At 46.8% G+C, this 72,089-nt stretch overlaps 2 protein-coding genes across 2 annotated transcripts in view; one reads left to right on the forward strand and one right to left on the reverse strand.

The window, feature by feature from the left end:
- Window positions 1-907: 907 nt before the first annotated feature.
- On the reverse strand, window positions 908-46,823 carry LOC139051963 (uncharacterized). The gene is made up of 6 exons (XM_070529021.1): window positions 46,668-46,823; window positions 45,578-45,883; window positions 43,391-43,534; window positions 36,944-37,952; window positions 20,691-20,932; window positions 908-1,204 (listed from the first exon to the last, which is right to left on the reverse strand). Exons 1-6 carry the CDS (start codon window positions 46,690-46,692, stop codon window positions 1,083-1,085), a joined length of 1,848 nt encoding a protein of 615 aa, XP_070385122.1. The 5' UTR covers window positions 46,693-46,823; the 3' UTR covers window positions 908-1,082.
- Window positions 46,824-64,803: 17,980 nt separating this feature from the next.
- Window positions 64,804-72,089, forward strand: part of LOC139051999 (uncharacterized) — a 66,109-nt gene continuing 58,823 nt past the window's right edge. Inside the window, exons 1-2 of the mRNA XM_070529065.1 lie at window positions 64,804-64,936; window positions 66,762-66,902. Coding sequence (XP_070385166.1) covers window positions 64,817-64,936; window positions 66,762-66,902 — 261 coding nt within the window. The 5' untranslated portion in view covers window positions 64,804-64,816. The remainder of the gene's footprint in view (window positions 64,937-66,761; window positions 66,903-72,089) is intronic.

A 72,089-nucleotide genomic window follows, 5' to 3' on the forward strand; every position in this document is an offset into this window, starting at 1 on the left:
AGAAGTACTATTCCATTGCAAATCAGCCTCAGAAACGTAGAGTGGTCAGCGATTGAAACGCAATACTCGGGGTGGGCGGCCGCCACCGCCTTTTTTATTTATCTGTATAGGTGATCGCCGTGAGACCGAATGAAGTCGCAATGCATCACAGAGGTTCTCGCTTTCACTGTATAACACGATAGATCAGCTCGGTGTGTCCAGCGCTTACAGTCGGTGCAAGAAGCGCCGGCGACCATGCGCCTCCGTTAACGCGTTTCAATAGCTGAGGACTACGTGCGGTTGCGTACAGGCCGCGCGTAACTGCTCTTTCCGCTGTTCCGTCTGGTGAGCCGCCATGAAAACCGATTGAAATGAACGGCCTGGCCAGCTTCAGTCATGTTTCAGTAACTGTTCGTGCACCTAAAAACGCAACATGTTTGCTCAGGTTTCTTTTGACGTAGAATTTCGTCAGTGGAAACAGACAAAACGACGGAACATATTAAATGAGTGCCGCTGGGGGCAGCGCCTGCTCAGCTTGGCCTGGCCGTCACATGCCATTACAGTCGTGGCGTGGCTGCATGAAGTCGCGACCGGTCCAATTTTATCCCGCGCCCGGTGCCTATACAGTGACGTAATTTGAGTGAATTTCGTAGGCTTTCTTTAAAAAAGTAGAGGTGTTCAAAGCAGCGCGCGCACGCACGCACACACACACGCTCGCTCGCTCTCTCTCTCTCTCTGTATATATGGACAATGGAAGCTTGGAATGTGATCGGATAATATACTTAGCTGTGCATGGTTCGGATATTCCATTGCTAGGGCTTCCTATACGTACAGTGGCGTCACGTACATTAATAAAGGATGAGGGCGAGCCACTAGCCGGCTGCTACCTATTGTGTAATGATCGTTCAAATAGAAACGTTGTTAGACATTTTAAAACCACAAGTTCCTCAGGTAGCGGGTGTTTATTACGAGACAAGTGGGCGCAGTGTGAAGTGCTACCGTTGGATGACCTGGGGCTTTTCATGAAACAACTTTGCTTGCGATTTTCCCACCATTCTCGAAGCCGCCAAACGGTTCCCGAGCCACGGCTTTCCGCTTCCACGTCATCTCGAGTAACACTTAGTCACGGATGCGTAAATGAACCAGACCACGAGTTGGAAGACGTTGATGCCAGCTAGACACATAAGGAGCGTCGCGTAGGTTCCACTGCTGTCACGCATGAAACCTGAAAAATAAAGAAAAAAAAGGTAACGATGTATTAGTGTGTTAGGGATGAGCTTTGTGCCACTGCATCAGCGGCATCAAAAAGCCAAATATTCGCGGTACAAAGAAAGGTCAAGAATTTATTTGTTACCAGTTGATTACCAGCTGTGTATCTGATGCGAGTGCATTCTATCGGGTGAAACTTAAGCACTAACATAAATTACTTCTCGAATCAAATCCGAGTCCTCTGATTTCTTGAGGCCAGCTTTCGTGCCATTCATTTCTCTTTAAACGAAGAAAACGAAACAGGAAAAGAAGTGCGGAAGCCCGGTTTGTTAGGTCTTTCTTTTTGTTATTGAACCTACTTCTGTTCGCCCCCCCCCTCCAAAAAATATCTCTGCGCAAACCTTTCCCTCAGAAGCATTTCATTCGCGTTTAAAATTGGTTATTAAGGGTTGAGGAATTTCGCCTTCAGTGGACATCCTGAATGCAGACACCTTAATAATCTGTGGCAGTAATGAAGCTATCAGCATTCGGTGCTCCCAGGTTGTCTCTCTTCCAGGATGTCAGCTTTGGCATAATGCTTCTTAACTCCGGTGATCTGATTAGAACCGACATAATCAACATGACACTGGCGATGGCCTCTTAAGCCGTGATTCTCTCAATGCTGTCTACAACTTTCTATGACCGAAGCGTAATTCTCTCAGCGTTGTTAAACTATTTTAATATGCAAATGTTTCTGAGTTAGCAAACGCCATGAGAAGCTACTAGAGACTCGAATGCACAACTTGTAGCAAAATATTGTGGGTTTAGTCATTTGAGCCCCTTGTTTTATTTTCACTAAAAAAATGCGGTAGCGAGGATATCTCATAGCCATAACATAACATGCGCATACAGACACTTGTGTGCTGCACTGCGTGGTAGAAGTTCATGTTGAATAGATTTTTCTGTTGTTTATGTGTGAGCAGAATGGGCAAAATTCTTGCAGCTCATTTTTTTCGCACCCTAGCATTTGATGTGTCGTAGTAAAAAAAAATTAAATTACGGAGTTTTAGGTGCCAAAACTACTTTCTGGTTATGAGCACACCGTAGTGGATGAAATTTCGACCACCTGGGGTTCTTTAACGTGCACCTGAATCTAAGTACACGGGTGCTTTCACCCCCATCGAATTGTGGGCACCGGGATTAGATCCTTCGACCTTGTGCTCAGCAGCCCAACACCATAGTCACTAAGCAACCATGGCGGGGGGTCTGTCGCAGCGAAGCTTTAGCAAACACTAAATGAAGATTAGATATATATTTTTACGGCATATTACAAATCCCAAACACTGTATGGCAAAAAGAAAAGGAAGGGAAAGGAAGAGGAAGCGAAGAGAAAGAGGTAGACGTTTTAGTGGAGACTCAATTAATTTCGACCCCCTGACGTTCTTTAACGTCCACTAATAAGCAGGATGTCGGGCCGAAATTCTAGTTAATTCGGTTCAAACACTTCGTGAAGTTAAACTCTCTTAGGAAGAAAAACAACTAGAAGAAGAAAACAAAGTTTGAACCAGTTGCGCTTTCTCACGGTTAAATAGTTGTTTTTTTGTCCATCAGTTCATGAACACGCATGGCGACAGTATGAATAAGAAAACGCAAAATGCTTTTGCAGAATATACACTGGAATAGTTACGGATCATGAGGTCTGTTAATAAAGTATAATTTAGCACCCTGGTCACACAGCCAATCTTTTGGATTTCCAGCATGTACACGTATGTGCGAACAACATACTTTTGCAGGCTGCGTTCCCACATTGCTTGGTTTAAACAGCTTCTGCGGCCGGTAAACTTATGCCGCCGACTGTATACATCTGCGCCAAATGGTAAAGTGAACTTGCTAGAGAGGTGCGAATGTTTACCCCCATTTAACTTTCTCTCTTGTAGCACTTGTAAATGAAAAACCACATTTGTCTTTTTACGTCGCAGGCGTTTTTGTTTATCGTCTGCCGTGGTTGAAGTACCCTGGCCAGCTTACGTCCGCATCACGGCGCGTGAACAGGAATGCGCGGACCGAGGCTGGAGACAGTTCGATACGGGGGCGACCGGAGGCGGAGGGGAAGCTGGCCTCAAGCTCTCCATCCAACTCCAAAAAATAAGTTTAACATCGTGGATACAAAGAGAACCACATAAATTCTGTGTTGCAGAAAAAACACGATACCTACAAATATATATACCTATATATATATATATATATATATATATATATATATATATATATATATATATATATATATATATATATATATATATATATATATTGTAATACCGAGACCGATCAAGTTGACCAGCGCTGTTTATTCCAAAAAGGGCAACGCCCCAGCTCACGCGCGAAAAAGTAGAAGAACCGGAAAGATGATGATGGCTATGTACAAATGAAAATGACAAAGTACGTGAATAGTGCTTACACTAACTTCCCCCCGTCATGGAAGCGGCCAGCCTGGCCGGAGATTAGAGATTATCTAAACGGGGAATGAAGGGCTTCATCCGCGAGACGTGAACAATTTCGGCATTCTGGCGGCGCCGGTCAGTGACGGAGTGTACTGGGCGGACGAGAAAGTTCACTGGAGATGTTTGCTGCACAACGGTGTATGGGCCAATGTAGCGTGGAAGGAACTTCTCACAGAGGCCTGGAGTGCGGACTGGAGTCCAAAGAAGGACTTGGTCTCCCGGGTGAAAACGTAGGTCACGGCGTTGGTTGTCGTAGTAACGCTTGCGCTCAGCTTGGGTAGCTTCTGTGCTTTGCCGGGCGATTGGACGGCAATGTGCAACTCCGACAGCAAAATCTTCTGGAAGCGACGCGTTAGGCGAAGAAGGTGCGAAAAAGAGTTCTCTGTCGAATATGATGGAAGGAGATCGTCCATACACAAGGAAGAAAGGGCTCTAGCCGGTAGTCCGTTGAATAGCAGTATTATATGCGAATGTCACAAAAGGAAGAATTTTATCCCAGTCAGTGTGGTCAGGACGGATGTACATGGAAGTCATGTCAGACAGCGTACGGTGGAAGCGCTCAGTAAGGCCATTCGTTTGCGGATGATAGGTAGAAGTAGATTTGTGGACGGTGTTAGTGGCCCGAAGAACTTCCTCGAGAACTTGTGAAATGAACGCCTTTCCACAGTCACTGAGAAGAGCGCGAGGAGCCCCGTGGCGCAAGACGATGGAGCGCAAGAAAAAGTCGGCGACCTCAGAAGCGGTACCAGATCGCAGAGGGGCAGTCTCGGCATATCTTGTTAAGCGGTCGACCGAAGTGACAATCCAACGGTGACCGGAGGGTGTCAACGGCAAGGGACCATATAAATCAATACCAAAAAATTCAAAAGGTGCGTCCGGGCAAGGGAGAGGTTGTAGTAAACCGGCAGGAGGGGATGTCGAGCGTTTACCTTGCTGACATGACACACAGGAGGCAATGTAATTGGCCACCGTTGTGGATAGGCCAGGCCAGAAGCAGCGGGTCTTTATGCGGTCGTAAGTCTTGTGGAAGCCTAAGAGGCCAGCCGATACGTCGTCGTGAAGTGCCTCTAATACCCGCAAGCGAAGGCAGCGAGGTAAAAATGGGACCCACCGGTGACCTGTTGGGTGGTAAACGTCGCGGTGTAGCACGCCACCTTGAAGGCGGAATTGTCGAAGTTGGCGTCGCAAGCGGCTGTTGGGTGGTTCGGCGAACCCACTAAGGCGATCCATGAGAGCTCGACAGTAGGGGTCGGCCCGCTGAAGCGAGACGAAATCAGAGCGTGATGAAAGCGTAACTTGGTCCAGGGGCGTTATTGAGAGCTGGTGTGAGGCAGGCGTAGCATCGGAATGACTTGGTGGGGAAGATGACGGCGCGTTACCGGGAGAGAGCGGGTGTGGGCAACGAGACAATGCGTCTGCATCATGATGACTTTTTCAAGACTTGTACGTGATAGTAAAGTCATATTCCTGCAAGCGGAGTATCCAGCGTCCTAAGCGTGCTCACATGTTTTTCATTGATGACAGCCAACACAGAGCATGATGGTCGGTGACGATGGTGAAGTGGCGGCCGTAAAGGTATGGGCGAAATTTCTGAATCGACCAAACGATAGCCAGGCACTCTTGCTCTGTAATGGTGTAGTTCCGCTCAGCTGCAGAAAGTGTTCGGCTGGCATATGCTATGACTTGCTCTTTAGAGGCTGTATTACGTTGCAGAAGTACTGCGCCAATACCTTGTGCGCTTGCGTCAGTGTGGAGTATGGTGGGGGCTCGATTATCGAAGTGGCAAAGCACTGGTCCGGAAGTAAGATGCCGCTTAAGAGCTTGAAAAACCGACTCGCAGTCGCTAGTCCACGTGAAAGAGGCACCGGTAACCAGTAGCTTGTGTAGAGGAGCTGCTATTCCTGCGAAGTTGCGTATAAATCTGCGAAAATATGCCGCCAAGCCGAGGAAACTACGTAGATCTTTCTGTTGCTCGGGGCGAGGAAACCGGAGAACGGCACTAATCATTTCGAGGTCTTTTCGAGAGAGACCGCACTCGCCGATCAGACGCCTACTATTCCGGATCGTACTCGTTACCCCAACAGCGTTCTCCGTCTCCTCCAGCTGCTCCCAATCTGCCTCATAGTTCCCGTTCGGCCAGACGTCGTTCTCCATCGCCTTAGCGGCGCTTTACATCACCGCTTCGCCCAACTTCCAATCTTGTCGACCAGCACTCGGAAAACTCACTGTTGCAGTTTTTGGAGGGGAAACTGCTTCCTATCAGTCTTCAAAAATTCCTCCTGTTCGCCCGGCCAACATGCTTTCTGTGACTGTCGAAGGTGTTCCCACGTCAGCTCTCATCGATACCGGTGCCGCCGTTTCTGTTCTTCGGAGTGATCTGTGTTCCCGGCTCCGGAAAGTAAAAACGCCTTATCTTGGACCTATTTTGCGTGGTGCTAATAATGCATTCATTCACCCCGACGGACAGTGTACTGCTCGTGTTCTCATCGATGGCATACGCCACCACATCGAGTTTATCATCCTTCCAACGTGTATCCATGAACTTATACTGGGTTGGGACTTCCTACATTCTGCTTCAGCCGTCATTTCATGTAGAGAGGAAGTTGTCCACACCACGGATACAGAGCTTGAACCTGTTGTGGACTCTTCACTTTCATGCGTGAACTTGGCCATCGCTGCAGACTACGTCCTGCGTCCTGGTCACGAAGATGTAGCCGTAACATCCAGTCAGATCGCCGACGCAGACGCCCTAGTCGCCCCTTCTTCCCGCTGTACTTCTCGCGGAATTCTCATTGCCACCTGTCTCGCCCGGTTTTCACGTGGCCGCGCCCTTCTGTTTGCTTGCAACACGACCCCAGATCCTGTGATGCTACCCAAAGGGATGACTGTGGCAACTCTCGCCGACACTCAACCTATCACTATAGTCACGCTTTGCCCTTTTTCATAGCCAGCACCAACCTCAGGTTTCGATGATTCTTTCCCTCCTCCAGCCGTTCTTGGTTCTGACCTAACAGCCGCGCAGTCCGAAGCCTTAATGGACTGCAGAGCACAAAGCCTGCTTCGATAGCTATTCCCCTGTGTTGAGCCAAACTCCTGCGGCTACACACCGCATCGACACCGGTGGTTCCGCTATAATACGACGACGCCCCTATCGTGTATCACCGTCCGAACGAAAGGTCATTGAACAACAGGTTGCCGACATGCTTGAGCGGAAGATAATACGACCTTCATCTAGCCCATGGGCTTCTCCCGTGGTTCCGGTAAAGAAAAAAGATGGCTCCATTCGCTTTTGCGTCGATTGTCGAGCGCTCAATAAGATCACACGCAAGGACGTATATCCAATACCTCGAATTGACGACGCTTTGGACACACTACAAGGGGCGGAGTATTTCGCCAGCCTTGATCTTCGATCAGGGTATCGGCAAATTCCGATGAACGCGACTGACAAAGAAAAGACCGCATTCGCTACACCAGATAAACTTTATGAAATTAACGCGATGCCTTTTGGCCTTTGTAACGCTCCTGCCACATTTTAGCGCGTGATAGACGACGGACTTGGTCTAAAATGGAAGACATGCCTCTGTTATCTGGACGGTATTGTCATCTTTTCGTCTGACTTCAGCGAACATCTTCATCGATTAGACGAAGTACGTTAATAGTGCTTACAATACACACACACACAATCTATATATATATATATATATATATATATATATATATATATATATATATATATATAGAGAGAGAGAGAGAGAGAGAGAGAGAGAGAGAGAGAGAGGATCAGGCGGAACAATTGCCGGCTATACATGCCAGGCTAACCCCGTCTGCTTCAACATCACCTCCACCACCACCACCTATATCTATATATATATATATATAGGTGGTGGTGGTGGTGGCAATTGTTCCGCCTGATCCTCCTTCGAGTTGAGATCGGGGGTGTGTCACAAGGTGTACATGAGCCCCCTGTCTCGCAGGAAGGTTATTAGTCGTTGCGCTTCCTTCATGCCCTCCGGCCCTCCGAGGAATACAACGTCTTTAAAGGTCCTGTGCGTAAGACCGCTCTTTTTTAGGTTGTCGACCATCGCTTTTCTTTCTGTGTCAAACTGCGGGCTTAGCCAAATGAAATGTTCGATGTCGCCAATGTCACCACAGAAAACACAGAGTGGGGAAGCGCGAAGCCCAGTCTTGAATAACCAAGCTGGGGTGTACGCGGAGTCGGTCCTGATGCGGTATAAAAGCGTCGCTTGTTCGCGTGTAAATCCATGAGTCACACAGGATTCGTGTGGATTCTTGTCCATCTCTCTAACGTGAAGGCGGATTGGACCCTTAGGGTTTTGAAAAGCTTTTGTAGCTTTCACTTTTGGCACACATGTCAGCGATAGGCGTGCAAGGGCGTCAGCTTCCTCGTTTCCATCAATTCCTACGTGTGATGGAATCCACTGAAATCTCATGTTAAATCATTTGCTCGTTAGGTCATCAATCAGTTGCAGAGACTGCCTTGTAAATTTCTCTAGAGTTAGGCCCCGATGTAATCTCTGTAATGCTGACTTGGAATCCGTCAGCACCACGACATCTCGTGCAGAAAAGGCCCGTAGTTTCCGCAAAGCCGCGGTGATTGCGGTGCTTTCTACTGTTGTAGAGGAAACTACGCGATCCAGTCGGCCAGACCATGACACATCAAGGGATGGTATGCAGAATGCCGCTGCACAGCTATCTGTTTGTGCGCACACCGAACCATCTGTGTACACTTGCAGATGGCTTTGAAACACAGTGCTCAAGTGGTCCAGCACAATATAATTTGCTTCGGCAGTTGAAATGGTGCGTTTCGTCGGTAGGTGGGGTACATTGAGGATGCAGGTAACGTCCGAAAAAGACCATGACGGGTCAATACGACTTCGTTTAGGCTATTCCAATCCTAAATATCGGAAGGTGTTGAGCGCCGCATGGAAATGTGAGCGAGTTCTTGCTCTTAGCCGCCGGAGAAGCGCCGTGCCTGCGCGTGACTCGCCCAGCCTTAATAGCTGCGTCATCAAGGCGTGAGAAGTGGTTCTTGAGGAGGAGGAGAAAAGGCTAGTGCTATTTTCTGCAACCCATGCGGGAGCACGGCTCAGCGCCAGCAGGGTGGTGGGGATGGGGTTAAAAGAGAGAGAGAGGATAGGAGGGAGAAAGGTAGGGGGTCGTAGAGATGGAAGCGAAGTAGTGGCCGATCAGGAAGCTCGAGGTGGTGGGATGGCCGTTAGGCCATCCGTCTTTGTAGAAATGTCCCATAGTCTCGCCGAGAGCCCCGACGAGTCGAGGTACTCGACGACACTTAGGAAGGCTGGTAGCTGATTACGACAGGGGAAGAGGATATCTTCCTGTCGTGAACATGGGAGCCCCAGGCGGTGGAACTCTTGCAGAAGTCGACCACGGTGCTGCAGGTGAGCAGGGCAGGCCAGCAGGAGGTGTTCCAGAGTTTCTGATTCACCACAGGAGGCACAGGCTGGCGAGGTGGCTTTCCCAAGGCGATGCCGGCGGGCTGCCGTCCAGTAGCAGCCAACTCGCAGTCGGAGCAGCAACGAGGCATCCCTTCGTAGGAGGCCGTGCTGTGGAAGAGGCCGTGGAGGCCGGCCCAGGGATACCCGTTTGTCCGGGTGGCAGGCGATGATGTGCCGGCGCAGCCTGTGCCTCGAGAAGTCTGCGGCCGTTACAGCAGGGCTGAGGTGGATGCTTGAGTGATAGGCACTTTTTTCCAGAGTGTTCGCCTCTTCATTGCCCGGGATCCCCACGTGTGCCGGTAGCCAATGCAGACATACTGAGCATCCTGCGTCCTGAAGGGCCGTCAGTATTGAGGAGAGTAGCGCTACCCCAAGGCTAGCCCTGTCAGGGTTCTGCAGGCAGATCATCGCCGCCTTGGAGTCACAGAAGATGGCTGTCGGGGTCACTGGTAGCTCCTCTGCAAGTAGGTCCACAGCAAGGTGGAGTCCTGCTAACTCTGCTGCGGTAGAACCTGCGTGCCCCGGGAGACGGCACAGCTTGCTCTTTCGTAGGGCCGGTGCAATGCAGGCTGCTGCGGATGAGCCAGTCTCCGGTATCACGGATCCATCGACGAAGATGTTAAAGTGGTCCACAAGTCTCTCTTGAAGGAGAGAGGCTGTTGTCTGCTGTAGGGCACATGTTGGGGAACGGTTCTTCGAGACACCTGGCAGCTCCGTCGAGATAGGGATTGGTGGTCGATGTGGTGGGCGAGGCTGTACAGCGTTTGCAGGCGTGTCCCCTATGACCTCCTTATAGAGGCCACACAGCCGTCCCATGTGTGATGCTGGCCGGGAGCGTAGGCGGGTCAGGAGTGCTTAACCATCTGCGGCATGGTGTAGGCGATCAATGTGTCGTAGCCCCTGCTGTAGGAAGAGTAATGACAGGGACAACGCACCTGCCTCAGCCAAAGTGGCGGCCGCTTGTGAGGTTCGGGGAACGCCAAGACAGAGCCGTATTGCTGACCGATGCTGTAGCTCCAGTTTCCGCAGGCGTGGTGGGGGCAGTGCCACGAGAGGGAGGGCATACAGTAGCCGTGAAGTGACTGCAGCTTCAAATAGCTGGTGGTACAGCCCTGTCCACGGGCAAGGAGCTGTGAGATAGCCTTGCGGACCCAAAGCGCCTGGGCGCACAGTGCCTTGGTAGCCGGCAGCCAGTTCAGCCGATGGTCAATGCGCAGCCCTAGGTAGGTGACTGCCTTGTTCCATGGGATCTGGACGCCCTCCAACCGCAGCCGGGCAGCTGAGCGGTGGGCTGATGCTCTGGGGTGCAGTAGCAAGGCCTCGGTCTTCCTGGCCGAGATGGTAAGGCCAATGCTGCACAAGTAGGTAGCCGCAGTATCCAGGGCTCTCTGTAGGGCCGCACGTGCCTTGCGGACGTGTTGCGGTGGTCCCCGCTCCCATAGGGCGATGTCGCCCGCGTATATTGAGGACTGCACGGGGAAGTAATGGTCGATTGGCAGGGCAGCAGGCAACCGTGCCATGGCCAGGTTGAAAAGGAAGGGGCTCACCACTGACCCCTGTGGCACGCCTGCAGCGACGGGACGGGGGGTGCTCTTCGATTGACCCACACGTACCCTGAGGGTGCGGTTGTGCAGGAACGACAAGGGGAACTCCCGCAGGTTGCCGCAGATGCCGAGGAGGTCCAGGCCCTGCTGGAGAACTGCGTGAGGGAGGCTGTCGAAGGCACCCTGTACGTCGATCAGCAAGAGCATCACGAGGTCACCGCCGGCCTTGGCGTCCTCCAGGGTGGACACCATGTGAGCGATGGAGTGCACAGTGCACCGCCGCCACCGGAAGCCCGTCTGTTGGTCTGCCAGGAAGCCGCGAGCACGGGCCACCCAGTCCACTCGTGCCAGGGCCATGGCCTCCATCACCTTGCAGGCAGCGGAGGTGAGAGAGACCTGTCGATAGGATGACAGTTCCCTAGCCGGTTTTCTGGCCTTAAGGATGGGTGCCACAATGGCTGTGCGCCATGCCTCTGGCACCTGCCCTGACTGCCAGATCTCATTGAAGCACTCGAGCAGGCGCTGTTGCTCGCTGGTGCCCAGGTTACGGAGCATCTGTGGCGTTGCACCGTCTGCTCCTGGTGCGCTGTGGCGTTTCCCTCTCCTCAGAGCCGCCTGGAGCTCGTGCAGGGCAAGTGGGTCTTGGCAGAGGGCAGCAATCTGGCTGTACGTCCAAGCAGGGTGGATGCTGTGTAGACAGGTGGGTAGCTGGGCAGGGGGGTGTCCGGCCGGTAAGATCGCTGCACTCCGTGGCACGGGAGGGGCGAACTGGTCCGCTAGAAGTTCCGCAAGGGCCTCTTCGCTGATTCCTAGCGAGATGGCCACAGCGAGGACGGGTTGACGGCTCGTCCTCTTGCCGGTGAGTGACTTGAGTAGTCGCCAGGCTAGGGGGCCCCTTGAACGGTCCTTGATGCTGGAGCACAGGCTCACCCAGCTCTGATTCCTCCTGCGCCGGGCCTGTCTTCTACAGCAAGCATCCACCCGTCTGTATTCAGTCCAGTGCTCTGCCTTCCCTGTCCGAATTGCTCTGCGCTCCGTGCGGCGCCTGGAGGCGCGGAGATTGAGTAGGCGGAGATCCGGGGCAGGGGTGTCCGGTGGCGCAGAGCACTGAATGGTAGCCGCCTGGGCGTACTCCGCGATGGCATCTAGAAAGTCACAGCGATCGGTCGCCTCACTGCAATGCTTCCTAAACAGAGACCAGTCTATGATGTGGAAACATCTGGTCTCTGGCTTCCTTCCAAGTACAGTGGTGATCACAATGGGGAAGTGGTCCGAACCCCAAGTGTCCGGAGTTGTGTGCCAGGAGTAGGAGCACTGTTCTGTGGTGAGGGAGATATCGATGGCTGAGTTCACCCCTCGGCGGACATAGGTGGGTCCTCCGCTGTTCAAGATCACCAGTCCGGCTCTGCTGATGGCGTCGCGGAGGCTGCGGCCTCGGCGGAAGCAGCGGCGACTTCCCCAGTCTGTGTGGTGGGCGTTGAAATCGCCACACAGGACTGCCTGCCTCCCGAGGCGTAAAGCCAGCTGGTCAAGGCGTGAGATGCCAAGAGGCGGAGTAGAAGAGACTCTGCCTCATTAGTGACTTTCTTGTTTGAAGCCGCCGTTGGAACTCCCATCGCCTAGCGAAGTCCCTTTCTGTGCACTTCCTCCAAGCGCTCGAATTGACTCGATGACGGTGATATCAGAAGGAGCTGATAGAGAATGCGGCTTATCAGTGCAGCGTTCAGTTTAAGCATGGATATAGGATTGTTTCCCCAACGTACACCGGCCAATCGACGAAGTGCGTTGACTCTTTGCACTGATGCTGCCACAACACTTTCGACCGCACCACGCCATAGTAGCTTGTTATCGATGGTGACGCCCAGGAATCGAACATGAGTTGCACGAAGTATTGAATGCCAACTGATATTCAGCGTCAAACGCGTTGACTTGCGTCTCACTCCCGGGAAAAGCATGAACGCAGATTTTTCTGCTGATAAAGATAGGCCAAGCGTCGATAAGTGGCGATCGATAGTGGCGATTGCGGCCTGAGCTATTCGTGCCAAACGTTTGTGTTGGTACCCCGAGATCCAAATGCAGATGTCATCTGCGTAGATGGACATTTTAACTGCCGTCCGACCTACTTTCAGGGCATCTGGAAGGCTGGCCATGGCAACGTTAAAAAGCAAGGGAGATAGGACACTTACTTGTGGGACGCCGAGGGAAATTCGTCGCTTGTCACTCATTATACTTCCGAGCTTAACTTGGACACATCGATCACTGAGAAATTCATGGACGATTTGAAGAGCATTTCCCGAGACGCCCATGGCTCGGAGTCCGTTGATGATGCCTGTATGAAGCACACAGTCGCACGCCTTGGCAACGTCCATAAATATGGCGAGTGTGGAAAGGCTGTCTACGTGATGGTGCTCGATATGTCTTAGTAGATCCAAGACATTGTCCTGGGCACTCAACCGTGGACGAAATCCGGTCATACATGATGGCAGTCTATTTTCTTGCTCAAGACACCATGTTAACCTCGTACATATTAGTCTTTCCACCAACTTTCATACGCATGATGTTAGCGATACTGGCCTATATGAGGTGAAGTTTACAGGATCCCTTCCGGACTTGAGCACTGGCGCCACCCATGCTGTCTTCCACGCTTCTGGGATCTCTCCTGTGCTCCAGACGTGATTAAATAGGTCCAGAAGGGCTCGTTTTCGTTCATATGGCAGATTTGTCAGCATCTCATTGCTGATCGAATCGGGACCCACGGCACAGCGCCTTCTTAATTTGCTAAGTGCCAAGTGCAACTCACGAAAGGCGAACGGTGTATCCATGGTATGGAATGCTTCAGACAACAGAGGGTTCGATACTCATGCTGATCTGCAAGATGTGTATACGTCTGTAAAATCTTCTGCAAGGGTTTGCAAGTCTTTTCCTTGCTTTAAAGCAAGTGCTTCGAATGGCCTGTGTAGGCGAATCTTTCCGGATAGGCTATTCATTGCTCCCCATATCCTTGTCATGGGAGTAAACGCCGATAAACTCTCACAGAAAGCAGCCCATTGAACTCGTCTTAACCTTTTTGTGTGACGACGGATGACAGCGTTTATCCTGTTGTTCTCAGTTTTCGCAGATGGATTTCCCGTTTTTCTCATTAGTTTTCGCTTCGCTCTCCTACGCACTGCGCAGAGGTTCTTTAGTTTCAAATCAGGAGTAGGGAAATGGTCTGGCAGTTTCAACATTGAGGTAGCCACTCTTTCGCTCCGCAGCATATTTGCGAACAGCTCACCAAGGGATTCATCCAACGCCCCTCTGTATGTGTCCCAGCGTGTCACAGCACAGAATTGTCGCCCAGCAGTGTGAAATCCGGTGATGTTGGTGAAGATCGGAAAGTGGTCACTGTCCATCCTGTCTGGGACCGTTGTTGACGATACGACAAGGTCTGTAGAATGGATCACGAGGTCTATGGCACTCCATGAAACTGGTGGTCTGAAGAAAGTCTGTTTGCCATCGTTCGCGATAATAAGTCAGCAGCATCCGCGGCTGCCACAAGTTCCTTGCCTCGGGAATCTGCAGTCTTATCTCCCCAAAGCGAAGGATGTGCATTAAAGTCGCCGCAGATTATTCTAGGAGAGGGGCAACGAATGCAAAGGTCCTTTATCAACGCCTCCATGCAGACCTTCCTGCACGGACTTATATACACCGACACCACACTGAGTTTTCGTTTTCCTAGGCACACTTGCACAGCGGCGACTTCCAAGAAGGTAGAACAAAGGTCTTGCTCTGGTAAGGTGACGTGAGGTATTTCTCGCCTGATGTATATCATCGCACTTCCATTTGCAAATGATGGTATACTCGGATTTCCATGTCTGATGTACCCTGGGATCGTCCTTCCTTTTGTGAGACCGGCCTCCGAGAGGGCTAGAATTGGTATAGGTATGTCTCGAAGGAAAAGGCTGGGTTCAGAAAGACGCTGTGGAATACCGGCGCAGTTCCATTGCATTATTAAGGGCACTTTTGAACGATGGAATGGACCACGTGGGCGAGAAATTGCCATTATGCTATTGAGTGTATGTGGAAGTAGAGCAGAGAATTACTGACTCAAGAGCCAGCACTGCTTTCAGCATATCCTTCGGTGAACTAGCAGGCATCTTCGCGACGTGGGAACGTAGTGCCGTGAACAAAGCGCGTATCACATGCTGGCCGTTTTCCTGCGGACTGTTTCCAAATGGCACTTGAGGTCGCTTTACTGCGGCCGCACAGGTGCGTTTTTTGGACTCTTTTCGAACAGGTTTCTCAGCGGCTGCGACCGTTTGCGTTGGCTCAATAACTTCGTTTATCGGTGTGAGACGCGGGAAATGAGATGCGTACTCTGTTTCCAAACCAGTTAGTTGATGCGCTCTGGACGTCTTCTTCGTGTTCGATGGTGCGCTTGCACTCTTTGGACCCAGAACAAACAACTTATTTCTTCGCTGAGCAGCTGTCCGCGCAGGAAATCGACCGTAGCTAGCAGGATGGTCACCGCTGCAATTTGCACACAAAAAGTTGTCTTTACTTGCACACGTCTTAAAGTCATGAGGTCCCCCACAGCACTTGCACCTCTGTTTCCGACGACAGTACTTAGCGATATGTCCGAAGCGCTGACACTTAAAACAGCGGGGTGGTGTCTCCACGTAGTCGACAAGCTCGTGTCTGGTGAAACCACAGTTGATCTTCTCCGGGCGTTCAGAATTTGGAGCAAATGTGAGAACCACCGAATTAGTGCGCCTTGACTCCCATTCAGATGACGAGGTTTGGACCCGACGGATGATTCTTCTTGCATGGAATACTCCCTGAGGTCTCAGGTAGGTGAGCAGCTCTTCATCCGAGTACCATTTAGGGACTCCTCTAACGCACGTGTTTGTCATATAACTGTGTGGGACACGGGCAGATATGACTATGCCGCCGATATTCTTGGTCTCTAGAAGGACGTTGGCTTGTCCTTCTGTCTCTACATCTAAGAGCAATGCTCCCTGTGCTGTGAAGTGGCTCTTCACTGGTGCTCCACCGAGAATCGTTTCAAGCTCAGAATAAAGGACAATAGGGTTTACTTGCCTTAAATAATCTCTTTCGGATGTTGCAGTGATTAACACTGGAATGCCCTCCGCCCTGTCTTTACGATGGAGCACAATTCGGAAACCACCCTCCTCCACGTCTTGGTCTGAAGGGTCCGCCACGTTGTCGACCTCGATGATAATTGACTCGTCTTCAGATTCACCAGTGTCTTGTCGCTTGCATTCAGTCTGGCTTGTACAAACCAGCTGGCGTTTCTGACCCGGTGTCAGCCCTTGGGAGGTCATGGTGGGGTGCTCGTTGGTGCCAGCTTGGTTCCTTCTAGCACCTTGTGAGGCGGCGGGTGGCGCAGCACCCGTCGGTCTCCGATACGGAAGGTACACACACACACACACACACACACACACACACACACACATATATATATATATATATATATATATATATATATATATATATATATATATATATATATACATATATATACATATATATATATATATAATTTTCAGTCATAGCACTCGTAGTACAGCCCTCTGGGCAATTCACTTTTCGAAAGTAGTCTTATTAGGGTTATTGTAATTACACAAAGGTATTTCTCTCTCGTGAGCAGCAGTCCTTGAGATAGTTACTCGGGCTAGCTTCCCACACTAAGCGTGCCGCGGTCGCACCTGCTTAAGCTTTTTCTGGACTCTAGAGCCGCTCGAATTCCCTCACACCGACGGGCGACCATTTTTTTCAGGAAGGTATGCCTTCCAAACATTCGGAATCCATCGCGGACATCATCAGTCTCTTTCCACGTAAGTATGAGACTCTGGACAGGAGCTACTGCGCTTCAATGTACCCTGGGCCATGACGGACCAACCGACCGAGTTGTATCTCCGGTGAACATCCAAGGGTCACGAGTTGAAATCCTCTGTTTTCTTCCTCTTTTTGTTTTCCTTCTTTTTTCTTCCCCCATTTTTAATATTTCTTTTCTTTTAATTTATCACTATACGGGGACCCCCTTAAAAAACAACTTCTCTATTATGTATGGCCACACATATGCAGGTCATAAATACCAGGTTTCTCCAGTTGAATGCCATCTCTGCGGTTTAACCGAGCTCACATTATATATAGATCCACCTTGACTGGTCCACCTTTACTGATCAAAGAAGGCACCACTGTAGGTTAAATGAGGCGTACAACTCCTGCGGTAGCGGTCGAGTATCCGCCTCGCGTGCAAGAGGACCGCGGTTCGAATCCCGGTGCCGCACAATTTTCCGCCGGAAAAAAAAAACAACGTGTGTTGAGAAAATTGCATAGATAGGCCTGCAGTGCGGCCTGATCCCGGTTACCAGAACCGGTAACGCACTCTCTCACCAGAGCAGGATTGGTCACCCTGGTGCGTTACTTGGCCACAACCTCTTATATGAATACAACAATCAAACCCCGGCCCTCAGTCCCCAGCAGCCGTGAAGCAACTGACCATGGCGGTGGTCAGATCTGTGACGCAGCAGAGGGTGCTAAGAATCCCTGGCTCCGGACAGGCCGCCATTGCAATCTGAACCTGGTAACGTTTATGGTTAGAACGTTATCTAGTGAGGCGAGTCCAGCAGCGTTATTGGAGGAATTAGAGGGTAGTAAATGGGATATTATAGGGCTCAGTGAGGTTAGGAGGACAAAAGAAGCATATACAGTGCTAAAAAGCGGGCATGTACTGTGCTACCGGGGCTTAGCGGAGAGACGAGAACTAGGAGCCGGATTCCTGATTTGGCGTCCCCTTGCTCATTGACTAGGATTATGTTAGCGTTCTTTCAAGATTCCGGTACGCTCGGGGCGGCCTGTCTTTCTAGAACAATGTTTCCACCATCCTTCAACAAATCTGCTGTTACCTGATTCTCCTTAGCTACCTTCCCCCTTTCCGTAGCTCCCAAGGCGGTCTTTACATCTTCCGGCGTTACTTGAGGGATTTCGAGTTCCTCTAGACTATTCTCTCGCACATTATCTTCGTGAGTGTTACTGGTACTGTATACATCTCCATATAACTCCTCAGCCACTTGAACTATCTCGTCCATATTAGTAACGATATTGCCGGCTTTGTCTCTTGACGCATACGTCTGATTCTTGCGTATTCCTAGTTTCTTCTTCACTGCTTTTAGGCTTCCCCCGTTCCTGAGAGCGTGTTCAATTCGGTGCATATTATAGTTCCTTGTGTCAGCTGTCTTACGCGTCTTGATTAACTTAGAAAGTTCTGTCAGTTCTATTCTAGCTGCAGTGTTAGAGGCTTTCATACATTGGCGTTTCTTGATCAGATCTTTTGTCTCCTGCGATAGCTTACTGGTCTCCTGTCTAACGGAGTTACCACCAACTTCTATTGCGCACTCCTTAATGATTCTCATAAGATTATCGTTCATTGCTTCAACGCTAAGGTCCTCTTTCTGAGTTAAAGCCGAACACCTGCCCTGTAGCTCGACCTGGAATTCCTCTATTTTCCCTCGTACTGCTAACTCATTGTTCGGCTTCTTATGTACCAGTTTCTTCCGTTCCCTCCTCAAGTCTAGGCTGATTCGAGTTCTTACAATCCTATGGTCACTGCAGCGCACCTTGCCGAGCACGTTTACATCTTCTATGATGCCAGGGTTAGCGCAGAGTATGAAGTAGATTTCATTTCTAGTCTCACCATTCGGGCTCCTCCGCGTCTACTTTCGACTAAGCCACTTGCGGAAAAAGGCATTCATTATTCGCATACTATTCTGTTCTGCCAACCCTACTAATAACTCTCCCCTGTTATTCCTAGAGCCTATGCCATATTCCCCCACTGACTTGTCTAAAGCCTGCTTCTTGCCTACCCTGGCATTGAAGTCGCCCATCAGTATAGTGTATTTTATTTTGACTTTACCCATCGCCGATTCCACGTCTTCATAAAAGCTTTCGACTTCCTGGTCATCATGACTGGATGTAGGGGCGTAGACCTGTACTACCTTCAATTTGTACCTCTTATTAAGTTCCACAGCAAGACTTGCCACCCTCTCGTTAATGCTATAGAATTCCTGTATGTTACCAGCTATATCATTATTAATCAGGAATCCGACTCCTAGTTCTCGTCTCTCCGCTGAGCCCCGGTAGCACCGTACGTGCCCGCTTTTTAGCACTGTAAATGCCTTTTTGGTCCTTCTAACCTCACTGAGCCCTATTATATCCCTATCATTACCCTCTAATTCCTCCAATAACACTGCTAGACTCGCCGGATTCCAATGGCGGCCTGTCCGGAGCCAGGGTTTCTTAGCACCCTCTGCTGCGTCACAGATCTGACCGCCGCCGTGGTCAGTTGCTTCGCGGCTGTTGGGGACTGAGGGTCGGGGTTTGATTACATGAAACCATAAGAACGTCTGAATTCACAAGCGCGAAGATCAGATTATTGCCGATAGGGCTGTACCGTGACCGTGTAGCGCGGTACCCATGCACCGTGCTGGCTGTAGGGCTGTGCCGTGACGGTAAACTATGGTTCAGCTGTAAAGAATTCACTTTTCCCAGACATAGCGTAAACGCGCCGCACGTCGGCTCACGCAACGACAATTAAATACGAAGGTGAAGATTGAAATCAGATGGGTAAAATGGCAGATAGGAGTATATGCAGTAAAGCCTGTCTATATTGAGCTGGGTAAGGGCTATTTCTGCCCATCCTGTTTAAAAGGGGTGCCACTCCTCCTCCTCCTCCTACTACTACTACTATTACTACTACTACTGCTACTACTACTACTGCTACAACTTCTACTGCTGCTACTACTACTACTGCTACTACTAATAAAAATAATTATCATCATCATCACCGGTCGTATCGCTGCGTTTTTAGTTCAAATGTGGTTTCCGCTTAAGATGGAGCCTCCAGTGTGTGAAGATACGTGTTTGTGGCAGTAACCTACTATATTCCTAGCTGCAGTGTCTGTAAGAATATATTAATATTCCACGGGATGCTGTGTTTTTTTAGTTTTTTGCGGAGGCGGCACTGATAAACTGAAATGTGAAATTTCCTTTGTCATGCGAAGCTTGGGCCAACATTCCGGCCGTCCGACTGACCTTCGGCAATATATTCACTATCTTTCGTGCCGGTTGCTCCCGCACTTCATCCAGGAAACAGGCCTCTACATTTTCCTTGAATTTATGGTGCAGAATGTCTACTCAGTAATAATAATAATAATAATAATAATAATAATAATAATAATAATAATAATAATAATAATAATAATAATAATAATAATAATAATGCCCCCCTGATACTTAAACTACTTACATCACAGGCACCGTGACTGTAAAAGAGTTATATATCTTATGTTGGGGTTAAATAAAAAAATTATTATAGAGAAGAGGTACAGTCATAATAAAAACAAACGCAACCACAACGGCGCATGACCTTCTGCGCCATTTGTAATACGCTAGTGGAAGTAATGGCGAAATTCAGGATCGGTTTTTAAATTGTATGACTGTTGCATGTGAAGGATAGCTGCCCGCTTGCGTGCCGCTCATGATAATGGAGCATAGAAGAATGCATTTAGGTGAGCTGTCGCACTTTTCAGTGATTGTCGAAGTCACCAGCAGTGAGCGAGCAAGGGGAGCCTCAGTATGGGGCCCTTGTTCTACGGCTTCCCTTGTTAGCCCACTGTTGGTCGCTTCGTTTTCATCTTCCTGAGAACACTCAGTCTCGCCTTAACTATACGGTATGTTTTATCGTTGTCGCGTGGTACAGCCTCAGCTGTATTTGCGTTTAATGCACTTGGATATTTCAGCACCTTCTGCATTCGTTACACAGTCAATTATTTTCGACTGTAGGCAAGCTGTTACGACTTTCGATCTGAGAAAAACACAAACATCATTGCTTATCACGCGTTTCGCGAGGCGGTGACAGGCGGAATGCTTGCAAGCGTTTCTGTAACAAGCACGGTCATTGTGTCTCGCTCTGCAGCAGGCAATATACAGGGACGCACCGATGACCGGAGTCCTGAGAAACAGAGTGGCGCTGCAGGCGGCGTTCATGATGGACAGGGCGGCAGGAAGGTCGTCCAGTGGGCAGCGGTCCGAGATCAGAACGGGAAACAGGAAGCAGCGGATGCCGCGCCCGGCGCCCCCCAGAAATGCACCCAGGGCGAGCACCGGAAAGGACCTCCACACGCTCGAGGCGATCAGGCCGCAAGTCTGGACGACGCAGCTCAGCATCATGGCAGAGTACCTGCAAGCACAAACATGCGAAGGCGCTCTGCACGTTGTCTACAACAAGGTAGCCGTCCATTTACAGCACATCTGCGTCGTCAATATGCAGACGAGAGCAGTTTAGGCTTGTCGCCACATAACGACAGAGCGATAGCGCCATAACGGGACGCGGTCAGAGGAGGCGAGACACTAGACGTTAGATCTGGCGACTCCGTTAGGTGCTTAAATGATCGCTTCAGATAGCCCGCCAAAGAATAAATTAAAACATAATTTTGGGGTGTTTTACGTGCCAAAACCACGATTTGATCATGAGGGCCACCGTTGTGAGGGACTCAGGATTCATTTTGCCCGCCAGGGGTTTTAACGCGCATCTAGCGCAAGGTACACGAACGTTCCTCCATTTCGTCCCCCACCGAAATGCGAGTGCCGCGGCACGGATTCGATCCCGCGTCCTCCGGCGTAGTAGTAGAGCATAGCAGCAGAGTGTATAACGCGTGGACGGTCTTCTTGCTACTCATTGTAGCATTTGCGGATGTTAGTCACAGTTTCAGGAAACTTACGTAATTTCTAAGAATAAGAACAGACTAGTAAGAGAGATTATTGAGGCCGAAATGGGGGATGGACAGGCTGGGCACACGATGTCGTCAGGTCACGAACTATCTTATGTATAAAAGAGCACTTGTATTCTTTCGGGCCCATCTCAAATAGTGCTTAAAGCCATTGCTGTGTGTCCTGCACGCTTTCTGTCGAATTCATATCTTTCGTGTTCCGTTTTCAATACACATTTTGTTGAAATTTAGCTCTTGTTCGTGTGGCCTCCTCTGTCTCGGCCTTCTTTTTACGCATTCGCGCTGTCAAGATGCCGTTGATTTGGAGCAGCGTAAGAGAGGGCAATGCCTCTCTTTAGTGGGTCGCCGCAGGGCGATCGCGATTGTTCGAGATTACTCGGTCGCTGCGTGCCTCGTTATGGAGCCTCATCGTTAGAGGGCTGGACCGCTGGGCTAGATTTCTGGCGGATGGAAGTGATAAATTATGACACGCGAAGACCGAGAGCGTAACGGTCTTCTTATGTCTTTGTTAAAGAGTTGAAACAGCGCGATGCACACAAAACTAAAAGAGTAGAACTAATTGACACGAATCTCGTTTCATTCGTCTCTTCTGTTCCTGTTTGTATGACGCTATTTTATCTTTTTAACGATGAATACATCAACGATCCGAAACCTCCACCCATCTGGTGTATCTTTGATTACGCTTCAAACCGTGAATGGCTACTTCTTTAATTGCGGCCGCAGGGAGTGGCCGTGCCGGATGAATGACACATAAATGATTATTCTGTGACTTTACAAGCTAGAAAACATTTCTGCGGCGCGTAGGTCATAGCGCTATATTGGCTGTTGCGGCGTTACAGCCATTTTTTACAGTCGTAAATACAATAGACCTATAGTTACACTTTAAGGTGGAACGTGCTTTTCATACAGATAACTCAGAACCATTAACCAAGTGAACTCGACCTTCGATAAATGAGAAACTTGGACAACCTCTACCATTCATCGTTATAGTTTTCCGGTGTTAGTATTAAATGATGAGACTGCGTCCCATAAACCTTTCGCGAGGAAAACGAAGAAACGCGGCAATAGACCTCAGACTCTGCCCAGGCGGCGCTGCGGAAAAACCCGTCACCAGCGCCCCCATCGGAGCCTTGGCGCGAACTGAGTAGTGCAAGGAGAGCTGCCCGCAAGCGAAGGTGCATAGGCCACAATGAACCCTTCTCTTTCGTTTGTGTTGAGGCACGGTTTCCTAAAAATAAAGGACCTGGAAAGCTGCTTCGGCCCATCCACGCTTCTGAAAGAAAGCTCAGCAGGGCGAACTACGTGTACAATATAAAATAAAGTCTCAAGTGTTATTTCGGCGTGCTGCAACTCGCCAGTACAATGCGCATCAGGTTTGTCTATAGGCATATCAGCATAAAAGCTAAGCATTTCAAATTGGTTCATATTGAATATGTCCTGAACACAAGACTTAAGTATCTCCTATAAATTTATTAGTCATATCTTAAGAAGCCAACAAACACTGACACCAAGGACAACATAGGGGAAATTACTTGTGCTTAATAAATGAAATAATGAAACGACAAATTACTAGAACATAAAGTGGATGAAAAAACAACTTGCCGCAGGTGGGAACCGAACCCACAACCTTCGCATTTCGCGTGCGATGCTCTACCAATTGATCTAAATTGGTAGAGCATCGCACGCGAAATGCGAAGGTTGTGGGTTCGGTTCCCACCTGCGGCAAGTTGTTTTTTCATCCACTTTATGTTCTAGTAATTTGTCGTTTCATTATTTCATTTATTAAAGGGCCCCTGAAACGGTTCGGACAAATTTTGTAGACGCGTAGGGTACAGCTTAAGTAGAACATTCGCACCACAATTTAAGTGAAGCGTTACGTATTAATGGAGCTACAAGCGATTATAAGTTACCCTCCTCCCCAGCCATGCTTTTCCTCCTCAACTCGTCCGCCGAGCGAGTGGGGCTAAGCTCCGCCTTCACTGGTCCTGCGTCACGATGCGACGTCACATCGTCCACTTCCGGGTGTTTTGGAGCCCGCCCCCGCCCGCGCGAAACCTCTCCGCTAGCTGCTTGGCTGTCGACCCCAAGCGAGAGCTATCGAAGCAGCGTGCGTTGCGAGCATTCTGTCGTAGCGCCGAACGTGTCTGGTATTCCGTTAACCACAGGCAAGCTGGTCATTTCGGCAAATGACTGGAGGCATAAACTCAAGCTGATGACGGAACTTTGGCGTAGACGTACGTGAGCGGCCTGATCGGTCTGCATGGTCCAGACACTTGTTGGCGCAGCGCTTAACCAGTCAAACAAAGCGCTAATATTGCTCTAACGAAGTGTAAAACATTTTAAACATTTATAAAAACAACGTGTTGATGATTACACTCCTGCGAAAAGTACGCACCAGCAGCAAAGAAGGAAACGCTTCACTGCTGCTACTGTGTATGATTGAGCTCTATGCCAACAGGTGGCTGCACCGTGCAGACCATTCACATTTGCCCTTCTGCTCATTTCGGCTCATCCCGTTACGACACAGTCAAGCGGCCAGATCCTGTCCCCGTGCGCTTACGTTTGCCCTAATACGGGACTCGCGAAACGCTATTGAGTTAGTAATCTTCCGGTGTAAAGTGACGGCCACAAACGCGCAAATCCTGCGCAGCAGCCAGTTCGCTCGTACGCTGCCTTGCAGAGGGACACGATGTCGCAGCTTGACATATTGCCAGTCGCTACGTTTGCAGCCCACAAGGCAACAAAGTCGAATCATAGTGCTCGCGAAAAGACTGAGACCAACTCTGACCGCGGAGCTCTCGTCAAAATGGAGTACGTTGTAACACAAGCAGACGACACTTGCTGTGTGCCGGAAGTGCTTAAGTGTACTGAAAAATTGTTCTTGTGCATTCTCTTTATGCTACTTTCTTTTTATAAAAACAAATTAACTAACATTCCAACTATTACGAAGATCATTTGTTTACCATAAAGTTAGAAAAATTATTGATCACGCGCCCTGGTCAGCCAATCGCATAGCTCGCCCCACTGACGTCATATGGGTTATTTCGGTCATATGGGTAGGGGCGGCTTAAAATTCCGCCGAGCAGTGCGCTGCGATCGGCAGCGATGTGCATTTTTAAAACCTTATAATAAATTACACGCTTTACGCAGAGCACTTAGACGTGCCAATTAATGATCAGAAGGACCTACTCTAACGACTCAGTACGTTTGTAGAAAATCGTCAGAAGCGTTTCAGGGTCCCTTTAAGCACAAGTAATTTCCCCTATGTTGTCCTTGGTGTCAGTGTTTGCTGGCTTCTTAAGATATGACTAATAAAAATCGGGCCCCTCGGTTAACCCCCTTTCTTCTCGTTGATTACATGACGAGGGTCTCGAATCCGGCAACATTGATGCCTTTAGGTAGCATATGTGGGTGTATTGACCAGTTGCCTTCACCCCAAAAGATCACGTTCTCGTGACGCCTGCGGCAAGAAGGACGTTCCACGTCCACCGCGAAGGTCTGTGAATGGTGGCGCTGGCTAACACTCCCAGGGTTCTACTAGGACACATAAATACCCAAGGAAGTGAACGGGAAAACAGCGCCGCGGTAGCTCAATTGGTAGAACATCGCACGCGAAATGCGAAGGTTGTGGGTTCGGTTCCCACCTGCGGCAAGTTGTTTTTTCACCCACTTTATGTTCTAGTAATTTGTCGTTTCATTATTTCATTTATTAAGCACAAGTAATTTCCCCTATGCTGTCCTTGGTGTCAGTGTTTGTTGGCTTCTTAAGATATGACTAACAAAAATCGGGCCCCTCGGTTAACCCCCTTTCTTCTCCTATAACTTTATGTATTTTATCGTTATGTTTTGTCTCGCAATTATTTACAGAGAGTAAATCCTTTCATAGCCTTTCCAGGGCAGCAAACAGAAAACGTTTTCCAAGGCAGCAAAGAGCGTGCGATCATAACGAAAGTAAGCTTCCTACAGTGCCTACGCGCTGCATCTTTCTTTCTTGTAGGAGCTACAGCATCGTTCAGTACCTTAATTTGAACTTATCGCCGACGCTTCGAGCAACAAGCGCGGACAAATAAATGTATATGAACGCGACATTTTTTTGTTTACACATGTACGTTACTACGCAATTACTCGTCCAGTGCTCTTACAGCAACCTTGTTGCTCACATTTTAATAACTCAGTAGAGCAGGCGCAGCACATTGCGAAGCGTGCTTGTTGTATCGGCGCAGGACATGCAAAATACCGAATGTAGAAATGAGCTCGCGATACAACGATGCTCTAGAACAGGATTTTGAATTCATAAACGAACCAAAATGTTTGGTTAAGCTGGCCTGCCAAATCTCTCTGTTCCACTCGTTGAGTCAAGCGGAGGCGGACGTCTGTTAAAAGGTGGAGATATCGATGGCACATAAGCAGGATGGTTCACAACGTTGTTTTTTCTGTTAACAACGAAGTGGCGGCTGCAGATTCTTAAGTTTTCCCTCGGTCACCACGGTCCTCCATCAGGGCTACGCAACACAATTACAGAACAACAATATTGTCGCACTTTCTCATGCGAGCCCCTGTGTTGTGGGGAATGCACGTAATCCGACTACCCAACAGGTTGAACGGCCCGTATCCAGCGCTCTCGCCTTTCCCCTTCATACGATCGCGATGGAAATCGGCAAAACTGAACGTTCTTATTCCGTCCTTAACGTTCATGGCAATTTACAACACAACAGTAGCATCGATTGCGGCGTTTCTTCGTAGCGCGCGGAGCTATCGCGGTTGCCGTCGTTCCCGCCATCAGTCTGAAGAGTGAGCCAGCAAGCGCTTTATGGCAGTTAGGCGGCGCGTCCGACTAGCGTAGAAATTTATATCTCTCTGTCTGGGTGTCAAAGGCGCAAAACACTCGCAATATGGACCAAAATCTAGTTAAATCGTTGTTTCGCAGTCGCTATCTGCATAGGCAACTCAGCAAGGCAGTCGGGCTTCGCACTACTCAATTACTGCCTCTTCGCACCGGCAGGTGGCGCTACGCGTCTTGCAAAACTCCAGTCTGACGTCCATGCTCCAGGCAAGCAGCCATACCGTCGCGCGAATTCGACGTAATTTTTCTCTAAGCGTCCGCATATTTGTGCAGTTATAGCCAGCAAAGCGTTTTCTTTTCTTTCGAAGTGACGCTGCTAATGCAAATAGAACTGCGCGACAGCATAAAGACTGAAATTTCAACGCCAGAAGTTTACATCTGAAAATTCCCAGAGCTCTTCAAGTTAAAAATCAAAAGTCGAAGCATGCACTCTTAGTCAAGTCCTGCATAACGTCCTCCGTAAAAGCGGTACGTTCTCGCTTCATCCCAGACCACCGCATATAAGCGTTGTTCAAGCGAGATCATTCTTGACAAAACGCGGCCGACCGGTTGCTCACGGCTGTATGCGGCCAATGAGCAAACGCAAAGTTCATATGCAGCCCTGCAAATGTGGCACCCAAAAAGCACGTAGATGCGTTGAGAGAGTGTTAAAAGCGAAAGGTGGAAGGAGTGATGAGAGAGAAGCTGCAAGGCAGAAAGAAAAGCGAAAGGCAAAAGGAGAGAGCGAATAGACTAAGAAAGAAGTCGTCGCCTCTAGCCATAAGTCAATCTAGGTCGCGTTGCTCTGGCCTCTGTGCGTAGCATGGCGTAGCTTCGATGGAGGAGGAGGAGGAAAGACTGTGCCGACCGGGAAGAAACAAAAACATGGCGTCAGGCGGCGGTCGAGGCGATTCTTTTCAGTGGCAATTATGGTCACTTCTTTGTACCAGTGACGTTAAGCGACTGTGTTCGGATTGTGAAGGCGTCCGGCCGCGTCGACGAACGCTCTCGGCGATCTAATGATTTAAAAGAGTTAACTGCTGGGCTAGTTGGTGATCTTGCATACTGAAAAGATTTTGCGCCAAAAACACAACACACACAAGAAAGACGAGACGAGACGAGACGAGAAAGACGATCTAAGTGATGTTCACTTCGGCCGATGTTGCCGGAAATTGTAAGCCAGTGCAACTTCGACGACTCGTGCGAGTGCGACCGCTGGGCGACAATCAGTAGCAGTGAGCCTCCATGTGCGCTGGATCGTCGGGCCCTGGAGTGTGTGCTGTATAGCTGCGAACCAGTGTTGATAACGGTAGGTTGATTTTTTGCTTACTATACTACTAATTACTTAATTTCTGCCATTGCATTATTATGAGCCAGCAGATAACGAATCTCGGTGGTTAAATGTCTGTTCGTGTATTACTAATGCGGACACGCCCATTGAAGTTTTGGAGTGTGAGCTACCTATAACTGCAGGCGCAGTTCCGCTACAGTTTCCTCAACCTGCATTATTGCTGGCGGTATTTTTTGCTTGCGTAGCCAGGTGTCCGTTAGTTGAAGTTTCATGCGTGGATTTTCACTAGGCCTCGCGTTCTATTGCGCTGCTAGTAATCGCGTGTAGGCTTGCAACCATGAAACTTGAGTTGTTTTATCTCCTTCGTGGACTTTCCGAAATTATTTCATTGCATTTTGTAGGTTAAGTTTGTCGAACTAGGGCTTTATTTTGAACTGTTTTCTGGTTTGTTTCGCACTTTCCTCGTTGAAATATGTGGATTGCGTGGGTTTCTCGCCTTCCTGTTCGGTGCGTCGAGTGTAAGGGAATATGGCTGTGAAATAAATCAGAAGCCCGATTGCATTGAGTTGATATTGAAGAGGACAAGTATATGTGAAATGTGTTCGTGCAGAATGTGGAGGACGCAACTGAGCGTATTTTGCTCGTATGAGTTGCTTGTTCTGTGCATTATGTGTGTCTGTCTATTGTCATGGCTTGAATACTCTGTTTACACTATGTATATGCTCATTTTATTCAGGTTTAGTCGGGATGGACATTGGCGTTAATAATGCCAGTGAAATTTCAAATACAGAGCTGTAACTTGAAAGGTCGGACACCGCATGGCATTCGCAATATCACTGAAAAATCTGTGGATTTCAGTACCTGTGTCATTTCGTAATGCTGTCAGAAAGCAGCACTGCATTGCTAAAAAAGTATGAAGAATAAAAAAAACATAACAAGTACGACATTTCTTCTATTTCTAGTGATTGCTATGTAGTGTTGAATTTCGGCTGTGAGGTACGTACTGACCCCAAAATAGGCCTTAATAAGGCCTTTCTTGGGAGCTTTTGTTTCTCAAATGATCAAATCTCTGCACGTTCTTTTTATTCTCACCTAACTGATTTTTTTATCTATACAGGATTATGGCAGGAAAGGTCGACAGTAATAACAATGCCACCAAAGAAAGAACGCGCGGCTCTCCCTTGCAACTGTAGAGTGGGCCATAGAACCGGTAAGCAAGAATCAGGCCCAGAATGGCTGTTCATTGCAGTGCAAAAAGGTCATTTATCATGAAGCACACAAATAAAAATTGATATTTCGCCAGCACAAAAGTGGGGTGAGGCGCAGAAAGAGACATGTGTTTGCAGTATTGCTTGCATGTGGATGACATTCAAGCACTTGCACGCGCTGTACTATCATTACAGCTAAACACACATTCAAGAGCCCTCTCACTCATTTCTGCTGATTTCACAAGAGTGGGAAGGCACTGAGTTTCGGCGAGTGTAAATGAGCGCAAGTGCGGCTGAATACCAGCAAGTGTAAGGGCCATAAATGAGTGCTCCTGAGTACGAGCTGACAATGTGGGCGAATTAGTTGTTACCTGCAAGTGGGAAGTAATATGATTTTGAAATAAACCATAATTTAAAGCACATTGAGTTGATTTCGAAGACAACAAGTATATGTAAAACGTGTTTGTGCAAAATGGGGAGAACGCAACTGAGCGCGCATTCGCTCGCTTTAGTTGCTCAGAGCATTACGTGTGTTCGTTTATTGCCATACGGCTTGAATACTTTGTTTACACTATGCATGCACTTATTGTATTCAGTCTAAGTAGGGATTGACTTTAGTGTAATAATGCCAGTGAAATTTCAAACAAAATGCTGTAACTTGAAAGGTCGGACACATTCGCATGTTCACAGTTTCTTATGAGTTATGCACATGTGAAGTATGCGATACAAAATGCTCTGTTTTCTGTAGTAAATCATCGCCACCTAGTTTTATAATGTTAAGATGGAAAACTGGGCCTGTTGATTAGGCATGATCTGGTGTGAAAGGTGCAAGGATGAGAAACAAAAAGATAAAAACAGACACCGGGCACCTTATTTACTTCCAACAATGTGCAGTAAGGAAAAAAACGCCACTATTTTATGCAAGGAGCACTATCACAGTTCAGCTGTGCCCATTCAAGTAAAGCAAATTTTTCATTGAAATGAAAATAAATAAAAGAGACGTAGTCACCTTATTATGGGGACGGCTACTCTTTTCGCATAGCAGAAACAACAAAATAGCAAGCAGTTCTTTTTTGCGATAATGAGATTGACGCAACATTCAGGCACCTATCACCTGCCTCAATGATCTTTTTGGCCTTTAATTATTAATCTAACCCATTTGTTGCGGCTCCTTCCAGGCGTGAAAATTTGCCTTATAGTTGCAATCTCTACAATGAATTGGCGGGTGGCCCTCTCTCACATTTCTAAAATTTATGTTGCCTTGGCCTATTATACACGCACTGCTCGGTTTGTCCCACGCACGTTCTACCACATGACAAAGGAATTTCATAAATTACTCCTGTCTGACATAAACGAGAAGAAAGGGCGTTAATCGAGGGGCCCGATTTTTATTATTCATATCATAAGAAGCCAAGAAACACTGACACCAAGGACAACATAGGAAAAATTACTTGTGCTTAATAAATGAAATAAAGAAACGATAAATTAATGGAAATGAAAGTGGATGAAGAAACAACTTCAAGAAAATATAATAAAATGACAAAGTCAGCAGGGCCAAAATGGGCTCTGAAACCTATCGTCGATGGCATCTATCTTTCACGTGTGGTTAGGTCGTGACTACGTCTCGCGGGGCCGAACACAAGTCCATGAAAAGTGCGCATATGTTACGCCACTCATGAAAATATTTTAGAAGGACAAACGATGGAAGCAGGATAAAAAAGTGTTGAAGTTCTATGCTATTTGCTTCTATGCCCAACTGATAATGGGTGCAAGACTACGTTTGCTTTGAGCAGCACTACGTGCTAAGATGCTATTACCGTATTTTACAGCGGGATTTCACCCAGTCTAATATACATCGCCACTAATAATTATTTATAATGCTTCATTAATAGTTTGTAATAAATGAACAGTAGCTTTATTTAAAAAAGGCCGGCTTCTATAATATTTGGTTGAACTATATGGTTAGTAAAAGAAATAAAAAAACATACAGATGGCGTGGGTGCGAGTGCTGAGGTGGTGCTGAGGTGCTGATGTGCTGAGGTACACGATACGCCATCATCAGAGGATATGTGGGATTCTACGGAACTTTCTCTTCCATGATGCATGTCATCATCATCATCATCATCAGCCTGGTTAAGCCCACTGCAGGGCAAAGGCCTCTCCCATATTTCTCCAACTACCCCGGTCATGTACTAATTGTGGCCATGCCGTGCCTGCAAACTTCTTAATCTCATCCGCCCACCTAACTTTCTGCCGCCTCCTGCTACGCTTCCCTTCCCTTGGAATCCAGTCCGTTACCCTTAATCACCATCGGTTATCTTCCCTCTTCATTACATGTCCTGCCCATGCCCATTTCTTTTTCTTGATTTCAACTAAGATGTCATTAACTCGCTTTTGTTCCCTCACCCAATCTGCTCTTTTCTTATCCCTTAACGTTACACCTATCATTCTTCTTTCCATAGCTCGTTGCGTCGTCCTCAATTTGAGTAGAACCCTTTTCGTAAGCCTCCAGGTTTCTGCCCCGTAGGTGAGTACTGGTAAGACACAGCTATTATACACTTTCCTCTTGAGGGATAATGGCAACCTGCTGTTCATGATCTGGGAATGCCTGCCAAACGCACCCCAGCCCATTCTTATTCTTCTGATTATTTCCGTCTCATGATCCGGTTCCGCAGTCACTACCTGCCCTAAGTAGATGTATTCCCTTACGACTTCCAGTGCCTCGCTGCCTATTGTAAATTGCTGTTCTCTTCCGAGACTGTTAAACATTACTTTAGTTTTTTGCAGATTAATTTTTAGACCCACTCTTCTGCTTTGCCTCTCGAGGTCAGTGAGCATGCATTGCAGTCGGTCCCCTGAGTTACTAAGCAAGGCAATATCATCAGCGAATCGCAAGTTAATAAGGTATTCTCCATTAACCTTTATCCCCATTTCTTCCCAATCCAGGTCTCTGAATACCTCCTGTAAACACGCTGTGAATAGCATTGGAGAGATCGTATCTCCCTGTCTGACGCCTTTCTTTATTGGGATTTTGTTGCTTTCTTTGTGGAGGACTACGGTGGCTGTGGAGCCGCTATAGATATCTTCCAGTATTTCTACATATGGCTCATCTACACCCTGATTCCGTAATGCCTCCATGACTGCCGAGGTTTCGACTGAATCAAACGCTTTCTCGTAATCAATGAAAGCTATATATAAGGGTTGGCTATATTCTGCACATTTCTCTATCACTTGATTGATAGTGTGAATATGGTCTATTGTTGAGTAGCCTTTACGGAATCCTGCCTGGTCCTTTGGTTGACAGAAGTCTAAGGTGTTCCTGATTCTATTTGCGATTACCTTAGTGAATACTTTGTAGGCAACAGACAGCAAGCTGATCGGTCTATAATTTTTCAAGTCTTTGGCGTCTCCTTTCTTATGAATTAGGATTATGTTAGCGTTTTTCCAAGATTCCGGTACGCTCGACGTTATGAGGCATTGCGTATACAGGGTGGCCAGTTTCTCTAGAACAATCTGCCCACCATCCTTCAACAAATCTGCTGTTACCTGATCCTCCCCAGCTGCCTTCCCCCTTTGCATATCTCCGAAGGCTTTCTTTACTTCTTCCAGCGTTGCCTGTGGGATTTCGAATTCCTCTCGGCTATTTTCTCTTCCCTTATTGTCGTGGGTGCCACTGGTGCTGTATAAATCTCTATAGAACTCCTCAGCCACTTGAACTATCTCATCCATATTAGTAATGGTATTGCCGGCTTTGTCTCTTAACGCATACATCCGATTCTTGCCAATTCCTAGTTTCTTCTTCACTGTTTTTAGGCTTCCTCCGTTCCTGAGAGCATGCTCAATTCTATCCATATTATACTTCCTTATGTCAGCTGTCTTACGCTTGTTGATTAACTTCGAAAGTTCGGCCAGTTCTATTCTAGCTGCAGGGTTTGAGGCTTTCATACATTGGCGTTTCTTGATCAGATCTTTCGTCTCGTGCGATATTTTACTGGTATCCTGCCTAACGGAGTTACCACCGACTTCCATTGCACACTCCTTAATGATGCCCACAAAATTGTCGTTCATTGCTTCAACACTACTGTCCTCTTCTTGAGTTAAAGCCGAATACCTGTTCTGTAGCTTGATCTGGAATTCCTCTATTTTCCCTCTTACCGCTAACTCATTGATCGGCTTCTTATGTACCAGTTTCTTCCGTTCCCTTCTCAGATCTAGGCTAATTCGAGTTCTTACCATCCTGTGGTCACTGCAGCGCACCTTGCCGAGCACGTCCACATCTTGTATGATGCCAGGGTTAGGGCAGAGTATGAAGTCTATTTCATTTCTAGTCTCGCCGTTCGGGCTCCTCCACGTCCACTTTCGGCTATCCCGCTTGCGGAAGAAGGTATTCATTATCCTCATATTATTCTCTTCCGCAAACTCTACTAATAACTCTCCCCTGATATTCCTAGTGCCTATGCCATATTCCCCCACTGCCTTGTCTCCAGCCTGCTTCTTGCCCACCTTGGCATTAAAGTCGCCCATTAGTTCAGTGTATTTAGTTTTCACTCTACCCATCGCCGATTCCACGTCTTCATAGAAGCTTTCGACTTCCTGGTCATCATGACTGGATGTAGGGGCGTGGACCTGTACAATCTTCATTTTGTACCTCTTATTAAGTTTCACAGCAAGACCTGCCACCCTCTCGTTAATGCTATAGAATTCCTGTATGTTACCAGCTATATTCTTATTAATCAGGAATCCGACGCCTAGTTCTCTTCTCTCCGCTAAACTCCGGTAGCACAGGACGTGCCCGCATTTTAGCACTGTATATGCTTCTTTTGGCCTCCTAACTTCGCTGAGCCCTATGATATCCCATTTACTGCCCTCTAATTCCTCCAATAGCACTGCTAGACTCGCCTCACTAGATAACGTTCTAGCGTTAAACGTTGTCAGGTTCATATTCCAATGGCGGCCTGTCCGGAGCCAGTGATTCTTAGCACCCTCTGCTGCATCGCAGGTCTGACCGCCGCCGTGGTCAGTTGCTTCACAGCTGCTGGGGACTGAGGGCCGTGGTTTGATTGCGTTGTTCATATAGGAGGTTGTGGCTAAGTACTGCACCAGGGTGGCAAATGCTGCTCTGGTGAGGGAGTGCGTTACCTGTTGTGGTCACCGGGATCAGGCCACACTCCAGGCCTGTTTACGCAATTTTATCAACACGCGGATTTTTATTTATTTTTTTTAATCCGGTGGAAAATTGCCGGCACTGGGATTCGAACCACGGACCTCTTGCACGCGAGGCGGGTGTTCTACCTCTACGCCACCGCTGACTTTGAATGTACCTTGAATTTATTCGACGTATCTGGTTCCGTTAATTAATGGCAGGAAAACTGATTTGAAGAGCACGGTGGCAATTTTTAGCAACTCAGAGCCAATGAAGGAGACGCCAAGAATGATCAGGTTTGCAGTAACTGGGGTGTGCCTTATTTATGGACAAAAGCACTTGCTGTGAAAGAACTACTGGGTGTGCAGGGTTGAAATCTAGTACAATATTGAAATTGCCCTTGCCAGAGTACCATGCATACATTTCGAGATAAAGCTTTCCAGACATTAGTTTTCTACACATTGAAACAAGCATTCGGGTCTCGATATGACTAATATGACTGCGCGATTTCAAGGTTTCTGACGCTGTAGAAGCAGTTGCAGCGCGTCGAGGGCGAATCGCGTTCTCCAATGCCATCGGGGTAGTCTCGGCAATGATTTCGGCGCAGAAAATAACGTCAGTTCGCGGAAATTACGCTGCTGCTGATATTGGTGATGATGAGAATGATGATTGACGTAATAGTTCTGCGGAAACCCGCAATGTGGAGAGAAGTAATTAATAAAGGGAAAATGAGACATCCACCATCTGAGTTAACAATCCACCCTGGTTAGCACAGATTGTAGGGCGGCTGCCTCGGAAAGGCAGTGGTGCCGGGTTTTGAATCCCGGACCAGGACGAATTTTTCTTCATCTGCGAGGCTATTCGTTCGAGGAACCCGTGTGGGTTTGCTTTGTAGCAATTGCTACGTTTGGGTGGATATCTCATTTCCCCCTTTATAAATTACTTCTCTCCATCTTGCGGGTTTCCACAGAACTATTACGTCAAACTCTTGCCTTTGTTTTGAGTTGATAAATTCGACTTCGCCCTGCCATCTACTAGCCGCCTGGCTAGCTAAGATGGTGAAGCAGCTGCCCCGGAAAGGCGGTAGTCCCGAATTCGAGTCCCGGAACAGGAGTACATTTTTCTACTGCGAGACTTTTCTTTCGAGGAACCCATATGGTTTCTTTTGTGGCAATTGCTACGATGGGGTGGATGTCTCATTTTTCTTTTATTAAATTGGATGATGACCTATTGGCATCACATTTGAAACGGGGCAGTGATGAATAGTCACCTATAGTCTGCTGGAGTTAAACAGGTGCTTTTCATTTTAGAATGCTCGTATATATCTCATTCATCTCCTTCATCTTGTTTCTCTTCCTTAAAACATATATCTGCCTTGTACAGCTAGCTATGCTTGTAAAGGATCCGGCACTATTAATCTTTTCCCCGCTTTTTTTCCACCTATACTCTAAATGTCTCTTGCTTGTACTTACTGCTCACCGGTTGATGCTTCCGTCCACACAAAATCCAAGTGATTCTCGAAGGTATGCGTTATCTACGGTTCTCACTGGGCGAGTACCTTCGCATTTTGGTTAGGGTGTGCTTTGTAGTCTCCGGATTTTCGCTGTAACAGACGCATGCCTCATCCTCGTGCAAATATTTGCTCCGGTATGTTTTCGTCCCCAGGCAACTAGCTCAAGCTCCAAACAGCAAGGCACTGCGCTTCGTGTTATCGTAGAGGCTTACCCGTCTAGTTTCCCTCTTCCCAGTCTTTAAAATCTTTAAAACTCCATGGTCTTTTTTGTTTTCATTCTTTGTATCCAAGTAACTGTAGCTGTTTCGCTCACTTTTCCTATTAATGACTCCTGGTTGTCTATTTAGCCTGTTTATTACCCTATAGTTGGTTGCCAACTTTTTTGACCTCTTCCTCACTTCTGTGTTCGCGCTCTTAAGGCACAGATACTTGTGTACTTTAGCCGCCAGTTTATTTGGATCCGTGTTCCTTAGCCTTTTTTTCAAAAGTAATTTTGCTCTGCACTTCTCTGATGTTAAAAAAGCGCAACCTATCTCACCTTGCACTGCCTCATTTGCGGTTTGCCGAGGGCTCCAAATGCCAACCGGCCTACCGATCTTTGGTTGATTTGCAACACGAACAAGTTATCACATTTTAGGCACAGAATGACATTTGCGAATGTAAGAGCTGGTATTATTACTCTTTTCCAGATTCCCCGCAACCCCTCTTAATAATTGCATTCCGCTTCGCCTTCATTTTCAGATTATCTTCGTGGGTGCTTGAGTAAGTGTTTCCTTTGTTTATGTGTACGCCGAGGTGTTTGTATTGATTGACTATAAGTGATTGCTTGACGCGAGCAGCAATAGCAGGACCGCTACCGTAGTACGGCGCTGGAGTGACGCTTTTGAAGGATAGTTTGGGCGGCGAAACTCGCCCGTGCAGAGAACGCCACGAGAAAAATAAGCAGCGTTATCAGGTTGACACTTTGTATCAGAATAGAGACTGCACTTTGAAGAACATGTTGGTGAAATTTTTAAGTTTCAGGTTGCTTGGAGGAGCTCATTGGGGGTTTCCTGTACTGCAAAAGTTGCCTGGTGTCCAAAGCGGTTCACGCGAAAGGGGAAGAGGAGGGGGTAAAGTCGCACTGACAGCTCTCTAGACGATTGGGTTATGATTCTGAAAGGTTGTGTAAGCCTGCCGGATTCGTTTTCGTTCGTATCGTAGGCTCGATAGAGCGCTAATTGAGTAACCTTTAATTGAAATCGATACTAGACAGACTGTGCAACGCAGTCTTCGAGGGAGCCTGTGCCACCAGCAATTAACCTGCGATATAGCTATGAAATAATTGTACTGAGGGGATTTTTGCTTTCCATGCAGACTTCTAAAGGGCTGAATGGATGTCGTCTAGTGCGGCCAGTTCTGTTCAGAAATTGAGCTTATCCTCCGAGCTGCCCCATTATATGTTAGCACTCTCGTTGCCATAGCTGGTCGATCTACGTTCTCACTTGGAGACCCATGAACGGTCGACGGCGGGTCCTGTCGTCAGAGTCGCCACGAGACAGCCCAGAGAGAAGAGCGCCGGCAGTAGGGCGGCCCTCTGGCCCAGCACTCCACTCTCGTGCGCGTAGTCCACGATCACCAGGCCGAACGTGTAGGACGAGAAGTTAGACGCCCCTTTGGACAGGCACACCATCCAGATGTACCCAGTGGAGACCGCTCGAAGCTTGTGCACGAACCCGAAGGTACCCGCCGCGGTGCCTTTGCTCCTGTCTTGGTCACCAACGTCGCTCTCGGGCGAGAGTTCGTGGCTTTCTTGGATCCTTAGAGACTCGGGAGCTTTCTCGAGTTGAACGCCTTCTTTGTCGGGCTTGAAGCAGGCGATCTCGACGATGCCGCTGACTGCATTTTCGTTGAACTTCTTCTTGAGCTTGAGCGAGGAGACTCGGTTAACCATGCCGGTTTTGGTGTGCATAGTATTAGCCGACGCTTCTTCGATGTTGCGCCCGTCGTCGTCACCGTGGGGGTTCTGCAACGGCCGCACGTGGACCATGGCGAGGGATACTGTGTTCTTGAGCCACGCTCGCACATCTCCCCGGCTGGGCTGCCACATGGGAATTGCCGCGCCGCCCTCTCCAATGGAGTGGTATCCATGCTCACAGGCCGGCTCCTTGGGCTCGAGGCGCTCAGCCGCCGAAGTTACCTCGCCCGGTGTCTTGATGGTTTCGCCTTTCATGCACTCGCCAGCTGTGGCCTCGCCAGTGTCTTCGTCCGCCTTCTTTCCCGGCCGCTTCAGGAAGATGCAGGCTATGAAGAGGTTGAGAGATAGGCCACCCAGCAGAAGGAGGCAGCCCGAGAAGCCGTACTTGTCGATGAAGAGCTGAACTAGCGACGGAGTCATCATGCCGGAGACGTCGACCGATCCGCTGACGATGGCCAATGCTGTTGCTCGGTACTTGTTGAAGTGATGGACCATCAGTACAGTTGGGACAATTGACGTGGAAGCCACGCCCATACCTGCACGTAAGGAACCCTCATCAGTATCTATTGTCATTACCAACAACAATAATAATATTACTTATATTTTATTATACAAACATAGGCACGCACGCACGCTTGGAATATACTATAAAAATGTTTGGATTCTTGAAGGTGCGGTTTTATCTCGCGGCTAACACCCTGATCCTTAAGGCAATAACAAATTTAATTATGGACCGCAGTGACCTCAGACTACAATTGCGATGAGGGCAGACATATAGCTGAAAAAATGTGCAATAACTCTGACCACCTCGTGCGCACCCATATATCGCGCAGAAGAGTTTGACAGCGAACGTTATCCAAGTTTATTTCGCGCATTTATCGTGTCGCCTGTCGCAGCCATTGTTTCGAATCAAACTGGCACTGAACCTAAAACCGGAGCGGAACATTTGTCGTCAGCCGAACCAGAACCAAACCGAACCAGTAGGTTTTCCGCCATCTTGGAACTGAACCCGAACCGGAAGTTGGAGGAGTCGATCCGAATCGGTTCGATCACAGGTTCAGCCCAGGATTCTTCTTACGGAAATTCTATGACCGTGCAGGCCGCTGCACTGACAAGAGTAGACGATGTCTCTTGTGTAAATATGTCCTAGCGCAAGGAGTGTTACCTCTATACCAGTCATATGACTTGCCATAGTGATTTCATTGGCTGACTCAACTGTACGCGTTGTCGGTACGCACTGACTAAACATATTTCACACCTCAGAATTGTTTTTACATTTCATCCCTCCGGGTTTTCTATTTGCTATCCTTGGAGTTTATGTACAGCTTGTGCTCCGCTTGAACCACAGCTCGACGAAATTAAATTACGCATCACTCACATCGTGCACTCATTCGTGATTATTATACCGGTGACTTCAATGCGAAGCGCTAAGCTTGCGGCCCAGTTGACGGAGTTACGCGAGGCGCACATATGATCACAATTCGCATTCGCCGATGATACTGTAGTACTAAATAACCCTAGATTCCAACATACATCGCAATCGAACGTTGCTCATAGCTGAATGGATGGCACGTTAGCATCTCTTGCTTTTAAGGGAGAAAGCTGGGCTAGTTGGTGCGTCATCATTATTCAAAAGACTAGCGCAAAATAACAGGGACACAAGCAGAGAAGACGACAGGACGAGCGCTAAGCGCTCGTCCTGTCGTCTTCTCTGTCTGTGTCCCTGTTATTTTGCGCTAGTCGTTTGAATAATCTCTTGCTCTCGCCTCGTACGGCTAAGACTAGTACGTTAGCAATTTCGATACTCTGACCATCAAAACTTTCAAATCTCATTTCTGTCTCTCTCCTTTTTAACTGAATGCATGGAGATGTTAGTGCCTGCTGGACGGCGCCGGCTCCTTCTCTTATTTCACAAATGAGCTAAGAAAGGTGTCAAACAAAGAATAGAGAAAATACTATGGTGACGACAGTTGTCACGTTCATTCACATCACACGAGCAATTAACAAGCGTTCGAGAGTTCATGGTGACGAACGTGCACCGACCTTCGTTGGGGTAAAACCACAGCACGCACAAACACACACAGAATAACCACAGGAGCACAATAATAAGAGGGAATTCGCAAAATACGTATATATAAAAATGTTAAAAATTAATCAGTCCGACAAATACAGCTCCGTGATTAAAGCTACAATACCAAAATTTAGTAGCCCTTAGATATTACCAATTCTCCGCTTTTTGTCAAAACAAACCTAAACCTAAACCTAAACCTAAACCTTAAAATTTTTGTACACTAACATTCTGGTATAGTTCTATTATATATGCTTCCAATTATTTCAACAAGCTCCCCTTCATTTAAAAAAGTGCCAGAATTTGCTATCAATAAAGTTTATATTACTTTCAAACGTTCGCATAACACTCATTTACGACCAACTGTTGCGCGACCAGGCGGAAGCGATTCCCGGTCGCCGCCATATTTGTCTATTGAACGTAAAACCATTAGGGCAATGACGTGTAGATGTTTTCGAATAACAACAGAAGCCCAACTCGGGGACTTTAACAAATCTCAATACTATGACACTTTTGCCACTTATAATGTGCACATTGATCTTTCTAAAACATCCACCCCCAAGCAGCATTGTACGTAGTAGAGAACGCGAATTATATTCGGCCTCTCATTCCAAATCTCATCCGAAAAAGAAAGCACGCCATGCAACTTCCTTCGCTTCCACTCCCGGAAGGTGGTTTCACTACAAATGACTCCGCTAAGTTGTTAACCCCTCAAGTTTTAGCAGATGATCTGTCCAGTGACGATGATTATTACACTCGGTTCCGGCAATTATTGGCTACACCTTACCACAATCCGACTAACGAAGTGCCTTTCGCCATTGACGAAAACAACCATTTTGCTGAGGGGTGAGAAAGGATCACTCTTCCCATGTTGACTTTATTTTTTTTCATAAGTATCCGGCATTTACCATTTTTATAATGAATTCTTGTATGAAACTAATGCAGTTACCCGTTTATCGGTGAAAAGGTTACATTATTTTTGTGTCACAACCTAACCGACTACACAATTGACTCTCATCATACCGGCCTGATGTAATCAATTCCATCTTTGGCAAAATTTTCGAACAACTTTGGAATTCCCGCTGATTTTATTTCATGCGCGCTAATAATTTACTCGATCCTCAATCAGCCTCTCTATATGGTTTTCATAGATTACGGAAAGGCATTTGATTCATTAGAGATACTAGCGATCATAGAGGCAATTACGTAACCAAGGATTACAGGAGGCTAACGTAAATATCTTGGAAAAATCTACGAAGATTCCACAACTGCCGTAATTCTCCAGAAGAAAAGTAGGAAGATACCTATAAAGAAATGGGTCAGACAAGGAGACACAATCTCTCCAATGATATTCACTGCGTGCTTGGAAGAATTATTCAAGCTATTAAAGTGGGAAGTCTTAGGAGTGAGGATCAACGGCGAATATATCAGCAACCTTCGATTTGCAGATGACATTGTCCTGTTCAGCAACTCTGGGGACTATTTACAAGAAATAATTGTGGGCCTTAACAAAGAGAGTGTAAGAGTGGGGTTGAAGATTCATATGCTCAAGACATAGATAATGATCAGTAGCCGGGCAAGGGAACAAGAGTTCAGGATAGTCAGTCAGCCTGTGAAAGAGTACGTTCACCAAGGTCAATTGCTTACAGGGGACCTTGATCATGAGAAGGAAATTCACAGAAGAATAACAGTGGGTTGTTGCGCATACGGCAGACATAGTCAGATCCTCACTGGAAGCTTACCGTTATCATTGAAAAGAAAGGTGTACAGTCAATGCATTGTACCGGTGCTAACATATGGGGCAGGAACTTGGAGTCTGACAAAGAATCTCGAAAACAAGTTAAGGACCGCGCAAAGAGCGATGAAACGGAGAATGTTAGGCGTAACGTTAAGGAGACAAGGAGAGAGCGGTATGGATCAGAGAGCAAACAGGTATAGCCGATATTCTAATTGACATTAAGATAAAAAAGTGGAGCTGGGCAGGTCATATGGCGCGTAGGTTAAACAACTGGTGGACTATTAGGGTTACAGAACCGCTGCCAAGAAAAGGGAAGCGGAGTCAAGGACGGCAGAAGCCTAGGTGGAGCGATGAAATTAGGAAATTCGCAGGCGCTAGTAGGAATCAGTTGACGCCGGACAGGGGTGATTTCAGATCGCAGGGAGAGGCCTTCGTCCTGCAGTGAACATAAAATTGGCTGCTGTTGCTGCTGCTGCTGATGATGAAATGATTATGTGTTACACATGGGAAGAGTGTGCGCCCCTCGCCTGACACGCGCTCCGCAAAACATTCAGTGAAATCAAAGATAGAAAGGTACACGCTATACTCATCTCTCGTGATTTCAGATATGTTTTCGACTGTGTTGGCACCTCACAGTGTTACAGTTGCTCAGATTTTATGACTGCCTTAACAACTTTTGCCAGTTAATTAAATCTTCCCTTTATCACCAAACTGTCATTTGCTGCCCTAGCGCCTGTGAGGTGCAAGCCACACATTCGATTAGGAGTTCTGAGGTCTCACCAATAAGTCCTTTACTATGGAATATTATTATTCATAGACTTGTAAATCTTGCCTGCCCGCCCAGTGTGTCGACACAGTTATACGCCGACGACAGGTGGTGGTCGTTTTCGCGAGCAGCCGCTCGAATAAGAAGCAAGGGCACGCGAGGCACTTATTTTATCTCCGGCTGGGCGCGTCGTGCATAACTCACCATCAACTCAGAAAAACCATGCGTCCTACACTTCCCCAATAACCATGCCAATACTTCTACCGAATTCTCAATCCGCTGATTGTTTAAATAATGCCACCCTCAAATACTATCAGGAAATAAAAATAATCATCGTTATTTTTCTTTCGAATTTAATCTTTGCGGAACATCTGAACTACCTCCAAAAAACTGACATTTTTCAAAATGCATTACTCTGCAACCCCAGTTGGCATCCACTTTTCACGACACCTGCATCACCTGTTTGGTGGCCAACATTTCCGACCATTCAGTTCACTGAAAAACTCGATCACCTCCATACAACGCACACTCCTACTCACCATCACAGGCGCATTACGCACAACTTGAGTGGAGTGCAGCTCTAGTTGTAAGTCGAGCCCCTGTCCAATCGCCCCTCTCGTCCGGTCTTGTTTTAGGGCTCGGTATTTAGTCATAATCATGTACCAGATTGCCCAGCAGCCTGTTTCACTATAATATTACATGTTCTCTTAGAAGTAGGTATCCTATTTCCATAAAATAAACTGCAGAAGTAATACGTGGGTAGTTAACATTGAAAATTGTACTTCATTTTGCGCATGGACAACGGGCAACTTCAAAAATGCAATGAAGGAGAAAATTTGGGGAAGGGATATCGCTGTAAAACCGTGCACATGCGCACAGGACATCACGAAGCTCACTGAATGTACAAATTCCGACCCCTATAGATACAACTTGTGCATGGCGCCTGTTTTTCCGAAAGAATCACGCGTTTTTTGACTCGGAGGCATGCGAATGTTTTTACTTTTCTTTTAACCCGCTTGAACCCATATGAACCGATTCAGGGTGCTCATACCTGGTTCAAATCATTATTGTTTTACCTCAAAAGCTGAACCTGAACCGAACCGAAAAGCGAAAAGCCCGAACACGAACCGAACCCGAAAAGTTTTCGGTTCGACACCCTGGTAGCAGCATTCTGTTTACATGCTAGAATAAAGTCGCCAGAAAGAGACTACTGTACTGCATTTGTCTCCATCAACGATTCGTCCTAACCCCGAAAAGGTGAGGGTGTTAGCCGTGGGACAAATGAAGCAGCCTTTAAACGCCCATATGTACCGGTGTTAACACGTCTAGCGTGAGTAATGTTTTTATGTTCAGCTATGAATTAATTATGTGCTTCACCGAGTCCGCATGGGAACCCACTCACCGTACACAACGCCTAGCAGAATGACGAGTTGTAGAATGTCGTGCGTGAAGGAACTGACGACCAGGGAACCGGCGCACAGAACAGCAGCTAAGATCAGCAAAGACCGTTCCGTGAACCACTCCAACGAAACAGCATACAGGATACCTGCGGAAACGAAACTTCTCAGTGGGCATTAAATGTCTACATGGTAAAATTCACCGGACTGATGAACAAGTAATTGCAATAAATAATTAAGCATTTCCTAAACACCGTGGCGAACCTGTGCTCCTTTGTAAAATCGTCGTTTGTAAAGGGTGCATAACAAGCATTTGCCGAAATGTCCACAATATGAAAAATGCGTGCGTAAGCTTACTTTTCTAAAACATACGTTGATGCGTTCGTAACACATATACAGGTGCATTCCGTGATGCTTTCTTCCTTAACTGTGATTCCGTGAAAGCTTGCACTAAATTCCGAGCGAGAAGCGGCACGTATTGCCACTCGAGCAGTAAGACGAGGCAATAGCTTGCTTATGACCACGACTACGACAGCCTGGAAGAGGCTATCAAGAGAACATTTGGCTATGGTGTTTAACATCTTAGTTACCGAGCTTGTAAAATATATTGAGTTTCAAGAATTCCAGATGGTCACTGACGATACAATTGTAAACTTCTAGTTTGCCGTGGGCTTGTAGGTGATTTGTGTCTGTGCAGAAGCGTACTTGAAGAATATGCATGCGAAAGGCTGTGAACACCATCATCCTGCGCCAAAAGCAGCCCTCGACACAGAAAGCATATAGTAGGACCACTGTTAGTTATTTTATAGCAAGAGCAATTGGCTCTGGAAATGGGCAGGCCCCACTGCCCACCATTTCTAAGCTTTTCTTTTAAAACAAATGTCCATGCAGTGATTAGCGTACCATTGTCACCATTCACAGATTGGAAATGGCAAAATTTTCCTATGTTGCGTTATTACTTTCCTCTGAGCTCACACGGTGTACCACCATGAATTACAGTCGAAGCTGGTCACTGTGCCAAAAAAATAGTTTCAAAATAACAGATGCCTCTCTGGTACGTTACATGTCCTGGACGCTCTCTGCTGTGCGTTGATATCTACGCATGCTCTGCTTACAGCCGCCTTAGTGGCCCGCCACGTTAGCCTAGTGGATATGGCATTGCGCTGCTGAACCTGAGGTCGCGGGATCGATCCCCGACGCGGCGACCGCTTTTCGAAGGGGGTGAAGGGCAAAAACGGTCTTGTCTTCGATTTAGGTGCACATTAAAGAAACCTATGTCGTCGAAATTAATCTGAAGTCCCCACTAAGACGTGGCTCATAATCAGATCCTGGTTTAGGCATATAGAGCCCAAGAATTTAGCTTAAGCTTTAACCGCTTCAGTGACTAGACAGCTTTTACGTATTGCGCTATAACAGAACATGTGTCAGCATTATGTGTCGTAGGCAACATGTGAAGACATAATACTTCAAACATTCCAAGAAGTGGTACAAAATATTAGGCGGAAAATGATTAGGTGCGAGAAGGGGCAAAAGATTATGGTAACGCACAACTCGTTCCCATAACCATTTGCCACTTTTTTGCACGGTTGGCATTATTATGTTGCTATACAAACACAAACCCGGCTAACAACCAACATGTGAACGTTGCCTACACAAATAGGTGTCGTGTTCATAGATTTGTAGATCACTCTATCTGTGGTGACATTGAAATGAATAATAATGCGAAAAAATAAACAAACAAATTCATAGAAGCAAAAACGAAACGATTTAAGCATATGTCATATCAAGACGGTCACATCTTAGAGCACGTGGCGCTCTATTTCTGGAAGCCTCACTATAATCCCGTAACCTTGCGGCCAGCGAACGTGGGACTGACACACACTTAGAGAGAATCAGTGCAGTTGCTAGAAGGAAACGCATTACTCTTGAAGTCCTTAGCACTTACACAAGGGGCCGCAAATAAACGTAAACCAAGCAAGAAGAGGGCAGCAGAAAACATGAACGGGAACAAGACCAAAAAAAGATGCGTGACAATGTGCTGATTAGTTACTGCGTTCAATTGCTATTCGCCTCGCAACGTGCAGACTAAATAACCCACATAGAAACCATTCTCAAAGGTAAGGAAGCATAGTTTCCTTCGCGAGCAAGGATCCTTTTAAAAATTTTCATCCGCGAGTGCCACGCTAGCTTGCCTCCGACATTGATAACGACGAGCATGATGGTGAACGGCCACGAGGCGTCTCTGCGTGCCACTTCCGGGTACTGGTCCATGTATCCAGCGTACAGCACGGACGAACAAACGACAGGCAACCAGGTGAAGAACGAGTAGCCCGAGCACGCGGCCGCCGCCATCCATGCGCGTGCAGTGTCGACGTGGGGCGGCGTCGAGCGCAGCCTCTCCTCGCTGCTGCTTCGGCTGCTCCTGCTGGCCGCCAGTTCTTCCATGGAGCTGCCGGATGTTCGGAACAGGTCGGCACCGCGCTGTCCTTTTCTCACGCCTGTTTCAGCTCGACAAAATGGTGGAGCAAAGGGTCATAACACGTGAGCGTGATCACCCGTTTGCCTATATGACACGGGCCCACTGCCAGTAGTCGGACTTCCACTTTTTGTAAGTCTGCTTCGTGATATTCCAATGCGTGTGAAATGGTACTCAAACTTGGAATATCAGGAAGTGGTAGCTAAGACACCAGCCCAAATACGAAGTGCAGTTACGCGACAGAAGTTTAGCAGGTCTGGCGGTGACAGAAAAACGCATTTTTTCGAAGAAATCTTTTTGGCTGGCCTCAGTCTTCACCGCAGTCTCGCACTCTCTTGGCTGGCACAAGTTCTTGCGAGCTTCTTTTAAGTAACAGCGGCTGGCGCTGACCGCTAATTTCTGCAACGTGATGACCACTGACCATGAATTCTAGCGCGCGAAGTGACTGGCGGAGCAGATACACTGTAGATTGAGAGAGGCCATCGGGAAGGAATCAAAAGTTGTTTTCTTACCTACCCTTGATCGTTTGGTGAGATTAGATTGCACACCTTCGGCCACAGCGTAAATATGGAACGCTTCACAGCAGCCTCGACAACGCTAGAGGACGTGCGCGCACACTTTTTTTGGATAAGGGCTTTAGCTGGCTGTTGTCGAATGTTTTAACCCCCTACGCTTTAATCAGTACGCAGCTTTCAGCGTTCAACAAGGTTAAGAGGACCGCAGAAGAAAAATATAAGAGCGCGACGTAGACTGCTTCGTTCCCGTGGAGGAAGTATGCTCACAGGAGGCTAATTGCAAAGCCTTACCGCGATCACCACGTTTCGGTCTCATTGGCCTCTGCAGTGACCGCAGCGGCGCGCAATCTTCTCAAACCGACCACGGCAACATGCAGAGAGACCGTACCGCCAACCAGGCACTGAACCAAGGAGCAGCAGTCTTCGTCTTTGTCTTTCATTGCCCTATCCTGGAGCCCGCATCTAAAATGATTGCTCATTTCCCTTTACTGATGTCACATGCCATCTACGGGAGAGTGGTCGAAATTTGGATGGAATTAGAAGAGAGAATTTAGTTCACACAAGAAAATAACGCAACCATTTGGGATTGCGGGCAAGCAGTGCGCCTGCTGTCAGCCATGAGGTGGATTCACCGCTTGGGGAACATCCCGCATATCAAGATAGCATTTGCTTCTACGTCTTTACCCTAATTAGTCAGAGTGGCGACGTGAAACAACCTGTCCACGGTAGTAGCGGGGCCTCTGCAAGGCCAAAAGCGCCTCAATATAGGCCATGAAGACGACTTGTGTGGAAACAGCATGACCCGCCAGCGTTGCGCTGGAAAACATGACCTAGCCGGCTGTAATGCACCTTCTTAAGATATTCCAAATGTTTCGGATCTCACGGAATGGCGTTGAAGGATTCCCCGAAGTTGCAGCAAGAAGCTGGTACCTTGGAAGAATGGCAAGGGAGAAATTTCTTCTCTCCAGAGGATGATTAATTTGTTCGCCGAAGTAAATTACACTCGGGAAAGAAGCGACAGTGAGCCACTGCCTAACGTTTACTTAGCGGTGCGCAGCCGAGTCGCTTACCTCTGCCTTTGTCTGTCTAACCAGTGTTAAGATGAGCATTCATAGCTAATTGGCGTGGCACCATGCTGTAGTGGTCTTCTATACGTCAAAAACCAAAAGATCCAGCCGATAAAGCCGCCGACATCCAGGCATGCAACGAGATCAAAATAGTGACGACGAAAGGAGGTAAATGCTGAAATATCTGCTGTAATCAATGCACTTGATCATCTGCGGTCTCCAGACACCAGCCGCTAAAAGCACCGTGCACTTACGCCACTTATCGCCACCCTAACCAAATCACAATTCCCACTTTGGTGCCTGTTGCTCACACACGAAAAGTGCGGGCACTAGCCTTTTCATGATGCCTTGAAGTTTCATTTGAATCAGTGGCCTCAGCCAAGATATGAAACACTCTGGCTGATAGGGTGATCTTTTTGCAGGACATTCTTGTACTTTGGCGGTGACCACCGAAATACTGAACTGGCCTGTACCGTTGTGTCGACCTCTACTATGTTATTGTCATCACTCAACACTCTTTTGCATCCACTTTTTCCCTCGCTCAATGGATTATAACAGGCTTTAGAGCATGCTGCTCAGGCTCACCTCTCTGGCTTCCTTCAACAGATTGTTCTCTCTCTAACATCGTGACTGGCTGGCAGCAGTGACGTAACAAAGGGTAAGGGGCACAGCAGGCACCTGACCCCCCTGATATGCTTGTGTATCAGGGATGCGTATCATAGAATGACGCGCGACAACACCCGCTTGGCCTGCTCCCCTCCTCCGACCAAGCGCGTGCCCCCCTACTCCACTGGGTGGCAGCTGTTCTTATGAACCGTTCTAGCAAAGTAATTTCTATACTGAGTAAAAGGTGTGTCCGGAACTACTAGGCCTGAACCATTTAGAAATCGTTCTCCATTGAGTTACCAAACACATCTATCGCGGATTAATCAAAGATGTTTTTAGGCACATAGGGCCCTCTGGGCTGTACTTGTCGGCGATAATGTAGCCTGGCCGCGTACGGGATTATCTGACTGAGCTATGTCAAAGGCTCGGTTGCCATAGTCGGGAGTTCGAATTCTTCTATAAGGATTTTCTTTTTAATTTGACGATGGTGAGCTTGAAGTTCACCTCCTCGAGTGCCCAACATCTGCAGGCTTGGAGTGACGCCTGACACCGGCAAAAGATACCGAGAGTAAGCGGGGTTATACTAGTCCAGGTACAACCAAATTAGGAAGACCTAGTAAGCTTCACCAAAGAAACTCTCTTACCAGAACAGGAATTGGCCTCCCTGTTGCAGTATTCCGCCACTACCTCCCCAAGGATCCCTACAATTATCCCATGGCTCTCAGTCCCCAGCAGCTGTGGAGCACCTGACCGAGGTGGTGGTCAGACCTGTAACGCAGCAGAGGGCGCTAAGAATCTCAAGGTCCGGACAGGCCACGAATGGAAACAGACCCTTGCAACAATTAACATCCTAACCCTCTAGAGTGAGGCTAGCATAGCAGGACTCTTTGAGGAACTATCAGACATTGTTTGGGATATCATCGGCCTTAGCGAGATTACATGAACTGGTGAGGCTTATGCATTGATGAATAACGGACATGTCCTCTGCTATAGAGGTCTCCCAGATAAGAAGAAATACGGGGCAGGGTTCCTAATCCATAAGGACATAGCAGGCAACATTGACGAATTGTACAGCTTTAATGAGAGGGTAGCTGTAGTCGTAATCAAACTTAATAAGAGGTATAGATTAGAGGTAGTACAAGCCTATACTCCAACATCCGGTCACGATGATGATGAAGTAGATCAGTTTTATGAAAATGGTGAATTAGCGATGAGAAAAGTGCAAACTCAGTGCGCTGTAGTAATGGGCGACTTCAACGCAAAAGTGGGGAAAAAGCAGGCTGGTGAACAAGAAATTAACAACTACGGCGTTGATTTTAGGAACGATAGAGGAAAGATCCTGGTAGAATTCGAAAAAAAGAATAAGCTTCGAATAATGAACACCTTTTTTCAGGAAGCGTAGCAAGAGAACGTGTACCTGGAAAAGCTCTAACCGTGAAACAAGAAATGAAATTGATTTCATACTTTCTGCAGATCTTAGTATAGTGCAGGATGTAGAACTGTTAGGTGGGGTAAAGTGCAGTGATCATAGGTTAGTCAGGGCTAGAATTCACTTCTATTTGAAGAGAGAAAGAGTAAAAATAGTCAAGAAGAAACAGGTCAACATACAGGCAGTAAGGGTAAAAGCAGACAAATTCAGGCTGGTACTCGCAACCAAATATGCAGCCTTAGAACAGAGACATGAAGATGGCATAGAGATACTGAATGAAACCGTAACGAGACTGGCTAGAGAGGTCGCAGTTGAACTGGGAGGCAAGGCACCAAAGCAACCACTAGAGAAGCTTTCCCAAGTAACTAACGACCTAATAAAAAAAACGACAAAGAATGAAAGTGTCCAACTCACGAGATAAGATAGAATTGGTGGAATTGTCCAAACTGATTAACAAGGTGAAAATAAGTGATATCCGAAACTATAACGTGAGGAAGACTGAAAAAGCCGCAAAAAATGGACGCAGCCTGAAATCAGTGAAATGGAATCTTGGCGTAGGACAAACCAAGATGTATGCACTGAAAGATAAGCTGGGTAATATCATCAGCAAACTCGAAGATATAGCAAAGGCAGCGGAAGAATTCTATACCGACCTGTACAGTACCCAGAGGAGTCAGGATACGTTCATTACAAACAGCAATGAAGAGGGTACAGAAATTCCTCCTATAACTAGCGATGAGGTCAGAAGGGCCTTGCAAGACGTGAAACGAGGAAGAGCTGCAAGAGATGATGGAATAACAGTCGCTTAAATCAAAGATGTAGGAGACCTAATGCTTGGAAAAGTGGCGCGCTTTATACGATGTGTCTATTGATCTCAAGGGTCCCAGAAAGACTGGAAGAATGCAAACATTACACTTATCCACAAAAAAGGGAGACGATAAAGTATTGAAAAATTATATGCCCATTAGCTTACTCCCAGTAATATATAAAATATTTACCTAAATAATCTCTAATAGAATAAGGGTTACACCGGACTTTCGTCAACCAAGGGAACAGGCTGGCCTTAGGAAGGGATACTCTACAGTGGATCACAATCATGTCATTTATCAGGTTATCGAGAAATCCGCAGAGTACAATAAGCCTCTCTATATGGCTTTCATAGATTACGAAAAGGCATTTGATTCAGTAGAGATACCAGCAGTCATAGAGCCATTGCGCAATCAAGGATTGCAGACCGCTTACGTAAATACCTTGGAAAATATATACAGAGGTTCCACAGCCACCTTAATTCTACACAAGAAAAGCAGGAAGGTACTTATAAAGAAAGGGGTAAGACAGGGACACACAATATCTCCAATGCTATTCACTGGGTGCATGGTAGAAGTATTCCAGCTATTAAACTGGGAAGGCTTAGGAATAAGGATCGACGCTGAATATCTCAGCAACCTTCGGTTTGCCGATGACAGTGTTCTATTCAGCAACAATGCGGACGAATTACTGCAGATGATTGAGCACCTTAACAGAGAGAGCGTGAGAGTGGGGTTGAAGTTTAATATGAAAACAAAACAAAGGTAATGATGAATAGCCGGGCAAGGGAACAAGATTTCAAGATCGCCTGTCAGCCTCTAGAGTCTGTGAAGGAGTACGTTAACCTAGGTCAATTAATCACAGGGAAAGCTGATCCTGAGATAGAAAGTCATAGAAGAATAAAAAGGGGTTAGATCGCATACGGCAGACATTGTAAGCTCCTGACTGGAATCTTGCGGTTATCATTGAAAAGGAAGGTGTACAATCAGTACATTTTACCAGTGCTGACATATGGGGCAAAGACTTTAAGATTGGCACATAAGCTTGAGAACAAGGTAAGGACCGCGCAAAGAGCGATGGAACGAAGATTGCTACGCATAATGTTAAGAGACAGAACGAGAACTGTTCGGATCAGAAAGCAAATGGGTATAGCCGATATTCTACCTGACATAAAGAGAAAAAATGGGGCTGGGCAGGTCATGTAACACGCCGGTTGGATAACCGTTGGACCATTAACGTTACAGAAGTTACAGGTTCCAAGAGAAGGGAAACGCAGTCGAGGACGGCAGAAGACAATGTGGAGCGATGAAATTAGGGAATTCGTGGGCGCTAGTTGGAATCGGTTGGCGCACGACAGGTAATCGGAGGTCGCAGGGAGGGGCCCTCGTCGTGCCGTGGACATAAAACAGGCTGATGATGATGACGATGACGATGAAGCTGTTGCTACTGCTGATGATGATGAAAAGGTGTACAGGTATACAGCGTAGCGAACGGAAGCGCATTAATAGGTGCGCAATCTTGCCTAACTTGTCCTTACGGCAAGATGCAATGTCATCATCATCATCATCATCATCATCATCATCATCATCATCATCACCCTGGTTACGCCCACTGCAGGGAAAAGGCCTCTCCCATACTTCTCCAACTACTCAGGTCACGTACTAATTGTGGCCATGTCGTCCCTGCAAACTTCTTAATCTCATCCGCCCACCTAACTTTCTGCCGCCCCCTGCTACGCTTCCCTTCCCTTGGAATCCAGTCCGTAACCCTTAATGACCATCGGTTATCTTCCCTCCTCATTACAAGTCCTGCCCATGCCCATTTCTTTTTCTTGATTTCAACTAAGATGTCATTAACCCGCTTGTGTTCTCTCACCCAATCTGCTCTTTTCTTATCCCTTAACATTACACCCATCATTCTTCTTTCCATAGCTCGTTGCGTCGTCCTCAATTTAAGTAGAACCTTTTTCGTAAGCCGCCAGGTTTCTACTCCGTACGTGAGTACTGGTAAGACACAGCTGTTATACACATTTCTCTTGAGGGATAATGGGAACCTGATGTTCATGATATGAGAATGCCTGCCAAACGCACTTTCGAACTTTTGTTCAAAATTCTGTGTCGCCTCTGTGTCGTGCGCTAAGCAGCTTCGCTGGTCATCCACCTTCACAAAGGGGAATGGCTCTAGAACTTTTCTCCTCGCTTGTTGCAGTTTTAATTCTTCGAAGCGTTAAGCTCTTCAAACTCCTCTTTTGCCACCCTTCTATGGCCTTGGCTGTTCTGGTTGCGCTGCATCATGGAGCCTCAACTCTTAGTACTGGAAGAGCTATATATATATAGGCGTGGCTGTTCTGAAGTACTCATACTTCATACTCTGCGCGAACCCTGGCATCATAGAAGATGTGGACGTGCTCGGCAAGGTGCAGTGCATCGACCATAGTATGGTAAGATCTTGAATTAGCCTAGACTTGAGGAGGGATTGGAAAAAACTGATACATAAGAAGCCGATCAATGAGTTAGAGGTAAGAGGGAAAATAGAGGAATTCCGGTTCAAGCTACAGAACAGGTATTCCGCTTTAACTCAGAAAGAGGACCTTAGTGTTGAAGCAATGAATGACAATCTTATAGGCATCATTAAGGAGTGCGAAATAGAAGTCGGTGTTAACTTCGTTAGACAGGGTATCAGTAAGCTGTTGCAGGAAACGAAAGATCTGGTTAAGAAACGCCATTGTATGAAAGTCTCTAAACCTACAGCAAGAATATAACTGGCTGAGCTTTCCAAGTTAATCTACAAGCGTAAGATAGCTGACGTAAGGAAGTATAATATGGATGGAATTGAGTATATTCTCAGGAACGGAGGAAGCCTAAAAGCAGTGAAGCAGAAACTAGGAATAGGCAAGAATCAGATGTATGCGCTAAGAGACAAAGCCGACAATATCATTACTAATCTGGATAAGATAGTTTAAGTGGCTGAGGAGTTCTTTAGAGATTTATACAGTACCAGTGGCACCCACGACGATAATGGAAGAGGGAATATTCTAGACGAATTTGACATCCCACAAGTAACGCCGGAAGAAGTAAAGAAAGCCTTGGGAGCTATGCATAGGCGGAAGGCAGCGGGGGAGGATCAGGTAACAGCTGATTTGTTGAAATATGGTGTGCAGATTGTTCTAGAAAAGTGGCCATCCTGTATACGCAGTGCCTCATGACCTCGAGCGTACGGGAATCTTGGAAGAACGCTAACATTATGTTAATCTATAAGAAAGGGGACGCCAAAGACTTGAAAACTTATTGACCGATCAGATTACTGTCCGTTGCCTACAAAGTATTTACTAAGGTAATCGGAAATAGAATCAGGAACACCTTAGACTTCTGTCAACCAAAGGACGAGGCAGGATTCCGTAGAAGCTACTCAACAATAGACAATATTCACACTATCAATCAGGTGTTATAGAAATGGGCGGAATATAACCAACCCGTATATATAGCTTTCATTCATTACGAGAAAGAGTTTGATTCAGTCGAAACCTTAGCAGTCATGCAGGCATTACGGAATCGGTGTAGACGAGACGTATGTAAAAATACTGAAAGATATCTATAGTGGCTCCACAGCCACCGTAGTCCTCCATAAAGAAAGCAACAAAATCCCAATAATAAAGGGCGTTAGGCAGGAAGATACGATCTCTCCAATGCTATTCACAGCGTGTTTGCAGGAGGTCTTCAGAGACTTGGATTGGAAAGAATTGGGGATAACAGTTAACAAAGAATACCTTAGTAACTTGCGATTCGCTGATGATATTCGCGGCCTTGCTTAGTAACTCAAGGGAGCAATTGAAATGCATGCTCACTGACCTGGACATGCAAAGTAGAAGGGTGGGTCTAAAAATAAATCTGCAGAAAACTAAAGGTTTAACAGTCTAGGAAAAGAACAGCAGTTTACGATAGGTAGCAAGGTACTGGAAGCGGTAAAGGAGTACATCTACTTAGGGCAGGTAGTGACCGCGAATCCGGATCATTAGAGTGAAATAATCAGAAGAATAAAAATTGGCTGGGGTGTGTTTGGCAGGCATTCTCAGATCATGAATCGCAGGTTGCCATTATCCCTCAAGAGAAAAGTGTATAACTGCTGTGTCTTACCAGTACTCACCTACGGGGCAGAAACCTGGAGGCTTACGAAAAAGGTTCTACTTAAATTGAGGATGACGCATCGAGCTCTGGAAAGAAGAAGGATGGGTGTAACGTTAAGGGGGGGACAAGAAGAGAGCAGTTTGGGTGAGGGACCAAACGCGATGTAATGACATCTTAGTTGAAATCAAGAAAAAGAAAAGAGCATGGGCAGGGCATGTAAAGAGGAGGGAAGATAACCGATGGCCATTAAGGGTTACGGACTAGATCCCAAAAGAAGGGAAGCGCAACAGGAGGTGGCAGAAAGTTAGGTGGGTGGATGAGATTAGGAAGTTTGCAGGGTAACATAAACCCAGTCAGCACATAACCGGGGTAGTTAAAGAAGTATGGGAGAGGCCTTTGCCCCGCAGTGGGCGCAGCCAGGCTGCTGCTGCTGCTGCTGCGGCTGTTGATGATGATTATGAACTAACTTGGTGGCTACCATCCAAAGTGTGAAACATGAAAAACATGTTTGAATAGTCTCGAGCCTCGGGATAATCGGGAGTTGGCAACGATGTCTAGGTTACTACCTCAAGGCGCTTGTCAGCCGGTCGTTGGCCGATCACAAATAAAAAATGAATCTACATTACCCCTACGGGGTGATGCAGGTTCGCATGTATGCATTTGCGTTAATCACGTCCAACTTATTTCTTCATGACAACGTCTTGAATGTTTACGAAAACCGTAAATAAACGCTGCACATCGCCGGAATGATGTGGGCGTTACGCACTTTTCAGACGGTCGTGTGAATCACTAAATTATTTGCAAGCCGCGATGACACCTCCCGCTCGATGTTACAGCGAGATGAGATGGCCGTGCGAACAATGAGAGGCACACGGCTGCGTCATGACTCGCGTGAGCGTTATAGTCAAAGCGTTGCCCGGCGCACGTTGGCCCATGAAAGCGAAAACGACGCTCCTCCTCCTGAGACCATTGCTATTCAAGCAGGGTGGGTACAGTATTAGGCTATGCATTCAAGCACCACTGTCATCATAGGAAGCTTCTTAGCGCAGTGCATATTGAAAGCATATGAGAACCCCTGTAGCGGTATACTGATGATGTAGCTCAGAAAATGTTTCACATTAATCCGATTATGTGCAGATTAGATGGCGCGAAAGTATTCAATTCTTTCCCCTATCCCAGACTGCAAAATTGAGTGTATTTTATGCAGGTATGTTGCTGTTGTGATCCAATAAAAGAAAAGAGGCTCATACCCACTATGGGTGATCGGCAAACAATTATGTGGATTATTCCAAGTGATATAAGTGATATTAAATATATATTTTAAGGACTTGTGGAGAGTAAATAATCTGGAAGAGCGAAATTACGTGTTATGATGTCAAGAACAGCTAAACAGAAGATGGATGGATGGATCGATGGAAGAACTTTGTTGTGATCCCTTAGGTCACGCGTTAGCGCGCAGCGGGCCGCTCCCATGTCGGGACAGAAAGGCTGAGCCTCTCCGCCGCATCGTGGGCCCGTTGGACAGCCGCGAACTGTTCTTCAAGGTTGGGACTGCGTAGAACTGCTTCCCAGTGTGAATTAGTCTTGCTTTCATCGCCGCGTAACGTGGGACACCACCAGAACATGTGCTCTAAATTAGCTAAGTCATTGCATAGTGCACATGCATTTGTTGGCTGGATTTCGGGGTAAATCCTGTGAAGTAGATGGTTTGAGTATGCCCCGGTCTGTAGGAGCGTTAGTGTTAGAGCCTGAGGTCTATTGAGTTTAGAATGTGAGTGGGGGTAGATCCTCCGAACGAAGTAAAAGTGCTTAGTAATTTCATTGTATGAGGAAGGAGAGTCCCGCTTGTCTGTGCCCCCAACATCACGCTGCCCGGTAGCTACGCGGTCGATGGGCCCTCGCGCAGCATTGTGTGCCGACTCATTCAGGTTGGGCGGGGCACCCTCAATCTGTCCCACGTGGGCCAGAAACCAGATGACTGTATGTGTGGCTTGATCTCCCTGTTTCCAAGTATCTCTGAGGCCAGCTCGGATATGGTTCCCTTGGCAAATGCCCGAACGGCTGATCTCGAGTCACTGTAGATCGTTGTCCTCTTGTCACCTAATAAGGCCATCGCTATCGCAGCCTGCTCTGCGATCTCAGAGGACATTGTCCGAAGCGAGATTGAATTCGTCACTTGCCTTTCATGGTCTACGCTAACCGCAGCGAAGGCACGTCCGTCAGCATAGCGCGCAGCGTATATACGAAACTGTTCTCCGAAGCCCGTTCACGAGGCTTTTTCAGGAGGGCCTTCGCCCGCGCCCGACGTCTTCCCACGTTGTGTCCTGGATGGACGTTTCGTGGTATCGGAGCGACAGTGATGCGGTCCCGCTGCTCTCGAGGGATGCTGCAGAAATTTTTCTTTACTATGGTGGGGGGAACGCCCAGCTCCTGTAGGACGTGTCTTCCACCTTGTGTGGTAGATAGCCTGGCGAACTGGGTCCTCTACCGCGCTTCCGCTATTTCCTCTAGCCTTTTATGCATCTCGAGTTGAAATAAGCATTCCGTGTGTGTGTATATGGGGAGGCCGAGAGCTTTCTTGATTGCCTTCCTGTCTAATGAATGCATTGAGCTTATCCCGCTCCGATCTTTGCCACTTGCACATGGTCGCGACATAAGTGAAATGGCAGAATACGAATGCATGTACCCATCTCGCGAGGTGGTCTTCTCTGAGGCCCTGCTGGCGTTTGGCCACTCTTCTTATTAGTGAGTAGCAGCACTGTCTCATTGTTAGAGCCACTCAACTCGATCATCGTGCCGAGGATGGCATCCACCCTCGGTATAGTATTTATTTTTTTATTTCAGAATACTGCCGGCTTCCATTTGGAAGCCCAGGCAGGAGTGGTACAACATCACGTGATTTCAAACTTTTTTCCTCAAGGGGATCAAAAAAATAAAAAGAGTAAAAAAAACACTCTAATAGGCAAAGTAAACATATGCAAATACACAAAAGAAATACAATGATGCCGTCGCATTGCTGCCAATAGCAAAGGCGTAATAAATGAGTCATCAGAATTTGTAACAAGCAAAGGTACAGTGAATGCATGACATTACAAGCACGTCTGTACTGCAGATAAGAAGGAATCTGGAGTGGCTGAGTTGACCACGCTTTGCGGAAGAGCGTTCCATTCGCGAATTGTCTTGGGCAGGAAGGAATAAAGATATGCGTTTGTTCTAGCGCGCGGCAATAATATTGTTTGATTGTGCTTACCTCTGGTCAGTCGCGATTTGTTAAATTGCATGTAGTTGTCAAATCTCATTTTAGTGTGGTTGTTAACTATGTTATACATTGCTTGTAGACGGTGCATTTTGCGACGAGTTTCTAGTGTCTGGAGCCCAGATCGCAACCTTAAAGAGGTGACTGAAATGCGCCAATTGTAAGCATTGTAGATAAATCTAAGAGCTTTTTTTTGTACTCTTTCGATAATGTCTATACCAGCCTTTGTGTGAGGGTCCCAGACTATATCGGAATACTCGAGTTTTGGCCTAATAATTGCCTTATATGCAGTTAATTTGGTAGCACTAGTGCAGTTTTTTAAACGGTGCTTTAATAACGATAACTTTTTCATTGCTGCCGCAGAAACATACCTAACGTGAGCGGTATAGCTCATCTTGGAATCAATTGTAATTCCAAGATATGTGAATTCCTCTACCTGTTTAATGTCCATATTATTTATCGTGTAAGTGCAAATTAGCGGATTTTTTTTACGTGTAATAACCATGTGCGCGCATTTCGAGATGTTTAGGGTCATATGCCACTGGATACACCAGTCGTGTATTGCTATTAGATAGTCAGTTAAGCTAGATTGGTCATCCACAGATTGAATGCTCGAGTAAACAATACAATCGTCCGCAAAAAAGCGACACCGCACGGGAAATTTGCAAGCCAGGTCATTTAGGTAGATAAGAAAAAGAAGTGGCCCTAAAACCGAGCCCTGTGGAACGCCCGAAAGTACAGGGGCGAGCGATGAATTCGAAGCACCTATGCTGACAAATTGTTTTCGATGCGTCAAGTACGAATCAAGCCAACGCAAAATTTGTTCGTTGCGTATGATGCTGTTTAGCTGTATCATCATTTTTTTTGTGTGAAACCCGATCGAAGGCTTTCTCGAAATCTAAAAAGAGAATGTTTACCTGCCCACCTTGATCCAAGATTGCCAGTATTTCGTTAGTCATATGAAGTAACTGCGTAGTGGTAGAAAAGCCACGCCTGAATCCGAGCTGACTCTCACTAAAGAAGTCATTATTTTCTAAAAAGGAACTTAAATGCTTACAAATAAAGTGTTCCATAACTTTAGAAGCGGTGCAGAGTAGGGAGATAGAGCCTCCATCGTTTGTGCGCACTTTGATGTCGCATTCGGCGAGGGGCTTCCATCCCTTTGGTTTGGGGAATCTGCGCTTGGGATGATATAGTAGCATATCCGACTTCTGTGGTGAGCACCGAAGACCCGTGGGCTCGAGATACCTCTCGGTAGCATCAATCACCTCTTGCAGGGCGCCTCTACCTGTCCGTCGCTACCTTCCGTACACCAGATGGTGACGTCGTCTGCGTATATGGTGGGACTGATACTGTCGATATCAGAGAGTCTCCTGGATAGACCAATCACTGTGAGGTTAAAGAGAGTAGGGGTTATGACTGCCCCTTGTGGCGTCCCCTAGACCCCAGCTTGATCATGTCTCAAGTCAGGTCCCGCGACCTTAAGGTTGGCTTTTCTGCCTGACAGGAACGATCGCGTGTAAGAATCAATGATCCATAACTGAATACTGCAAGGAGCGAGACAAGAAATGCAAATTTAACGCGACAGCCAGTTGTACTGAATAAGGCATTCCTGGATAGCGCAGCAAACATCCCAAAATTAAGGATTCAGACGAAAAAAAAACAGGATCTGTTAAGTTCAGGCTAAGCCTTCGAAGGGGAAGTTCCGCTATTCTTCTTGCAAGTTTCAAGTTTCAAGTTTCAAGTTTTATTGCTTCATTCATTAGTGGTACATATATGCAGTAGAAGTTATACAGAAAGAGGTCCCACAGTTATAAACCGCAGCGGGACCTCTTGTTCTTAGTTACATAATAATGCATAAATAAAAAGGCGTCAGTTGCGGTTATAAAAAAAGAATGGATTACACAATTTCTTCAGTAATAAAGTAATAAAACCTATGGCAACACATCACAATATAAAGGAAATTACATCAATAAGCAACATAAACATACTTCAAAGGATAGATGCAGTTTACAGGGTATTAATATAAGCTCTCAGTGAACGTTGGTATGACGATAATGTAGGTGAGGATTTCACGTGAGTAGGTAAATTATTCCACATTTTCACACTAGCAAAACCAACAGTTAGTTTGCCATAGTTGCTGCGTGATTTTGCAAGTAAAAGGTTATTTTGTAAAGTGAACCTGGTAGTGTTAGGATTAGCAAGACTATTCCTGCCAATGACATAATGTAATTGTGGGTTTTGAAGAAGGCGGTAAATAACGATGCTGTGGTTGTACAAGATAATTTTATTTATTGTGAGGATACGTAACTCAGTGAAGATGGGGGTAACATGAGCGTTATAAGGAGCTGAAGCGATGATACGGACAGCGTTATTATGCGAAGCATACTAGCCGCACAACCACGCTCTTCCTTGCTGCGCCGCGCGCGGCCGCGTAGCTACCATATGACGTCCTAACAGCTGCAAAAGCGGAGGCTCAACTCGTGCGCTCGCTTGCGGCCGCGTTGCTACATAGCCGGGTCCCAGCTCGTGCGCTCGCCTGCATGAGTTGTTTCTTCGTCTAGCCGAACCAAATATAGCCAAGCAACAGCAGTTCACCAGGCTAAACAGTGGTTCAACAACTAAAATAAAGGCTAGTATGCTTCGCATCGTGGGCTTAAGCTTAGCTAAGCCACAGCCATTTTTTTGGATGTGCTGCAAGGGAGCTATATGACAGCGATATGTAAGACCCCAAGAACTGATACAGTAATTTAAATCGCTATAAATGAAGGCATAATACAATGTCAGGAGATTGTGCTTTTGAAAGTACTGTCTGGCCTTTAAAAGCACCCTGATACCATAGGCAGCTTTCTTTTTTATGAAGCTGACATGCAAATTAAACATTAGAAAGGAGTCTAATTGAACACCTAAAAATGAGCACTCATTAGATGGAAATATTGGGTGAGAAGCTATGTACAGTGGTAGAAGGTTATGTCGAGGTTTACTGTGTGAACTAAAAAACACAAACTTTGTTTTCTGAGGGTTAATTAGTAATTCATTTTTTTTTTGCACCAACTACTGACATTATTTAGTTCATCATTTAAAAGCTCAGTTAGCGTAAGGATGTCGTTATGTGAGGCGTAAATAGTGGTGTCGTCCGCGTACAAAAGACATTCTGTAGAAGTTAGGCAGTTTGGGAAATCATTAATGAAGATTAGAAATAAGAGGGGACCGAGTATGGACCCCTGTGGAAAGCCAGTGTTAATTATTTTTGTGTCAGACAGCACACCTGAAATGCAAACCTGTTGCTGTCTGTCGTATAAATAGCTTCGCAGTAGTTCCAAAGATGTACCTGTTATGCCATATGCGCTGAGTTTAGTAAAGAGAATGTTGTGATTAATGGAATCGAATGCTTTCGAGTAATCGATAAATACAGATCCTACGAATCTGCCCCCATCAAATTCCGCTTTGATCTTGTCAGTGAGGGTGATTAAAGCTAGAGTAGTAGAATATCCAGCACGAAAACCAAACTGTCTTGGTGTTAATAATTGGAACTTGTCCAAGTAATTAGATAGGCGCTGTACTAATAGTTTTTATATTACTTTACTGAAACACGGCAAGATGGATATGGGCCTGTAGTTTGCTAGTAAGGTGACGTCTCCTTTTTTGTGCACAGGGCATATTTTTGACCTTTTCAAGTCACTAGGAAAAACGGCAGTTTTAAAGATTAAATTGACAATGTGACTGCAAGCTTCACATATGCTGTCAACAATTTCTTTGATATGATACGAGCATATGGAATCTAAACCAGGGCTGAAATTTTTAAGATTCATAATTGTTGCTCGCACTTCACTGGGTGTAGTTGGGAAGAGATAAAATGATTGTTGTGTCAAGCGTGGCATGTGAGTGTCATTACCCCCAGGGATAGCAGGCACAGTACAAAAAAGTTGCTGAATGCGCATGCAATATCTTCAGGGTTAGTAAGTGTGCAGCCATTTTCTTGAATTTTCGTTATTCTATTCCTAGTAGTATTCTTATTCAGAAACGCATTAAGTATCTGCCATAGTTTCCGGGAATCGTTCCCGGCTTCATTTATTACATTTTCATAGTAAGTTTTCTTTGCTTGTTTAAGTAGATATGTCAGTAAGGTGCAAAGCTTGTTGTACCGAAACTTAAGAGATTGGTTAAATGGTCTATTTTTGCATTTACAATACACATTTTCTTTCTTGCGCATGCTCTTCAACAATCCTGGTGTAAGCCAAGGGTTTGATGGGGAGGCAAAATGCTTACGGCACTTAACTATTGTTGTTGCTAAGGATATACAAGCTTTAATTGTGCCAAATAACTCAGTATAAGAGGCTTCAGCGTCATTTAATGATGTTACGCGCGACCAATCTGCACTGTTAACTAGCTCTATGAAATGTTCTTTGTCAAACCTGGGTTTAGTGTACAGAGTTTCCATGGCGTGATTAAGACGTGGAAAACAGAGCACAAGAGAAAAGTGGTCGGTTATGTTGCTTCGTACGATAAAAGCCTTAGGGGGATAAAGCAGGTTTGTTAGTGCATGACCGATGAGAGTAGTCGAGTTAGAGGCGCACCTAGTGGGTAGTTGTAACAACGACTCGATACCGCATCCATGACAGATGCTAATGTATTCTCTGCTGTAAGCGCAGTCCTCATCCAGAAGATTGATGTTTATGTCTCCCATGATAACCATGTTCTTGTTTTCATTCGAAACAGTGTGCAAAATTTCATCTAGAGCGCAGCAAAACGTGTTTATACTAGAGCTGGGTGATCGGTAGATGCAGCCAAATACAGTGATTTTTTCAGCGGTATTGAAACATGAATTATTGATTTCAATCCATACTGCTTCGCAATCGGGCATACTAAGATATAAACCTAGCCGGCGTTTATACTCTATATCTTGTGAAATAAAGATTGCGGAACCGCCGTGATTGGATGACACGCGATGACAATATTCCGGAGTGTATGATGGAAATGAAAACAAATTCTTATCGCTATCGCTTAACCATGTCTCTGTTACACAAACCAGTGAAAACGAAATATTGATCGATGATAACAGCAGGTGAAACTCGTCATAGTGTTTTTTCAGACTTCTTGCATTGAAATGGATAACTGAGCAGCTGGGATTTGGCAACAACGATGCCATTTCGTCTGATTCAATGTAAGCCATGTTGGAAAAAGCGAAGTGCTATTACGCATGGTTAGAGAAAATCGCGAGATCTGCCTCGTTTCGAATTCGAAAAACCCTGCTGTCTGTGTTCTTCCTTGCCTTGATTAGGCAGTCATCAGTCCATAGGAACTGCCAGTGAATTCTTTTTTCAAAAATAGAGCTTTCGAAAACATATTTTTGTTTTCCTGTGTCAGATGGTCGTTGACGTAAATCGGCTTAGACAGTTCCACGAAAGCCTATGTGCGAGTCTGTAGACGCGCCTTACGCGCCTTGCTTACGAATTCTGCTTTCTTTGCCCTCGAGGTGAACCTTATAATTAAATTTTTCGTGCTTGAGACAGATGGCACTCGATGGGCAATTTCGATGTCGTCCCTCGATACCGGGCAGTCAATTTTACTTCCAACAGCCTGAAGAATCGCCACACAGTCTTCGCCTTGAGCGCAGGGTACACCCTTTAGTTCAACATTATTTTTGCGTGAGTATTGCACTTACTTTCTGTTCCAAGGCTGCGTTTCTAGTTGTAAGTGCCAAGTTCGTAATCTTCAGTTTCTCGTTCTCAGACTCCAGTTCCTCAACAGTTTCATTTCAGTAAGCCAGGCTCCCCTGCAATTCCTCCAAGTCTTTCTTGAAGTTACCAACAAACGTTTCTGGTTCAGTGGCCATCTTCGATTTAACGCTCGCCAGAACTTGTTGAGCCACCGTAGCCAGTTTTCCCTGCAGAACACTTTCTAGCGCATCAAGACGCTTCACGAGTTCAGCATTTGAGGGCATGACGGATACAAAGCACCGAGACAAAAACTGTAATAGTGGCAGCAGTTGCGATATGCAAGAGTTAGAGAAAAATGAAAACCAAAGCCCACCTGTGTAGGGAATAGCAGATGCTTATTAGCAGGAATGCCAGAGGCTCCCTCGTGCACGCTCGCAACTGCCGCCACTAGTGTCGATGATCTGGGCGTGTTGCGTATATATAGGCTCAGAAGTAGACGGTGCTGCCGCTAACAGAAGTGACGGTGCCTCACTGCGCAGAGGTTGGCGATCAGGCCTGAGTCCGCTGGGCTATGCGCAGAAGCAAACTTCAGGTCGGTGAATCAGGCCCAAGTCCTCTGGACCTTGCGCAGAAGCAAACCGCAGGACGCAGTGTCGCCGGATCCGCGCTCCTTGTGATATCTGTGTAGGGAATAGCAGATGCTTATTAGCAGGAATGCTAGAGGCTCCCTCGTGCACGCTCGCAACTGCTGCCACTAGTCATCAACAGCAACAATATCGAAAGAAGTAATGAATTTTTCGCCTTCATTACAAAAAGAGGACGGGACGGTGGACTCCAAGCCTAACCTGACAGGTAAAAGTTCAGGGAGGAAAACAAGCAACGTAATTTTCTGAGGGAGACCTCAAGCTTTCTAGTGTTGCAGAATTCGCTACGCCAGGGAAATAACAGGTGCTTGAAATCTGGAGAAGCAGTGACTACTGGGTCTGATAACACTTGCATAATTTGTTCTTATTCGTGTGTCCAAACACTGGAACAAGAAATAAAAATAGAAACTTTGTTGGAATGGAAAATATTTGAAGGAGGGGTGGTCGGAGCCTCTCAGTCTAGGGTCCCACTGGAACAAAGAACATTTAGATCTGCTTCTAAGTTCATCGTTTTCTTCTTCTTTGACTCTTACATGCATATTCACACACCCGATGGAGGTGCTTATTTGATTTCGTACTAATCTTACTGAATGGGGTGCCTTGCTGAATGGCGTAAGAACGATGCGTTGCCAACTTTTTTTTGTTATTCAAATCATTCTTCGACGTTTGCCGTCTGAGTCGTAAGCATAGCATTTCACAGCACTTACATGCAAACAGACAAGAGTATAGCACCAACAGCACAGGAGAACAGCACAGGAGGTATCGCCTTTCGCCACTGTGGGTATGTGCCACAGCCACTCAGGAAAACAGCAACAACAACAACTATAAAAGCAGTGGCCCTAGCGCTATGTCAGGTCGCCACAGCCTCTGGGAACTTAATGGGCGACATCGGTCGTGCAAGTGCCTCTTCATATTTGGTGTCGCACTTTCGATCGTCCTGCTAGTAGTGGTCTCTCAAGAGAGCGAGGTAAGTGACATTTTTGCCACTGCACTTTGAGCTGGCCGTGCTGGATGCCTTCACACGTTTCCAGTCGCGTACGCGTGTCTACAACATACAGGCTTTTCTTTAGCTGCACCAAACTTTTTAAAGATTGCCTATGGCAGATAGCACAATTCCAACCCTTGATCTAAATTTCTCGATGAGGAGGCCATTACTTCTACGGAAAACTGAAATGTTCAATTGAATAATTGACGAAATTACGCTAATTAACTTTTGATTAAATACTTTACGCCACATATTTCAATCTACGAATTGCAGCCGCTGAGTTCGCAAGGCGAATCCACTTGGAACGAATTCTCTGGATAGCACCAGTTCCGAGATACTAATTTTCAAGGTGTCCGATCAAATGCATTGGTCGCTCACTTTCTTTTCTAAGAAACCATTGTTTCATGCACTGAAGCACATACATTTCGACGGACACTTTGAAAATTAATATCTCGGAACTGGTGCTGTCCAGGGAATTCGTTTTAAGTGGGAACGCCGTGCCAACTCAGCGGCTATAATTCGTAGATTGAAATACGTGGCGTAAAGTAATTAATTACAAAGTTAATTAGCTTAATTCGGTTAGTTATTCAGTTGAACACTTTGATTTTTCGTAGAAGTTTTGGCCGCCTCATCGAGTAATTTAGATAAAGGGTTAGAATTGTGCTATTTGCCATAGGCAATCTTCAAAAAATTTGATGCAGCTAAAAAAGAAAGCACCCTGTATGGACACACCTTACTCGGCCTGTCGCGTAGGGTGTTGAGAAACAAAAGGGGGCTTCGTTTTCTGTTGTTCTGAAAAGTGCTAAACAAATATTGTAGAGCAAAAATATCTGCAAGTTTCTTGTTAGTGTTTGTTTGTCGCGCACATGGCCTTATCACTACATAACGGCTTTAAGGGAAGTGGTTTGCCGGAATAGGAAAATAATTACGAAAAGGTTAGCTTACACATTTTCTTCAGCTAGATAGTGGGAAGTTCTGAGTACATAAAGCATGAGCAGACGAGGACAGAGGGGAGAACACAATGTCCACCACTATGCGTCTCCCTGTTCTTGTCTGCTAGAGATGCAGCTATACCAGCCATGAACTCCTTGGAGTATATTGGACAGAGTTAAACAGACAATGTATACGAGTGTAGCTACAGTTTACGTGAAACCGGGGCACTGTCAGTCATAATGAGGCAACGAAATTCTTTTTTGTATTTTCACCGAGGATTAAATCGAAATAAATAGTAGTGCGTTGTTCTTTTTTCATGCTTTGTAAATGGTGATCTATAGTACGCACGTCGAAAAGAACAGGTGAATTCAACTCTATGTGCGCTGGCAAATTAAACACATAAAATTTCCGAACTTTTTATTAATATCTTGTCATTGTAACAATTAAAAGATTCTTAATTGCTGTCTTTACGATTTTCTGAAAAGTATTAATGTAAGAAGCAGTACTATACCTTGTGTTTTGTGTTCGTACGTCATCATATTTATATAGTGCCTTTTTAATACGTGAAAATGATCTCTTTAGGGTATGTTGCAGATGGAAATAACCTGTCCAAAAATTCGTTCGTATTTCTTATAGTTATCTTGAACCGAAAGCAATATTTTTTTACTAAAAAAAAATTGCTAGAAACATCCAATAAACTCTTTTCGAAGCTAAATAAACATGAATGTTCCACTCACCTAGAAATGTAACACATTCTAGAGACGTATATTTACTTACATAACTGCTACGAGTAATTTACTTATCTTTCTATCGTGCAGACTGAACGCAGTGAAAGAATGTTTCTGGTTTAGCTTTGTCTTCTTTTCTACACCAGGATGCCCGTTCTGCATACTGCTTGGTTTCGGTGACTGTACTAGTGCTGACAGAAGCGCTGCCCACTCAAGTCACGGTGATGATGCCGCTTTTTCTCTACATGGAACTCGAGTTGTTCGGGGAAGTGACTGATTACTTCCCGGTAGGTGCGGTATGAAAGGTGCTTTACGTACGCTGTTTTAATGACGGATGCCTAGGTCTTTGGACACAAGTGATGTTACTGCGTTACAAAAGCGACTTATTTCCAGGTTAAACTGGATTCACAGGACGAATCTAATTCTGCAGACGAGCATATGACGTGGCTCAATGCGGTCCATCGCGCCGCACACAAGCACAGAGCAGATAAGCTGCCGCTCAGTCACGTTTCGGTCGCCAGCGCAATTAGGTCCTTCGTGCGACTACCGCTTTACTGACCAAATAAAGACTCAGAGACCGCAGGGAGCGTCTTCTTCCGCCGTAAAACACGCAAGTTGGAATCGCCCTTGGCATCGCCATATACGGTTAGTACGCTCTTAGAACGGTAACGTTTAAGTTTACGCTTAGGTGCAAGTAACCTATAGGAAATCGGTTACTAGATTACTAAACAACTTTATATATGAGCATTTGTTAATTTCCGTCGCGGCTAAAGGTTACATGTGTCAAAGCAGCTATCTTAAAGGTTACTGCAACGCCAAATATCTCGTAACTTTTAGAATATATCTTTAAAAAAAAAGTGCCAATTCGTGGCTCAGGGGACAGGTTGTATGGATTGGAAGGTTTCTGATTATTGTGTCGTATTGCGATCCTGATATCATGTTTTTAGCCAGGTCTAACATCTAAAATATGGTGCGTGGCCGCGGGATGGAGGCAGGTTGGGCTAAATTAAAATGTTATTGGTGTCAGTCGGAATGTTTGCTTTCGCAATGTATAAAAAAAGTTTAAATCCTGCACGAGCCCATGCTGAAGTCAACGAGCAGTAATTCAGTGGTCAATAATCTACACTGCATACGTGCCATTATAATGTAAAAGCAAACCACAGAAACAATGAACATGCATCGGAAAATATTGCTGCGAACGATGTTGTATGGCATAAATTATAACTATGGTTCGGTGTGGTGGAAAGCCCCCCACTACCACTGCAGGCATTTTAGGCTGTGGTACAAAACCTACCTGCACGAAAATTAAACGTGGATGCATTATGGGTATTGAATATACATTTGAACCCAATAATTTTTTATTTCCTTGTGTATCAATGCTTCTTTTAGTCACGTTTGTTATATCTTCTCGTGAAACACGACACCTGTTGATAGCAGGACACATACTGAAGGGTGCACCTGGGCGCACGCTGGAGTACTGTAAACGCTCTACGAACGACAGAACAAAAGCGTCGAGCAGGCGCAATAACTGTTTTGTAGGGGAGCAAAATGCTTTGTAGTAAAACTTACTGTACACTGCCACAGAATGTAATATGCCGCCGGGTTTTTTCTTCTTTTCTTGCATTTATAACTCATCTGAGAGGGTACCCCAGTTCCTATATTGCACCAAATGTCGGGTTCCCTGGAGAACGCCAAACATGCACAAGTTTCGCTCACTCACTAACACGCGAGAAAGACACCGCTACATTCACATTAGAGCAGGCGACAGCCGCTCCAGTAAGGTCTCCTATCGGGATGAACGGGCGCTCACAGTATGAGGCCACAATAGCGGCCGGCCAAATGAGCAGGGAGAAAATATTCAAATACAAACTAAAAGCAATATCTTTAAAGTATAAAATATAGTATTGATATATGGTTATGGGCTCTATTCTGGACATTTCCCCATTTTCGAAGCCTGACGTAGGCGCGACGCTTACAAAATGGTGCTGATAGCCCTGTTTTGCTTTCGTAACGTGACGTTTTCCCTATGAAACTGAAATGAAGGCACTGAACCTAACGTTATTGATAAAGCGAAACAGTTTTCTTCCCCAGTAAAGATAAAGCAGCTAGCTCAAAGCGTACGATTATTCCGTCGAAAACGCTTCTCGCTTCCGTCGGCTGTTGCGTACGAGCCGCCATCTGCTTCATTAGCTAGGATGCGTGTACCCAGGAGCATTTTTACAATTGCTATTAGGTACAGCGGCGCTCGGCGTTTCTGCGCAGGCGCGAGTAACAGCGGGTGCGAGAGAGAAAATCTGGCGGCTTTTGCTCCTTGAATATGACTCTGCTTACGCACTACGGAGGAGGTATCTTAGCGCGTGTTGTATGCGTTTGTCCCCTAGACATGCCGGCATTGCGGAGTACGGTCGAGTTTCTTTACGCTCCACCGCTGGCTACTCCTAGATCTTGCCGTGGAATGTGGGAGTTGGCCGTCGTTGAGGAGGATTTTGAGAACTGAAGGTTTATTTACATTATTCACAGTAATAACACAAAGTAAGGAACAGTCACAAAGTCATCGACGGCCGGCAGCAAATCGGATGCTGCGACCCGTGGCAAGAACGAAAGAATGAATGAATGAATGTCTCTTCTTCCTGTCTCTCGCTTTTAACCTTTTCGGTCACTCAGGATAACGTCATTTTCGGCCAATCGTCGAGCCAGCTCAGGTGTCATCATTTTCCTCCAATGGTAGGCACCCGTGCAAGTGCCGTCACATTCGGCCAATGGGGACGCTCCAAGTGCTCCATTGTCCGAGGGATGACTTGCCTCCGGCGTCGCCTGCTCGCCTGGAAGCGCTCAGCTGGAGGAGACGGGTTGTTCTCGAACGACCTTCCAGAGCCGCAAAACAGCTTTGCTCGGGACCAAGATCAACTACCTGGAACCGTGCAACCCTCCCGTTGCACTTTCGGGAAGAATCAAGCAGGGGGGGGGGGGGAGACAATAGCTTGACGTGCGGTGCATGAGGTTGGGGTCGCCAACATGTCTGACGGGTCCGGTAACGTTCTAGATGCGCCCCGGCCCACCATAATTGGAATGCGACGGCGATTAGATGTCGTCGGGGAACTTGAGTGATGCCAGGAAAAGGGTCCGTATCCAGCAGTTCCTCCTCGCCCCGGAAGTTCGGAATGGCCGGTGAACTCAATTCGCTGGCCATGAGGAACGCTGATGGAACGTGTAGTGTACTGGTGACCAGCCTCGTGTAACGAAATTCTGGATCCCGGACCCTGGAGAACCTACGTAAAACAAAAGAAACAACACAGCGCTGCGCCACGTGCAAGCGCAGGCTGTTCACTCCTGACTCGCCAGGCTATTACTATGTCAAAATCAACTCTGGCTTTTTTTCCCTTTCCCAATTTTGATAAAGCAGTCCCAACCACCTTTTTAAACAGCTTTCCATATCTCCCCGAATGCCGACAAGGCCAGAGTGATATTGTCGTTGCAAAAGAAACGGGAGAAAGTTAAACAATTGCTGAAAACAACTTTTACAACTATACACAACAAAGTTTTAAAACTACAGCCCATAATAACACTTGCTACCTCGTTAGTCAAAGGAAGCAAGTTAATACATCGGTTTACTGTGTGGGGATCGCACGCGCATCCCGATATCCCCGGAGCAGCCACGCGGTTATCACGCGATAATCACGTGCTCGCTCGCGGAGGGTAGCGGGGAGAGAGCACCTTCGCCGCTACCGCTGCTCTTCGCGCCTGGGCGCGACGCTGCAGCCAAGGCACCCCGTTCCCTCCTTTCCCTTTCTTGGAACCGGGGAGACTCCCTCTCTGCCGCTCGGGGAGAAGCGCTATTCCCCCGATGCACCGTTGTCTTTCGGCTGACGAGCTTGCGACTGGCCGCATCTCAATTCAGCCGCTGAGACCGCCGCACGCCGTCCCCCTGTTGCGCCCGGCCTTTGTGTGCGACTGACCGCCCCAGGGCCCGAGCGCGGATCCACTCTGGGTGAGCTGAACTCTTATCAGCCTCTTTTGTGGTTCCCACATTGTGCGGTTTGTTTCACCCCAGACGTGCGGAATGCTCCGCCGCTGTGGTTTTTGTGTTGTATCTGTATGTGTTGTTGCTGTTGTTGTCAGTTGGTATACTTGTACTCTAAGGTGAATAAACACCTTAGGTCGAGACTCACCCTGTCCCCACTGGCCTGAGCCCGCCGTGGTCGCAACTCACTGCGAACCGCGGGTTAGGGGTCACAGCTCTGACTGTTAGGGCGGCTGCGAAAGTGCTAGCGAGCGACTGCCGCTCCACCGGCGCTGTGCGATCCAGAGAAGGGTCAGGTGCGCACACGCGAACTTGAGTAATACCCCTATAACCGAAACAACCGGCTCAAACCATCCGCGTTCCCATTTAACTTGTCCCTTTTGTAATGGACGGCGAAGCTATGTTCCTGGAGAATTAGACTCCATCTGAGCAAGCGTGCGTTCTTAGGGGACATGTGTCTGAGCGAGGTCAGAGGACAGCCCCAATAGGCAGGGCCCCCAGAGGCAGGTGAAAGTACAGAGCTGCTCTCCCTTTCTGTTGCTTCCACTGACGACCTTTCTTCGCTACGCAAATTTTCTACGGGGATAATTTTAATTGGCACCTCTGCTGTCACACTGTTTTCTTTTTCCTCCGTTGCCCGAGGTTCTACCAGGGAATGTGCTTCCTCGCGTTCCACCACCGCTGCGCTGGGGTCCTCGGTCAGCTGAGCGGCGATATGGCGTGCTCGTGAGTGGGTTAATGCCTGCACCCTTCGTTCTCCGAACTCCTGACCGCGCTCCCGTAACGAACACTCCGAATGGTTTGAAAAGAGATACGGGTAGTCTATTGGTAGCGCCTTCGAAACGCCTGCCTCCGTCTCTAGTTCTCCGAAAGGACTGGATATTGTCACTCCGGCTATTGGCAGACGCACGCTGTGTTCCTCTAGCACTGATTTGATCCAAGTTACCTTCCCTGTATAGTCCTCGGCGTTTACAAAAGAAGCGTGAAATAGGTCCATGGTTGCTCCACTGTCCCTTAATACTTTACAGGTTTTTCGGCTAATCCGAAGCTCCTGAAGGTACGAACAGATAAACTCCAAGCGTTCGTCGCTTCCGCCCACGTAGAAAAGTACTACCGGCTTTTTTTTTGCAATCCGAGGCACAGTGACCTACGCCTTGGCACTGATAACATGGGACCGGTCGCCTTTCTCGAACTTTCGCGTATCAACCTTTTTTGTCCCCTCCTCTGGAGGGCTGCTAGCTCCTTTATCGTTGTTCCCTTCCTGAGTTTTTTTCATCGACTCGGTCCTCTCGGTAGCTTTTACCTGTGTCCATTTTTCTGGTAGATATACCTCCTCGGATTATCCCTTCCATTTGAACGCTCGTCGTCGGTAGTGAGTTTTCGTCGCATCACGTACTCATCGGCTAGCCGAGCCGCCTTATCTGCCGTGTCAAAGGCATTTCTATCCTGGACT

This window comes from Dermacentor albipictus, unplaced genomic scaffold, assembly GCF_038994185.2.
Source record: "Dermacentor albipictus isolate Rhodes 1998 colony unplaced genomic scaffold, USDA_Dalb.pri_finalv2 scaffold_17, whole genome shotgun sequence".
Classification (NCBI taxonomy): Eukaryota; Metazoa; Arthropoda; class Arachnida; order Ixodida; family Ixodidae; genus Dermacentor; species Dermacentor albipictus.

Bases quoted from the DNA above. Each gene is read 5' to 3' on its own strand.
- LOC139051963 (XM_070529021.1), bottom strand. From the start codon at position 46,692: ATGAGACCGAAACGTGGTGATCGCG. The intron at 45,884-46,667 runs GTAAGGCTTTGC...GAGCTGAAACAG, and splicing joins ACCGAAACGTGGTGATCGCG to GCGTGAGAAAAGGACAGCGC. The intron at 37,953-43,390 runs GTGAGTGGGTTC...CCTTACGTGCAG, and splicing joins TCTGCTAGGCGTTGTGTACG to GTATGGGCGTGGCTTCCACG.